The sequence below is a fragment of the Rissa tridactyla genome, chromosome 1, assembly GCF_028500815.1.
Source record: "Rissa tridactyla isolate bRisTri1 chromosome 1, bRisTri1.patW.cur.20221130, whole genome shotgun sequence".
NCBI classification, from domain to species: domain Eukaryota; kingdom Metazoa; phylum Chordata; class Aves; order Charadriiformes; family Laridae; genus Rissa; species Rissa tridactyla.
Window position 1 is genome coordinate 197,239,316 of NC_071466.1, and position 65,416 is coordinate 197,304,731.

Below are 65,416 nucleotides of genomic sequence, written 5' to 3' on the forward strand. Positions count from 1 at the left end.
GGGACAACACCGACAGCGGTAACGGCGGGGCCGCGGCCCGGCCTCCTCTGCCGCAGCGGCACCATGTTTGGGCCGGCGGGACACTGTCCCCCGCGGGGCCTGCCGCTGCCCCCCGGCCTCCCGGCGGGCCCGGCGCGGAGCTCCCTGGACGAGGGGCATCCCCCCGCCCGCCCCCCGCAGCCCCGGGAACAGCGGTGCAAAGAGGCGGGGTGGGGGGGTGCGCGGAATAACGGTGCAGCCGAGCAGCCGCAGGGCAGCTGTGCGGAGCCAGGCAGTCTCCCGCTCCTCGGAGCCGTGCGGAGAAATGCCAGGGGAGGCGGGCAACGGGGAGAGCTGCCCGGGGACAGCGGTGCAATTAAGCGCTGCCTCCGCTTTGCAGTTCATGCTGTACAATAGCGGCGAAGCAGCCATGCAACGAGACCGGTTTGGAGCCGCCTCTCTTAAAGTGCTGCAGACAAGGAAGAGGGCATTTACCTGGCAACTTCGGCTCCCGCGGTTCCCAGGGGACGGCGAGGAAAACAGATGGCTTGTAAATAACGGCGGAAGCCGCAAATAAACTTACACTGGACCTTCCTGCCGGAAAAAGAGGTCCCTGCGCCTCCGCAAGTAATAAAATCGCTCCGGGTTCGGGGCGGGAGGCGAATGATGTGTCGATGCTGGTTATGGCAGCGGGCGGCTGGCGCTTGCATGGAAGCGCCCGCCCGCACCGAGCAGCGGTAACGTGCGGAGCGATGCAAGACGGGGCTCGCAGCAGCCGCGGAGAGGAGGAGAAGGAGGAGGAGGCGGCGAGAGCGGCACCGGAACGAGCTGCGGGGACGCGGAGGTCCTTTAAGGTTTTAAAGCGCACAGCTGGAGGCTGCTGAGCCGGCGGCAGCCGCAGCAGGGCGGCTGGCAGCCGTGCGGGCACAGCACATGCGGGGCTGCAGCGCGCAACACGTTGCGGCGGCGGCCCGGGGCGGCGGTGGCCGCGTCCCTGCGGGAGCCACCGGGCGGCGGCAACGCGCATGCGCGGGCGCGGGGCCGGGCGGGCGCGGCGACGGCGGCGGGCGGTGAGCGTGGACCTGGAGGGGACCTGGGGGCAGCGGGGGCGGCGACCCCGGCAGGAGGAGACCAGCGGTGCCCCCCGCCTCCTTCCCCCAGGCCGCCCCGCAGCGCGCACGGGGGAGCTCGGGTCCGGCGGCGCCGCCCGCAGCCGCGGGGCTTGTGAGAGGGGGGTGGTGGTGAGGCAGACCCTCACCCAAGCAGGCTGTGACCTGAAGGACTTGAACCTGCGGGCACGTCAGAGTTTGGGTGCTCCCATTAGAAACCCTTCCAGCTACTTACTTCTCTAAGCTCATGTGGGGTTAGTCACGCCTGATAAAACAGCCTCAGGGGCAGGGAGCTTGCCAGAAATGCAGAGGTCAGCTTTCAGCTTGCCTCGGCTTAATGGGGTTCAGGCCTGTATCTTCACAGAGGTGACCAGACCTTGCTGTGCATCTCTGGAATCGGCTGGGGACAAACCATATGTTATCACCCTATGGGCAAAAGCTGGACCACACAGCATCAAAAGAGGACATGCGTGCTGCTGTCATAGCCAGCAGCTATGGCATTCGGAAAAAAGCTCCAGGTCACAGTTCCTCCTTCTCAAGTTGTTTATGGATTTTATATTTAGCAGTACTTAGATGAAAACCAGAGATATGCTTAAACCCATATTGCTGACATTTCCTTCAAAGTTTTGCAGTTGTCATCTGCAATGCAGCATGAGTAAGGCAGAGATTTTCATCTTTGCCTTGAAATTTCCCTTTCCCCAGTCACTGCGAACAATATGGTGGTCCTGCTTGTTATTCAATTTTAAATATTGGGTGCAGGCTTTAAAGAATACTTCTTGGAAATGGTTCTTCCATCCAGGCAGGGATGTAATGAGCAAGGCAAGAGGGATGTCCTGATGGTGATGGCACTGATGAAGGATCGTAGAATCGTAGGATCTTAGAATCATAGAATGGTTTAGGTTAGAAGGGATCTTAAAGATCATCTAGTTCCCACCCCCCTGCCATGGGCAGGGACACCTCCCACTAGACCAGGTTGCTCAAAGGCCCATCCAACCTGGCCTTGAACATTTCCAATGATGGGGCATCCACAGCTTCTCTGGGCAACCTGTTCCAGGGTCTCACCACCCTCATAATGAAACATTTCTTCTTATTATCTAATCTAAATCTGCTTTCTTCTAATTTGAAGCCATTACCCCTTATCCTATCACTACATGCCCTTGTAAAAAGTCCTCCAGCTTTCTTGTAGGCCTCCTTCAGATACCGAAAGGCTGCTATAAGGTCTTCCCAGAGCCTTCTCCTCTCTAGGCTGAACAACCCCAACTCTCTTCATAGGAGAGGTGCTCCAGTCCTCTGATCATCTTTGTGACTCTCCTCTGGACTTGCTCCAACAAGCCCATTTCTATCTCATGTTGAGCTTCTCATCAACCAACACCTCCAAGTCCTTCTCCTCAGGGCTGCTCTCAATCCATTCTCCACCCGGGATGTATTTGTGCTTGGAGGCAGGCAGACACAAAGCTGTCATTGCCACATGCTCTTGAAGAGCACTGGGGATGAGAAGGCAGGAGAGCCTAAACCTGAAGCTGTCACCATTGCTTGTTTCATTTTCCCTGCTCCTCACTGTCGCTAGGCTCTGTGGCTGTGTTGGTCCTCTGTAAGGACCAGCACACAGTATCTGCCTCATGGGCAGAAGACAGAGGAGAGGTAACATCTTCTCAACGCCTTGTCCAGGTTACATGGGTACTCGCAATGTAGCGCAGCAGAGAGTTCGCGGTCATCAGCTGTATCCCAGGCAGGGCGAGGTGGGAGTCAGAGCAGTGAGGAGCCTGGTGCGGTGAACTTGGGAATGTGGTACAGCCTGTGTCATTCCCACGTGTGAGGGGAGCGGGGGGGATGGTTGCTGGTTCAGGCCTCAAGCCTCCTGGCAAACACCACCAAATCCGCATGCAGGTCCTGCACAACAATCTTTCCTGCTCGCGGCGAGGGATGGATGCACCAAATTGGCTTGCCATAGCTGTATTTGGGCTATGCATGTGTTTTGCCAGCCCCTAACATACAGGCTTTCCATTCTAACAACAAACAACTGAGACTCCTTATACACTTGTTATTGCTGTTGCTGTAGGGATGATATTGAGCAAGATGGACTGATAGCCTGGGGCAGTACAGCTAATCTTCTGCAAAACTTGTGCTCAGACTTTCAACATTGTAATCATTTCACCATGCTTTGCTGTTGACAGTCTTGTCCTGCTCATTGAGAATGTTGCTGACAGACCATTTTCCTAATCCTCACTTTGTCATTCCTTTTTGAATCCTCTCTTTTGCTCGTCCAGTTACTTAATTCAAAACAAGCTGCTTGTTTTTTGTTTTCAGAGGCTTCCTGTGGTATTTCTCCTCCTATATTCCCCTGCCTACGGCCTTACCACTTGTCTGCTATCTAGATGCTGACTCTAGGTGCTTCCTCGCGTTTTCCCATCAGGAAATAATGCCAGCGTCTAGTAATCATTTCTGAGGAAGCGGGGTGTAAATATCTACAAACTTTAAGAGCATAGGAGCAGCCATCCTGTGTCCATCTAGTCCTGTGTTATATCTTCAAGTGTGGCTGTAACTGGACAACTAAGGAAGCATAAAAATGAGGCAACCTGTGTTGACGCCTTTTCCCTATCCCTGTCCCAGCTTCCAACTATGTTCAGGGAATTTCCTGAGCTTGTGAAGGTGTAATAACCCTCCAAAGGTCTCTTCTCAGAGCATTTTTTCTGGTCTCCCCTTGGGACTGTGCAAATTTCAGGCACCCACTGCCTCTTTCATTAAGAAATTCCACAGGCTAACAACCTGTTGTATCGAAACCACCTTGATCTGTTTGTTTCAAACATAGTTTAATTTATTGGCCCCATTTATGGGAAGGTATTTGGATCAATCCCTATCCATCTTTTCCATGACACATATGCTTTTGTAGACAACTATTATATCTTTCCCCTAAATTGTATCTAGTTCCACATTTAATACGCAAGAAGTCCTACTGGCATCGAAAAATAACCATAAATCAGACACTCTGTTTTTAAAATAAATATGACATCCATGAATAAATTAAATGTCTCTTTTGAAGGTTGCTTCATTATAATACCATTATTGGATTTCATCATATCGATTTTGTAATCTCACTTGGCAAGATTATGTCTGTATAGCAAGCCAAAGAGACAGTCAGGATGGAACAGTACTGTCAAACCAAAACATGTGGGTAAACAGAAACCTGTAGTAGGGCAGAGGCTGGGACACGGAAAATTACTGTCATAATTTATAGACAAACACCATAGCCAAATTTCTCAGCAATAACATGCTGGCATGTATACTGCTGGATAATCTAGACAATAATCAGGCTGTGATAATAATCCTGTGCTAATAAATATTTCACAAGCTGCTGGTAGGGTCAGAAATTGATTTACAGATCAAAGTGGAAAGCCATGTGAATGAATTCTAATTAATTCTATCAAAAGATCAAAAATGAGTATTATTTTTAGACAGTTTGAATAAATCATTTGATGTTATCATATAGAGTATATTGATCCTTGAAGGTAAAGTGTGGCTTTTTAAAATCTTGTTTTCTGAAGTTCTGAAAGTTCAGAAATTTAAAAGCAAATGAGTAAAAGTGAGAGACTGATTGCAAATTCTGGCGGGGAGACCTGTAGCCTCCAGAATTTGCCTTCTAAGCAGAGGGTATGCTACCTCTAGATGCAGGGTGAGATTTATCTATTCAAACGAGAAGGCATCTGAGCTAGATATTGCAGAGTACTATTCCTGAATCATGTAGGAGGAGAAATAAGTAAATGTAACGGTGCAGTTCATGTGACCAAATGCAGATGTCCTCTTCAAAATGAGATGAATCATTTCCACATTGTAGGTGTCCAGAGTTTACACATGAATCACACTCACTGTCTCTTGTGTTACAGCTTGTCCCACCTTAGCCATTTCCCCAAGGGTGACTGCGTGCTGTCCTTGTCCTTGTCAGTTCCCAGTCACTTGGGAATTGCTGCCTTTTAATCTGGTGGTTTTAACATCAGTAACGCTATCATGAATCCCTCATGCAGTCCCCCAGGATGTCTTTATGGAGAGGATGCAGCTTCCCTGATAACATCGTTGTGGAGAAGGACTGGGAAGCAGCTGTGGGGCATTTCTTGCCTTCAGCCAAGGCCGTGACTCTAATCCATGTAGCCTTTACCCCATCAGCCACCCTTGGAATCGTAACACTCACTGAGCAATGGTGTGGGGACAGTGTGGCCCTCGCGCAGAGCAGCTACTCCCATGGTTGCACGGATGCTCTCGCTAGGCAGGGTTTGCACTTAGTGCTGCCACAGCTCTGCAGGTACTGCTGTCTGCCTGCCTGAGCAGCAGCCGTGCCTTTGGTGAGAGCAGTCCTGCCTTTGCAGATGCACCCAGGGGGGCGAGACTGTGTAGGGTTGACAGTGGGAACTGGCAGATGGCAGCGAGCTGTGACCGTGGGTCTTAGCACTGGGGCGAGGTTTTTGGCAGCAAAGTGAAGTGAGATGCCAGATGATAGTGAAAAGTGGCAACTGGCAATGCAGCCTGGCTGGGGCTGCTGGCACTGAGATGAGGCTTTGGCAGTAAGAAGCGTCTCCGTGCTCCCTGTTCATAAAAAGTGACTCTTAACAGTAAGATGTCATACTGTTGCTGACATCGGTGAAGTATTTTTCGCAGCAATGCATGTCTCCTTGCTAATGGATATCTTCTAGGATTGTTTATGTCTCTTGTCCTCCCAGTCCTGTAGTTCCCTGGAGAATCCTATTCAAGTGGACCTTAAATGTTTCTGCTCACTGTGCTGTATATTATTTCTCAAGTAGAAGTGAGCGATCAAAAGCAAGTTTTGCTCCCTTTCATTCAGATGAAGTGATTGTATGAAGAGATTATACAACCAGCCTCATTAAAATGCTTGGAGAAGGAGTACTGATTCCAGGTCCCTTTCCCTTTCCTGTCTGCTGAGTGTTGGTAACGTGTTCAAGCAGAAGAGGCTGGTGCAGGTGGCAGGAGATGGTGCTGAGCCTGCAGGCCTGGCCGGTGACAGCAGGGTGCTGGGCTGCCGACTGCTCGCTCGCCCTCCTGCTGCTTCTACTTCAGCTTCTCTCTGCTGTGCACAGGAAGGCAGAGATTGCTGCAGGAAGACATCGTCTGGCCTGGGCTCTTTCCCACTGCCGTCGTCCACCACCGTGTCTGCAGTGCAGGCTGTAGGAGACTGATTCCTGCCTTCCTCTTCACATTCTTTCTTCCTTGTGTCCTCTGTGCTAAGAAAGGCCTTGAAGTAGCAAGACATTCCCTTAGTGACTTCTGCACCCTCTGCTTGCCACGTGCAGGGGTGCACTTGTATGGAGGCATTGGCATGTGCAGGGCCATGCTGTGAGTGAGACGTCCTGCTCAGACGCTGGGCTTCACAACCAGCTAACGCCTGCCATGGGAGCTGGGAGGGCAAAAAGACTGTGTGAGCACAAAATGGGTTATTCTGTTGCTCTGGTATGCAAGCCGCCTCTGCATAAAACAAGAAACTTCTTGGCTTAATTAGAGTTGGGAGGGAAGTCAAGGCTAAAGTCAGATAATTTCATCCAAAAAGTGTGTGGTATAGGTGAATTGTGACCAGCTTGAATGAAAGGGGCTGAAGGGAGTCTTGGGACTATGTAGATAACAGTATGAGTAATACCATATTGAATCAATACTGCCTAGATAAGCGTTAGAAACATCAAATTTGTGTGCGAATGTAGTGGAGTTGGGACCAATAAAGAAAAATAATTAGGGACAGGTCATTAAATAGGTCCTGTTTGTCTGAGAGGAGTCTAGGCAGAGAAAGGGAGGTGCAGGGTTGGTGAAAAGGTGGGTTTAGGAAAATAAGGAATAAACACTAGAAATTAAAATAATTCAATAGGAAAAAACCAGGAAATAATTAAACCAATATGAATTAGATATAATCCCGTGGAGAAGAAAGAAGGGTGTGATATTCTGGTCGCAGAAGTGTGGACACCTGCCGTGGTAAAGCTGATCTGTGTCCCCAAGCCCCGCAGGATGCTGGACAACACCTTTGGGACAACCCACAGGACTCTCATCAGGTCTACGGCACAAAGACGGTGCACAAGGGTGGGGTGAGAAGGGGTGGGCTCACGCCCCAGTACTAAGTGGAGAAGGGAAGGCGACAGAATTGTAACCTGACAGAGCCTGCATGCGATTTATATGATTCCTTCATAGTAATATAATTGTGAATTACTACTACTAGTACTAACAGGCAGTAGAATTGTAACTCAGAATTGTTGTGTTTGTAGTGATGCAGTTGTGAATGAATACTGCTAATATTAGACATTTGTTCGTTAGCCAGTTAAGGTATTGTCAGTCTCTTAGAGGTGTGTTGATTAATCAATAAACATCACAACTGTTAATCAGTCACACCTTAGGTCTCCAATCTAAAGGAGAAGAGTAATATACCGTCATCCTTGCTTTAAAACCTATTTTATATGCAAAAAGCTAAAACCATTTCATTTCCCAAAGACTTCCCAATTAGTTAGCGGCAAAACCCAAGAAAATAAAACAGAGAGTACTTTTGTGTCCTGTTGAAGGGGGACTTTTTGCAGCATTCACCTAGTGCTTTTAATCTAATACCACTATGGCATTGATCATTGTGGAGTCAAGAGAGCTTTCAGTGGTGCAAGCTGGAAGGCTATATGGAGTCCCAGTGTGGATGTTTTGTGGGGGCTCAGTACCGCGGCTGAAGGCAGCGAGCCACGCTGCTGAAATGCTTGAGCAGCAGAGACTGCAGCTGCATACAGATTGCTCGTGGCAGGAAACGCATACACTATTAGAAAGGTTGGGCATGATGGTGCATGCCACCTGGAGGTGAAATTACTAACCTCAGATTGAAGATACGTTCAGGCAGAGACCACCGAAATACAGAAACTAACACCAAGGGAAAAACCAAAGAAAACAGCATCTTAAAAAATTACTTGAAATTAATTTTGGCAGTTTTTGTTAATTCAGAGGAGATGAAAGACATAAATGGATTGTGTATTGAGTTGACGGTGCCTTTATACTTGTATCTTTCTGTTGACAGAAGGCAGCTTGTTTCTTGTTTTAGTCTCTTGCTTCAAAATGTCAAATTCTGGACAAAAGACAGCAAAGCACATGCTTAACTGCTTTGCTCAGTACAGACTGCAATCAGCAACATTCTTTCAAACTCCACTCTGAAGCTTGCAAAGTAAAGGCTTCATCCTGCCAGGCAGTGGTATTAAGTATCACAAGGCAGGCTGTCATAATGCCAGTTCAGTGTAGCAAGGAGCATTTAAAGTTGAAGTAAACTCATAATGCAAATGAAGAAGGAAGTACAGATGAGATGATGGAGGCTTTTTTTTTCATTAAACCCTAAACGAAGGGGTAAGAGCCCTGATTTCTGCTGCTAGTCCTGCTTGTTTGAGCATCACAAGCCAAAATACATAAATATCATTTGGAGCAAGGAACATAAGTCTTCAAGACTCATAAATTGCCGAGAGTCCTCATCTCACTGTGCTACACACAGATCCCCGATTGCCTGTCCCCCCTCTCCTGGTCCCATTAATCTTGCACTCTCTGCTGCACATTGGCTCCGCTTCAGCAGGACGGACGGAGAACACCACTGCTGTAGCCTGTTTTGTAGCATGATTAGGCATTTTATTGAGAAATAGAGATTCAAATTCTTCAGGCTGAAGAGGGCCTAAACCTCAGATTTTTCAGTTCCCAGGGAAGTGCTCTAAACCTTAGGAGATCACATTGTCCTCTCTGCTACAGGATATCAGAATTTTCTTTAATGAAAAATGCTAATATTGTAATTTTACAGTTGCTTAGAGCATTCAATTATGCTCTATTGTTTTTTTCCTATTTCTGTGTATCAGCCTTCAAATAAATGGTGTATTAAGAGGAAGGAAGGTTTTAACCATACGTCTTGACATACAGAAGTAGCACTGGAGGGATTCCTTCTCTTGCCTGTTTGTTAAGGAATTCTGTCTGGCTGGGTTCTGGATGGAGCTCTGAGATCTGCAAGATAAGCTGTGCTGCCAGAAGGCTGAGTGTGCGGCTGCTGCCCTGGTGGGGGGGTTTGGGAAGAGAGCTGTGGAAGATACTGCCGCAAAGGCAAAGGAGACAGGCCATGTTCCAGGAGGCAGAGAAACGCAGGAGGAAGGAGAACCTCACACAGGTTTGTGGAATAAAAAGGAGAGTCAAAGCGAGGGACAGAACGCTGGTTCACAGCCACTCTAAGGAACTTCCAGCGTGTTTCCTTGTGGGTCTGTGACTCTGTACGGGGTTACAAGTACACAGCTCCTCTCTCCCTGCAGTGTGGGTCAGACCTTGGTGTCTTCTTCTCGAGAGATGCAAGTGCCTTTCACTGCAAAGATTCCTCTGCAGATGCTTAACAGGGAGCTAATCCGGCCTTTCCATTTTTGCTATTGCAGAGTGAAGACGATTCCAGGGAGATGGACAAGCAAGGGAAGGGGAGAAACAGTTGTCATCCAGGTAGTCTCTAGCCAGCCTGCACCAAGTCCAAGTAAAGACATAAAAGGGAAAGGAAATGAGGAAAGGCAAGGTTAAGCGAAACTCCTGCATTTTTTATCAGTTTTTGTTCATGCAGGTTGCAGTCTTTTTGATAGGGACCATTAACTGTTATTATGAATCAGCTGTTCTAACTACAGAACTATTTTAACCCCTTTGTATATGTTGGCAAAATTAATACAGGTCATCATTTGTTTTTAACGCTTCGTATTGTCCATGTAAATGTAAGGAAATGAGAAGAAGCAGCTGTGCCAACATATTATTATTAATGTATTTGAAAACAGTGAGTAATCTACACAGTTCAATTACAGGCATCCCCATGTCCCCAAGCCAGCAATCGCAGAGATTTACATTTTAATTGATATTTTATTCAGTAAAGGAAAATAAAAGCCCTCAGCTACCTAAGTCCTTACAATTAATTAGGCAGAAAATACTCCATAAAGATTAACAGTGCCCTCATCCCAGAAGCACTCAAAAAAACCCCAACCCCAAAAGGCAAAAGAAATGCTTTAAAATCTGTAAGCTATCAGTACAACATGTCTAACAACAGCTCACAATCCACAAAACAGCCCATGCATTTGCAGTGAGTAATCACTCATTAGAATTGTCAGGCATGGCATGAATTTGAGCACATATGGCATCCTTAATTTCCGTTGCCTGCTTTAACCTTAAGTCTATAGTTCTTATGAGGGCACATTGTCTGGTTAAGGGATCCATCAGTGTTTAGGCTCAGCTCTGCAAAAGAATATTCGCCTCTAGTTTTCCAGTTACAGACTGTGACAAAGGCAAGTCACACCTGTGTATACATGCTTTTGCAGTCTTGACATCCAGGTGATTTTCAAACCAGTGACATTTTGCTTTTGTGTTCCACATGGACAGGCCAACCCTACCCTGAATCTTCTAAATGTACTGGACTGCAAAGTAAAATTGCAGAGAGCCCGTTTCAGTACTTGAGTGGATTTCTTCAGTCCTTACCATGGCCCTGAAAGACTGGAGTACCTCCCTTACACCCGTGACATCCTCCAGACATTGTGGAGCCATTACTGGTCATCCCATGTCAGCAAGGCAGTATAATCCCACCTACCATGCTGGGGCTTGTTCTGCTGCTCCTTAAGTGTTGATGGGTGAGAACGCAGCATTCATCTCGTTTGCCAGATTTATCATATGCTCTGTGTTCAGTCTCCATACTCAATGCCTTCACATAATGACGAACTGTCCCTCTGATCTAGTGTCCCAAACCACAACTGCCAGTATGCGCAGAACCAAACAGTGTGCAGGCCCTGCAAAACCATATGCCTTGGCAGGCTAACACAGCTTCTGCCCTTAAGCCTGCTAAGAAAAAGCAAGTCTCACAATGCACCACAGGGAAGTGTCCTCCTGGGAACAGCTCTGCATTCCCATGGAGAGGGTGGATTTGCCCCTGCCAGCTGCTGAAAGACCGTTAGGCACAGCATGAGCATCCATAACCATTGACTGGAGCCTGTTAGGCAAGATAGCATGTGTGGGAGCGAAGGGAGTTTACCTGTCTCAAGCTTGGCATCCACAGGTGCAGAGGTGTGGATACTTCCTAATATGTACCTGCCTTGTAAGGTCAAGTATTTTTTGTATATTGAGAGTTACGGGCGTTCAGGCAGCCTTTGTCACATCTTTTGGCAGATGCTGCTGCATATGAATTTGGGCATCTGCCTATCCTCAAGAGATGTTCCAGTGAAAACTGAACCAGATACGGGAAGGACTTAGTGTCCAGAAGACTTCAGCTGGTGACATTCTATGAAAATATCACAGAAAAGGTAATGCAGAACCAGAATACAATCTTCAGTGGCTTTTGCTGTCTAAAGTTTGCAAATGAGCACGTACAAATGGCAGGGGGGTTAGAACTAGATGATCTTTAAGGTCCCTTCTAACCCGAACCATTCTATGATTCTGTGATTCTATGAAATGGAGATTTCCTGGCATTTACTTCCAGACATAGGCATATTTTCTCATGGATGCCAAAACATATATTTCTGGAACAACAAGACTGGGCAAAAGCTCCCAATAAAATCAGTGCTTTGCCTAGTTAATAATATAGCTGTTTTTAATAATAATAATATAGCAACAAAGAGAATGAGTTCAAATAGAAAATCATCTGTTTTTACTATTCAAGAACTCATAATCATCTTTTCCCCTTTGAATGAGCTGTGACTATAGTCTATACATGAATATTTTGACTTAGTTTCAGCTCAGAGATTTAGAAGTGACTGAAGTAAAGAGCTGAGAAGGGAAAAGTTCTATCAGCATTTCTCAAAAATTTAGAATCCAAATATAAGTGAGAAATAGATTCAATTCTAAACAGCAATGGTAAATAACGAAGCCACAGCTATTACCTTATGTAGCATGGTTTGAAAACATGAGTTTGCCCCTGTCAGAGCCAGCCAGAGTCCAGCAGCAGCAGGCAGCATCTGCATCACACCCTGCAGTAGGACTGCTGCGTTCCTGTGATTCCCCGGAGAGAAGGGCATGAAATCTGGCACAGGCGCAACTCCTCACAACTTTCATATGCACACCGTGCCTGTTACCTGCCCGATCTTGTACGTCTGAGTAAGTCGGGTTTGCTATGTGCTAGCCGGCTGTCTCTGCACTACAGCACAGGGTTTGCACCCGCAAGCTCAGTGTCCCCAGTTGCAGATCTGATCTGTACAGGTCCAATAGTCTTTTCTTCAGGATGTCCAGCAGCTGGTCTGAACCATCGCTCCCAACCAAACTGCCCAATGCTTAGGAGTAAGTGACAAACAGCAAAGCCCTTCTAGTCCATCCAGTAGCCTTGTCCCAGCTCTCCACAGGGCTTGGTAGCTCAGGCGTAGCATGGGACAAAGGCAAGAAACCTGCCTGGGCTGAGGAGGAACCAGAACTAGTTCCCCAGGAATCTGCAGTGCTGGGCAACGCCATGCAGGGTCACTAGTGTGACTGTTGTTTTTGCTGTCTGCATCTGTGTTATCTAGATTTTTGGGCTATCTATCTGGAGTACCCTAGCCTCTTGTGCCCTTGAACTAAGTAAAACTACAGTTCAAAACCTGAATAATAAATACATTTTCTGTAATTTGCATCCTCTGAGTAGTTCTATTGACTTGATGTTAAAATGATGTGCAAGCAAATTTGATGCTTAAAATTATCACAAGGCAAAGTAAACTGATAAAGGTTTGAAGTAATACTAATTCTCTCTTGTTCCAGAGATAGTAATTATCAGTCCTCTAGTAAAGGACAAAATTGCCAACAGATCCTCTCAGCTATGTTGTGAGGAGCTTCTGCTTACTTCAGACAGTTTAGACAAATCTAATTTTTTTGTGTCTTTATTTTATTTCTCTTATTTCAGAAGATTATTGAAGAAACATTTTTCTCTTCACCTATCTATGAGAAGGAAAGGACACAAGTTTGAACAATGTTCACAAATGAACAAAAAAAATTTACCACAATGGTGGTCAAACACCAGAAGAGGTGGCCCTGAGCAACCTGACCCGGTTGGACGCGCTCAGAGCAGGGGGGATGGACTAGGTGATCTCCAGAGGTCCCTTCCAAGCTAAACGTATTCTATAACCTTATGTTACATAGGTACCATCTCACGTCTCTGTTACACCTGGAAAGATGCCCAAACCCAGAAAGGAAATATGCCTTTGAGAGCTACTGTGGTGTAAGTGCCGTAGAGCTGCTGCAAATCATGTCATTCCATTCTGCCTGCAAACATTTTGCTTTGTAAGTGATGTCACCCCTAAGAGCTATTAGGGTAAGATTACATGCAAAACATCTACTGAAGAGCTGGATTCTCATCTATCAACATAACAGTTTTCTCTTGTAATCCTACAACTGTAACTGATGTAGCCTTGGGAAAAACATTTTTAATTCATGTGCTGTTCTGTTAGTTCTGTCAAACCTGCATGTGCTGCTGGTTGTGTCCCTGGTTCTGTAAACCCTGACATGCTTTCTTAATTTTATTGTCCTACACAGTCAGCCATACTAAAACCAAATGGAAATATTCACATTAGTAAGGCTAAGCCACTGCACACGTGTTTGCCAATGGTCTGCATTGGTACATCACTTAGCACAAGCGGGCTCCAGTCTGGCCGAGCTCTTGCTGGGCACTGCTGTAATCTAGACGCAATAATGTGGAGGTCTCCAATATTAACCTGACTGTACCGAGCTACTTACCTCCGAATAGAGAATATCAATGGTTGAGTAATTTCACATTATGTTGAGTTTATATTATAAAATACTGATTTTGGCATAAGCCCCTACTGCTAGAGTTAGAGTATGCCTAAAGCTATAAGCTAAAGTTATCGATCAAACCCCTTTTGTTTATGGGGATAAAAACAAGTGGCAAAGTTCCTTATATAAACTTGGAACAGATGAATCCCTAAGAGCCAAACAGACCAGGCAGTGGGCAGGGAGGGTAAAGCTGTCAGTCGTGAGGCAGAAAATGGAGTTACACTGAATTAGCATTTTCTTTGGAAAGTAGCAGGAAGATAAAATTAATATATTGCAGTAAGGGGGAGATACTTTACAATCCATCATTTTCTACTAGAGCTTGTTAAGAAATAACTAGTCATGTGAAAAAACCTCCACCAAATTAGGGGAAGCAGTTAATCTGCAGACAATTTAATAAGGATTTAACTGAAATATAAACTGAATGATTTTGAACTTAAACAATGGCTTGAACCCTGAAGAAGTTATTTTCAGTCTGGAAAAAACTTACTATTTTATCTATAATTAAAATGGGTGAGCGCCATGACATGGGGAACTACAGGCCCCGTAGTCTGCCCTGAGGAGAAATTATAGAGAACACGCTGTATACAGTATCATAACTAACGCCAATCAAGATGACAAGGTCAGACAGTGCCCCGGTACAAAAGCTGTGGAACGGACGTGGCTTCTTCCTAACCCTTCTCACGTCAGATCGTGTCATGTTTTCAGCTGGCAGGAACCGAAGGCTTTCCAGTTCTGCACAGTGCCGTAATGTCCTGGTAGCTTCTGGTAACTGATATATTTTGCTGAGAAGCCAAAGAGAAGACCAGGTGTTACACCAGGAACCCAGGAATCCACATCTGAACAAAACTGTATCAAGCACATTTGGACAAAATTACAAATCTGGTTGATAAATTCTGAAATGATTACTTGATGTAACAGACTTTTTGAAAGCATTTATAAGTTATTAAATATGTACTCATTAATTTTTTGATACAGAAAATTACAGCATATAAATAACTCATGCTGATTCACAAGCTGCTAGATATAAGACAGAAGCAGCAGCATAGATATTTGATGGAAAAAGCTTACAGGCTTAGGTTGTTCTACAAAGCTTCTGCTGGAGCAGAATTAAATTACTATATAATGACACTCACATTAGAAGAAAAAGTGAAGTAAAAACTAGTCATGTCAAGCAAGACAGGTAATATGTGCAGAAAATCTGATGCTGCCCTTTGGACATTCAGCTTAGTATCTGTGGGCTGTAGTTCATCATGGTCCTAAAGCCGTGAAAGAAAAATTAGTCTTTGCAATATTAGATCATAATGTATTTTCTTAACTGAATGTAAGATAAATACACATTTTTGATTAGTAAAACAAATGAAACTGGAAAAAATATTAAAGGAATGTCATAGTGACAACAATCTTTAACAATTATTCTGATTAAACCTTCCAAACCTCGACTATTATCTGAAGAAAGAAACAAGGCGCCTGTGTAAACCTTGCTCCGCATCACCCAGTGGAAAGCAGGTGTAACTCTAGCAAAGTCTAAAATACGTGGCACAAACCTGCTGGCAGTGGGAGTTAGACCAAGCTACGCAGTTTTTCTAAATGCAATAGATTTGATCAGTCTGAGGCACTGCAGAGGGCGTGCGGTAATTTCTTATTTTGCGAGGGAGAAGGAGGTCTGTCCCTCCCCAGGCACTGCTGATGCAGATGATGCCGGTGAGGTGGAAGAATTGCTGAGGTACCTGTCTCTGTGCTAATGGAACTGCTGAGGTGTTAATGGATCATTATGCTGCATACATCTACCACAAAAGAGGCAGGCAGCTGTTCAAAAATTCGCATTATATCTGTAACCTTCTGTTAAAAGAGGAGAATGAGATTCAGTAAGTACCTGATGGAAGGCCATCATTTAAAGGTTTTCAGCCCCAATGCATGCAAATATATGCTGATTTAAGGACAATGCACTTACTGAAAATGTTATTATTATTTTTAAATAATATATTTAAATTCAGTTTAAATTAAAAAGTTCAGTCCCTCCTGAACTTTTAATGGGATTCCTTCCTTCGCAGTCAGTGGAGAGTGGATGTCCTTAAACAGAGCCTATATCTGCACCACATAAGGCAGTTCAAAAATGCTCAGTAAGAACTTGAGTTTCCAGATGCAAACAACACATAGATATTTTTTAAAAGCTGATGTTTGGGATAACCTTTAACTGAAAACTGGGATGATTTAATTTTCCATGTTCTTAACCAGTTCTGCAGTTCTCAATCTCTAAAATAAGCAAACTGACAGCCCCCCAGGTCTGAGTGCATGGACGTGGTGGGTTTGTTCACACTTTTGACATACCATTGTCTCCATTTACATTCAGACACTCAGGACAGTGAGTCAACGTCTTCCTCAAACATCGTGAGGCTTTCTGCCTACATCCCTAACCTACTGCACAAAAAGAAGTGGAAAAAATAAGTTGAAACTCTTGAAATAAACAGATCCACAGTTTCCCTTTGCTTCTCAAAGCGTGTTCAAAAAGTCTGTGAAGCCCATGAGGACTTTAAGCTCACAAGCTTATATTACATTATTCTTCAGGCATGGAGTGCTCAGCACTGTCTAGGAAAATGCCTGAATGTCAACAGCCTTGCTCACATGAGTGAATTTACTTCTTTGTGTCTAGGCCCTATCTTCAGATTACATCAGATAATCCCTCGAGGAGCTGTTTTGTCATTCAGCTGAAGGTTTGCTGACACAAATTTTATTTTATTTGGGCTTTTGTCTGAATACAGGTACCTGCTACGTCAGGATTGTGGACTACAAGGTACGGCTTGCTGCGAGTTTTCAGCCACAAGTCCAATGCAAAAACTCCCAGTACGAAAACCTGGAAATGGGAAATTCCTTTTACAGTAGAAGCCCAAAAGATTACTAAAATAGACATTTTTGGAACACAGTTGCTCCAGCATCTCAAACATAATTTTACTTTGTAGGAAATAACAATGAGCTTGATGCACTACGGACTAACAGAAGAGAGGAGAACATAGAATCATAGAATGGTTTGGGTTGGAAGGGACCTTAAAGATCACCTAGTTCCAACCCCCAAGTATATACATACTTTTAAAGCACTTTGTTGTCTTGAAGAGATTTTTTTTTAAATGTACCTACCACGTGGGTTGATTTCCACCTGGTTCTTTGAATAATTTACTCGTAAAATGTTTGAAACATCATTTATAAAAGGAACATGTTTGAGACCACATTAATGTGCAGTTCCAACCACCGTCACCAGACCGTTCGCTACCTTATCTTCAGCTATGGTGCATGTAGGGCTGCATTTTGTTCGTGATGTGTTAGTCCTTCCTCAGTATGTTATGACTAAAGGTAGCGCTCTCCTCTTGCCTGGCTACACAGAGTGATGCAAACACTCGGACACAAGAATGAAAACCAGAAAGGAAAGCTATCTTGAACTATTAACACTTCTCATGCTGAGGAAACAATCTCAATTTATTTTATTTCAGGATCTTTCTACAAGATTGGCTTTTGAGTCCAGACCAGATCTTCTTGACTTCAATCCCAGGCAGATCTGCAGTTTAATCTAGAGAGAGATTAAATAGCAATTTAAAAATGAAAGCAATTATCTGCCTGTTATGAATTTGGTTTTACTTGTACTATTAATAAATTAGGTAAAAATTAATTCTGGATTTTTTTTTTTTTGTAATCTGTTTCTTTCCATGTGTACTTCTGCAATGAGTCACTTTTAAGAAAAAAATCTGTTCTTTAAATTTTCTCCTGCTAGATTTTTCCGTGTTGGTAGCAATGACTCCACACACAAATGAGGTTTGTGTACAGGGCACTACCATAAAGGCCACATGTGCTTAGAGCACACAATCATTTTTAAGACTTAATTTCAGGATGTGCTGAAGTACAAAGCGGTAATATTACAGTTACCATTTTCAGCGCAAATGAGATGGTAACATTCACCTGGAATGCATTTGTGACTACTTATTGCCTAGTTAGTGGTATCTGGTACAACACGCTTTAAATAAAAGCCTTATAGTATTATACTGGATGAAGAAATCTGACTGAAGACTCTGGCAAACAAGTTGCTTCTAAAAATGGGTGGTGGTTTAGGTAAAATTAATGAACAGCCTGAGAAAGTTAATTGCATGCTATTTACTAGTCTATTATTAGCAATTCCTTGGGTCTGAAGTTAAAAACTGCCACATCTGACAAACATCCAAGTGTTAAACCTGGCAACTCCAGCACAACCTCGAGACTATGGAAATCTGGAGAGGTCGAATGACTTGCACCAGCCGCCGGCATGAGGGAGGACAGCACACGCTGGGCTCCACCGGCTCTGCCCATGCCGGCACCTGCCCCTTCCAGCACGGGCTGCCGCGCCAGTGGCAGAGGCAGGGCGCCTACGAAAAGTAGCATGCTATTTCAAGGATGGAAATACACATCTGGAGGGTTACAGAGCTGATAGTTACTGTCAGTCCTTTTCTATAGCAAGGCCTGAGCAGTCTTCAGAGAGCTCTCCCCAAAACAGAAACGACAGAGGTGAAAATGCCGTTTGGTCACTGTCCTGTTCCACACAAAGATGTCTTCATTTTAGGCGCTCTACTGGGAACGTCTATGCTGGATTTCTTCTTCTGCCTCACTTATCCCATCTGTGCTCTTTGCTCATTAATTTAAGGGAAGCCAAAAGGGAAATTTTCCCTACCCTTCTGTCCTCGCTATCTTATCCTCTTCATTGCCCCAGGGCACGGCTGTTAGCAACAGAATGGAAACCACCACGAGGCCCTTGACTTCCACAAAAATATTTTCAGCAAATTGCCAAAAGCTGACAATATTGTTCTGCTTCTCCCTTCCCACCCCCCCCTCCGCTGCAGCTAGGGATTTATAGGAGTGCTGCTCCGCTCTGTGCCAAGGACAGATCCTTGAGCTCCATCGGGCTGCAGAGCTGCTGTGGGCTGCTGCCTGGCCACCCTCCCTCGCCCCGGGGACACCCACCCACCCTGGGGACACCAGGGCTACCCTGCCAAACAGGACCAACTGAAATAAAGGCTGCAGCATTAGGGCTTTTCCTTTGGAGCGCATTTTTGTCTTATGGTCAACATGGTACATGTGGTTGCTTAAAAAGTCTCGCTATTAGGGACAACCCTGCATCCCATTTGCCCCTTACCCTGGCAGGACTGTGCTTCTGCTTGCTACAACACCTCTAAACACACTCAAATACTGACACCGATCACTCACCAGGCTGGCAGTGACTGGGATCATCATCCTGGGATTCATACTGGGACACATTTTGTTGCTTTTCAGACATATTACTGGATACCGATGGTACCCCCATTTTTTCTCTCCTTGGGCACGCAGGAAAGATTTCTCTATTATTCATCTGCATCATTCATCTCTACCGTCTCTGAATTTCCACTACTTCTTACCTTCCCTTAATTTTGATACTGTTTGGACGCGCTTCTTCCCAGCTGAAAGAGCTGGGAGTGAACCACGGAGTGAACCATGAACCAGAGAATTTGCATGCTTTTACCATTTACATTGTGCATACTCCAAGGCGTAAAAAGAAAAGCAGCAGTATTTCCCTTCAAGATTGGAACTGAATTCTATTACATTGAAGTGCATCAAAAGCAGATGAAAAAGGACCCAGGTTCTGCCCAGGACTTGTCTACATGGGAATGTTATTTCCCATTAGGAAGGGTATGTATTTGAACAGCTGCTGAGCTCCCATGTTTATTTTGTACCACAAACGCTTTAAACTGTTCATTCATTTTAAAGCAATCTAAGACCATTCATGCAAGTCTCTTGGACTTGTCGTGTGGGTGGTGTTATTTGAGGAGCGCTGTTGTAATGAATAACTCTCTGCATTTATCAATAAACCGAGGCCTTTGGCACCAGGTTTTTGTAAATTCAAATTTATTCACAAACCTAGTAAGATTGTACTGAGCCAGGCCTTATTTTATTCTCTATGTGATGACTGTTATGAGACTAATTTGATATCAATTTTAAGATACTTCCTCATGTTATGATGTACTGAGCTCTACCATCATGACTCAGAATTATCCTTTTATTCACGCAGCTTTTCAGTAGTTAGCGATCACTGAAGCATTTCCTTGTGTGCTACTGTATTCCACAGATGAAAACCAGTTTCTCTCTTGTATCAGCAACCCCTTGTATCAGCAAGAGGAAAAAAAAAAATTAAAATCCCAATTGCATCATTTTCCCAAACACTGTTATATCTCCTCTTAGCTACACTGCTTTTAATTAACTTAGAGGAGAAGGGCTGCCTCCTGTGCTTCCAGGAGAAGGATGCAGCAGCTGGGGCGGGTTTTCCCTCACCTAACCTCAGTTACCCACAACTGATCTCATCTCAGTCTCTAGGCTCCCTCTCCAGTTAGCGGAGAGGGACAGGCACCTTTGGACGTTCATTCCCATATGCCAGACACATTTTAGGATGAAGTAAGCCGCCTTCCAGAGTCATCTCTCTCCATTAGCTAGAGAGACAGCCTAGACAATCTAGACGAAACACAACTCTCAGGCATTTACGTTAGCAGCTGCGGACGCACCAGATGTCAGAGAGGAATCTTCTGTTCAGCTCTAGCACTTCCACGTCATCTGCACCTTCCAGTTAGGCAAGGGGAAGAGAAGTCACATATAAAGAGGATTGAAGAGAAACAAGTAAAGGTTAGAAAAGTGACTAATTCTTGTGTTGGTTTTTTGTTTGTTTATTTTTGTGTGCATATATATATATATTTAACTAAAAATTGTTTCCCTGTTTTCCCTTTGTTGACTGTATCCTTTCATTACCTATAGTCTCTTCTGCCTCCTAATTTTTTCTTCCTTGATATTAGCATTCTTTAAAAGAACTATTAGTTTTAGATTAGAACTAGTCATTTGTGCCTTTTGGACGAGTTCCAAGCCTTTCCAAATTTCACATTTCAACAGCACTTTGTCCTCTATTTACATAGAGTTGTTCATTCCACGGTCTGCAGTTTGACTTCTGTCCTTCCACAGCACATCACCTCCTGTACTCCTGTGACACGCCGCAGTGGAAGGGTTCCTTTTTGCTCTCGTAGAGCAGTTCTCAAGAAGCCGGTGCTGAAATATCTTTAAAGAGATACTGAAACATAACAACACTTAAAGCTGTAAGGAAATGTAAGCAGTTTAAAAGGATTATTTTACACTCCCACTCTTCACCATGTGCTGGAAGAAAACCCTTCCCCACAGCTTAGAGGCGTATTGCATTTTCCTTACCATTACTATTAAAATAAAAAAGGCCAATTGTTCAAATAATAAGAGTATATAAATTTTAACAAGCCTGGTAAAACTGAGACAAATGAATTGTTTCTGAATCTGTGAATGAATGCTGATGTTCTCTTTTGTTAGTTGCAGAAAAACCATATTGCTTTTTAGTCTGTTTCTTATTAAGATTTAGAATACTCATTATTCTAGTATCTGAGCTCCAAAATGTGCAGCACAATGCTCCTTGACACCTTGAAGCTATTTTATTTAAAGGAGAAAAATGTAGTAAATTTGCATAACATTGTCAAATCAGGGTTGCAGAAGACAGTCAATAGCGGATGCCGTTGCCTGCACACTGAATTCTATTTCTTGCCCTATTGATCAAATATCCTTACTGGGGTAAGGGGCCCTATGGAAAACACACGATCACACAAGGTGTTGAATACAGGTTGTAACTACAGCCTCAGTGGTTTTTCCCCTCCAGGTGTAGACTGACCATTTTTCAGGAAAATGAAGGACAGAAAGAATTAATAGGGCTCCCACCACCCATTATCCGGAAAAATACACCCAGCGTGCTGCGCAGCCTGGTCAGCATGGCGCTGGGCAGCATCCAACCACGCCTGTGTCTTGGACAACCCAGCTGCTATGTCTTGAATAATTAGGCTCATGTCAGAGGCCCACAGCTTGACCTTCAAAATGTTGCTTTGTAGTTGGTAGGGATGGAACTTTTATTAGATAAAGCACAGTCAAGCAGCTGTCATGAAAAACATGTTGAACTAGCAGAAATAACAAATGAAAATAAACGTACGTGCCCAGCAGCTCCTTCATCAACCAGTGATTTAGTGTGACCTGAATTACACTGCACCAGTGTGGACAGATGAAGAGCAGAAATTTCAGAGGAACTTAAAAACATTAAAAACAGTCAGCAGAAGACTATAATGAACAATATTGAGGGACTGCCACTCTAACAAAGCCTTCATATTTTAAAATACTATTAGAAGTGCATGCTTTTTCTTTTACTTGTGATCTAAATGCAGCCACCTGCAAGTTCAGGTGCTCCTTTCAAAGAGCAAAGACCATGCCTTGAGGAAACTCCTGCTGCCACAGCACAGAATTTGGTTGCTGGGACTGCTGTTAAGGTTGGGACCACTACAATACAGAATGTACTTCTCTGACCTTTGCTACTGTTTGAAACATACTGAGAAAACAACAAGAACCTGTTCAGCGTGTAGCTGAGTACTACATGCTTTGATTCTGGCAAGGAAGCCTCTGGGCTTTACCAATGTCTTGACTGGTCTTTTGAGGGTATTTTTTAAATTTCAACTCTTAACTGCTTAAGTTAAATGGCTCAGGAATTGTCTGCTTTACAGACTACTTCCTTCTCATGCTCTTCTTAAGCCTGAGATGTCTAATACAATATTTGGAGGGAAGCGGGAAAAGAGAGAAATTTGTAATAGCGTTCCTGTGTTCTCTGACTTGATGCATCTCAGACATACTCCTCAAGACATGGTGGAAGGCCTCTGTCTGGCTTTTTTAAGTTCTTAGTAAGGCAAGGAATTAATAAATCAGAAACAGCCATAACAAAGAGAGGTTTTATTTAATCTTCTTTGGAAAAAGAGTGTTCCTGTAAGCAGAAGTGAATAACTAGAACATGGCTTTCATGCAAAGTAAGACTTAGTTCAACTGTCTCTAAAAGAAAGTCTGACTCTAAACCGACTCTTGTGCAGTGGCTGATCCTCCCTTTTCACATATCCTAAAATAAACCGTTATTTTTTTGTAATGGTAAAACCAAAAGATGATTTTAACCAATAGCGAGAACTCAAACTGTTTTCTCCCCTTTTCCTCATTCCAGTTTATCAGGCCATATGTCTTTATGAAAGAGATGACTAGAATATTGAAGCTAACACCTCTGGAGCAACCAGCTCTGCCTACACATCAAGCTGCCAGAAGAAACTGTTCTAAATTTGCAAACGCTGTTTAATACTGTACAATTCTGATGGGTAGGTCTCTCTTCAAGTAAGGTTTTCAGTAGCAGCTGGGCAGAGAGAAAGAGATGAGAGACATTGCAAAAGAAGGAGGAAGACCAAGTTGTTATATACCATAGAATGGCTCGGGTTGAAAGGGACCTTAAAGATGATCCAATTCCAACCCCCCTGGCATGGGCAGGGACACCTCCCACTAGACCAGGCTACGCAAAGTCCCATCCAGCCTGGCCTTGAACACTTCCAGGGATGGGGCATCCGCAACTTCTGGAACAGGCAACCTGTTCCAGTGTCTCACCACCCTCAGAGTAAAAAATTTCTTGCTAATATCTAATCTAAATCTCCCCTCTTCCAGTTTAAAACCGTTACCTCTTGTCCTATCACTACATTCCCTGATCAAGTCCCTCACCATCCTTCCTGTAGGCCCCCTTTAGGTGCTGTAAGGCTGCTCTAAGGTCTCCCTGGAGCCTTCTCTTCTCCAGGCTGAACAACCCCAGCTCTCTCAGCCTGTCTTCATATTGCACAGTACAGCTTCTCAGTCATTAATAAGCAGCAGCCCATAGGGTGAAGTGAAAGGGTTAGAAAAATTAAAAAAAAAAAAAAAGCTTTAAATGCATAAGAACAGCAGCAGGAGCAGAAATCCCCCTTCTCCCCGTTCTTCAACACAAAGAGAATGCAAGCTCGCTATGTGCGCCCATCTCAAGGAGGCAGAAGACTGTCTGAGGCTATTCTTAGTAACTCAGGGAAAAGGTTTCCACATTTTAGGTGTGGACCATATGAGTTACAATAAGAATAGTTATCAGTGAAAAGAGTATACTAGTTTCTCCACCGGCAAAATGTAGTTGCTGGATGAAAGATTCCCGCCCCCCCCCCCCCAAAATGTGTACTTGCCCTTTAAACTAAGAATTCTTATAGAAAAATAAGAAGAAAAATACTTTTGCTGAGTAATAAAAGCACAATGTTCATAAATAAATCAAGTAGATTTTTTTATCTTTGTAGAAACAGATGTCAACATGCTGAACAAATGACAAACTGAAAGAGGGGAGGTTTAGATTAGATATTAGGAAGAAATTCTTTACTGTGAGGGTGGTGAGACACTGCAACAGGTTGCCCAGGGATGCTGTGGATGCTCCATCCCTGGAAGTGTTCAAGGCCAGGCTGGATGGGGCTTTGAGCAACCTGGTCTAGTGGGAGGTGTCCCTGCCCATGGCAGGGGAGTGGGAACTGGAAGATCTTTATGGTCCCTTCCAACTCTAACCATTCTATGCAAACTATTACAGTTAAAAGATTATTAAGTTGTTGCTATTAAGTATCACAATATTATCAATCCTATGCTACTTTCCTATGCAGAGATCATGGAAATACTTACCAGAAGTTCTGGATTATATCTTGCAATAAAGTAAACATCCTCCACCTCCATTACAATCTCTTCACTGCTCTCTGAAGAGAGCATGAGCACATTGACAAAAAAGCAAGGCTGGCAGTAAGTCTAAGCATTGCTAGGTCTAAACAGTGGTTTGTGAGATGCGGTAGGTCATAACACAATCCTGAAGTGAGAGGGCTTTCAATAGGCAACTAGGACAGATTCTTAGTTAAACAACTTCGTGAGTTTTACGTAGAATATTGGTATGGCATCATAGATGCTGGTATTTTCAGCATCATACTGTGACAACACAAACCATCTATTCTGGCCCGTCATGAGTCAAAGCAGTTTAAGCAGCATAATACCATGCCAAAGAGGCCAGGCTGAACAGAACACTGCTCAAATACAGCTGTGCCAGCCTGGATACATGCACACAGCGCAGTAATTCTGGGTTCTCTACGCTATGTGTCACAGTACACCGTATCCTTATGTAGCATCTGGCTTTGATATTTTACCACGTTTGCCATCTCATAAATTGCAGTACTTACACATTATGCATCACAGACGAAAGTAGTACAGTGCATACCAGGAAAGAAATTGGTATGAGTGGACTGTAAACAAAAGCTTGCTATCTTTTTTTCCCCACCATTTGTTACTCTGTAGGCTATAGTCCTGTCCAAAGTAGTTCTGTCTGTTACAGAAAGCCATCTTGTTGTACTGGCAGTTTCTAACACAGTGGCAAGTTGCCCAACTATTCCCGAAGCATTGTCTGACAAGACTTAATCACCAAGGAGAGGACAAGAAAAAGTGGAAAAAACCCACTGTTTAAGGGGTCAGCACAGTGCCCAATAAAGCTAATAGCAGGAATATTGCTAACCTATCAGTTATTTTTAATTTTGTCAAAATAAAACAAGGTACTTTATTCTACAGTGTACTTGTAGAAATGCAAAACATGGCTTTAATTCCTCTGATCCATGCAGAGGCATAAAGTCATATACATTTTAAACACAAAAGCAAGTAAGTTGCCACTACTATTTTATACTGTTAAACTTCAACTTTTTCACTTCTTAAAAAAAAATAAATAAAAAATTCTTGTTTGGAGAAACTTCCAACTGATTCAGAACACGTGCCTTTCCCTGAGGACAAGGCTGCTGGATTTGCTCAGGACCAAATTTCTGTTAAGTGTTCTTAGTTTCAAAACAGATGAGGACTGAATGCATCTTGAACACTGAAAAAACTATTCACACCTGTCAATTAAAGGGAAAAAGACAAAAATTTTGCTTATCTTTCCATGAACAACAATTTTGATTAAAAAAACCCAACCAACCAAACAAGAGTTTCATCTAGTAGATAATACCCATTTGACAACACATTATGTGTTACTAGAAGGGACATGTTTAAATCAATCTTCAAGCAAATGTCTTTAATTACAGTAAAGTCACCATAACATTTCCCCTGTACCTTCCATCCCCCACTTCCATGATCATCAAATACAGGGATACATAAAATACCAAAGTCAACAACAGTTCTTATTTAATATTTAATGCTCAGACTCTTCTTATGGCATGGGAGAAAAAAAATGGTTACCTTACATGTTATTATGTTTACAATACTTAAAAATGCAAAGATCAAATCCTACTCTGATATCACAGGTTGTTGTATTTTTCAATCTTTCAAAAGATACTAGCTTTAAAAAATACTGTAAACTGATCCATATCTAGCAAGGTTAAAGTGAAGACCAGACACTCACTTTTGCAGGCATTCCAGCTCTGGAGGCAGGTCACAACCTATATAAACTCTATTCGTTAAACTGTATTCTAACAGTGCACAAAAACAGGGATCCTACAAGAGAAGATTAGCGTTTAACTTAAATCATGCTGCTCTGTGAAGTGAATTTTCAAACAAATTAACATGGCACATGAACGCAGGCGATTTAATAGGACCTTTTCCAGAAACAGAACTCTACAAATGGTACAGGCATGGTGTAACATAGGAGGAAGATACCTATGGCTGCTGTAAGTTACATCTGTTGCCCATAGTTGTGGGGAGACAGAGAATAAACTTTCTATTCAGACTATTTCTGAAATAGTGCTTTTCTTCTCATCCAAAAAGTCAGACATAACATCTTATCAGATATTAGGAAAAGCTCATCTTATTCCTATGGAAGGACCATGCATGGGTTCAAAAGGAGACCGCCTCCCCGGCAGGCTGTTATTTTAATTGGGAACAATTACCACCCTCCATTTAAAGAGTGAACCTGATTGCGTAAGGTTATTCAAAACATGCTTACTGGACTCGTAGGCTGCTGGAGAACTTCAGCATTGAGGTTCTGACCTCTTCTAGAGAGGAAAAGTAGGTAGAAGCCCGTATGCACAAATCAGCATTACAATTTCCTTTGTGCTTGGAAGTCTACTGTGTGGGTGCCTGAACTGTCCATACTTACAGGAACCTATGGAGTTCAGATATTCCCAAATGCAGACTGAAGACAGCGTACCAATTCTTAACATAATCTGATGTTCCCTCACATCAAATTAACCCCCCCAATCATTAATTTACTGTGGCAAATACCACGTGTAATTCAAAGATATAAACACAAAACTTACTTTCACAAGAACATGAGGATTTCCCACGACAATCAGCAAAGCTTTTGCTCTAGTAATTGCTACATTAAATCTCTTTGGGTTAGAGAGAAAGCCCAAACAGTATTTGTCATCACCAAATAAGCCTTCATGAGATCGCACCTAAAATTAATTAACGACAATTTTAGAAATAGAATAACAAGAAAGCAACTTACCTAGCCATAGTGTAACTTTAACATAATATTTGCTTACTGCAGCAATCCACAGATCAGTGTCAGCAATGCCCAAGTTAGCTTCATAATCCGAATTTCAGCTAGCTATTTCCCACCATTGGCTTTCCCACAGAATGTCTATTCTCCAACAGGCTGCTAATGCAGCTTCAGCAATTTCAAGGGAATGGTGTACTAGTTTTATTTTAGCATCAGGACTACCCACTGTGATTTGAAACACAAGATACCAAAACTGCTTCCTAAAAAACAGTGATTTTATCTTTTCAGTAGAAGAAATGCTAGAACTGCTGGCATTCTAATTCCTACAGTTGAATGACAATTCACAGTGTGTCTTTATGCAAGCCTTCTCCAGTAGTCTTAGCGTGCTTTGACTTAGCTTAGAAAAAAATGGCCAAAGCAACTAGTGTGCTGTAACTGTTGTTCATTAAATTTTCACCTCTATTTATTTCACCTGTATTTGAACCCATCTTTGATAAAAGAAAAATTTTCATGACCTAAAGAATGAGTTCTTATAACTAGGAGCATAGTACATACCTAGAACTACTTTAAGAGAGACACAATGCTGGATTGAAAAACCATGGTATGACACAGAACAAAGAAAATAAGCATAGTACCACTGCCCTCAAAAAAAAAAAAAAAAAGGCAGCAAGAAAATCCCACAAACTCTTCCCCAAGCCACAAAAGAACCCCCCAAAACAATTGTTCTTCCACCCTCGTATTCACTCTGCTTTCCAGTGCTTTGGTTGTTTACATAGCTGTTTTATCATCCTCTCTCCTGGAAATCCTATGTACTCCTGTTACAAGTAGACCAGTATTGGTCATATTTTCAGCTACACATTCCTGGGCTATACTTCCTCCTTTGATCAGTTTGCCTTACATGCTGTTACTCAGACTTATACAGGCTCTGCTTGTACTGTACATACTTGAACAGCCCCAAGGTATCCCAGGTCACAAACATCTCAGGAACTCCACGTTCCAAACGTTTAAATCTTTTACTTTACTTAGAGACTTACTGCACCAAAAGCACATTACCATCTGGAAAAAAGCAAGCATATGCAGACTTTTTTTGTATTCTGAACTGAATTCCACACTGTAGAAATACAGCTATGTGGGGCCCATAATGCCCACCAAAAGAAAGTCTAAACCTTCAAACACAACCACGTACATTGAACTGGTTATCACTTGCTGATGTTCAAAGTATTAAATTAGCCTTTCTCTAAAGTTTTCCAGCTGTCTTTTCCACTGATCCTGCACAGATTTTTACTTCTGTCCAGGAGTTCAGTGTGTGCTGTCTCAGAACATGATGATTGGTATGCCATATTCTGGTAGCAAGAACCTGTCTTCTGAGGCAAAAAGCCTCAGTAGCTATCAGCTGACTTATCAGCTGCTGCTTACATTTCTTGACTCCACATTGATTTCTCCTTAGAAGCACAAAGAAAAAGCTCCTGTCAAAAGCCCCAGCCAACAACCTTACCTGCCTGAGAAGACAAAGGACAGAAAAGCAGGACATAAAGAAGCTGCTGTAGTTTTTCCCCTTTATGGGGCTTTCATATGAATTCAAACACCAGGGATATATGCATGCACTGGAGTATCTAGTATCTAGCATTTAGAGAAAGGGAACTGGCATATGCCTGCATCTAACCTCAGTTTTCTGAAGCCTGATGTCTCAGCTACTACAAATAGGATTTCCACACTCTAGTCAACTGCCTGAAAACTATGGCTACATCTTTGTCTGACATCTGCAGATAACATGCGCTGAGATCTTTCAGAAAAAAGAGACATCATCTGAAACATATTGGTTATCAAGTTTGCAAAAGAAGGTGAGACAAGGTCTACCAGCTTCCAAATAACAACAGCAACTCCCTCCCAGTACTTTGTGACATAATCCTCCCTCTTTTCCTCTTTGCCAAATGCAAGGGATGGACTCAACACAAATCCACAAACATCATCTTCCCAAACATACGCATCTTCCCACGTTTCCTGAATGCTCCCTTTTGTCAGCACTTTCCTGAAAGACCCGTTTATTGCAGAGTGAAACTAAATACCTCTGCACTTTCATGGTTACCTAAATATCTTTGGTGATGCAGTTTATACCCCTATACCTTCATATTTACATAGATGTAGTCAACAAAACCCAACTCTGAATCAAGGAGGTGATTCAGATGTTAAATGTGTTAAAATGATGGCCTGTGACTCGTATACTGCTGAAGTAGAAATGTAGCATGGATTATGTTATTTTCCCCTGGACCCTTTCTTCAAGGCATTTGATAGTTTCAGATTCAAAAAGCTAGCACCTAGAAAAGACCTTTACCAACATTCCTATAATACAACCACCACAGCACTTACAGTGCACCATCAACATGATCATGAGAAACTATCATGTGCTCTCCTACTAATGCAAAATAAATAAATTGTGATAAAGGGCATTCGGCTTCTACGCACAGTCAACATTGGTGTCTGGGAAGTCGTCAGCTGTATACCATTAAGTGATAATTCTCAAATTGAGGGTAAAAAATAAATTAAGAACCTACATCAGCTTTTATAAGTCTTTTATAAGCTATTACTCTTTAATACTGTGATTTACATGGTTGTCTATCTAATATTTATAATGCACCCAGTTTCACTTAAGTGTGCATAGGAAGAACAGAAGGGTACGTTATCCGCATGAAACTAAAATAAATGCAGCATGAGTATCTACAAAGGCTTAAGGTTTACTTCAAAAATCATAGATGCTGTACTGTTTCCAATTTTTATTTTTTATTTTTAAAAGCCCTATATCAAAAAGGAAACATAGAGAATTAGACACATACAAAAACTCTCCACAGGACCACAAATAATATACATACCGTTGATAAGATGATAACCATGTACTCCTGGCCTTGAAACTCTTCCACTGTGCCAACTTTGATGTCTGCCAAATCAATACTTCTCAGAAGAAATCTAATTTTTTCTACCTGCGGAAAAAAAAAAAGTGTTTAAATGAATTTATTTTTTCATTTGAGAGTGGATTATTTCAAAGCTGAAAACATACTATGTATACAAGTATGAGATTTAACACAGAGATGTCACAGGAAATGCCTACACCAAGCTTAGCCATCATCCCCTAGTAAGGATTTAAAATAAAACAGTAGCTTTTCCTGAGAAGTATCACACTTGTTACACAACTGAGAAGGTGAAATACTCACTACCATCACTTAAACAGAAATCAACAGATTTTTAATAATGCCTTTTAATGAGAAGAACGACTTAGATCCATAAGCTCTCTTCTGGTGTGCATTATATCCGAACCCATGCTTACCACAGACGTGGTAGGGCAAGCAGCTTCCCCTAGTCCCTCAAGATGACTGTGCAGAGATTCCACCTTTGCAGGTGAAATACAGAGTGAAAGACAGAGGCGAGATGTGACCATAAGTACCCTCCCAAAAAGAGAAAGAGAACAGGAGTCTCGCACACAGGGATGCTGGTATGTGCGGGATCAGTATATTGCCAACTGCTAAAAGCTGCTTGGAGACTACACCTTAGTGCTCCAAGAAATTTACCAAGAAACCATGCCTGGCTAAGCTGACAATTACAGTCAATGACTACTTTCTAATTAGCGTTCCTGCAGTACAAGGTGGCTTTGTTGAAGCGGACATTACTATTACATGCCTTGCATCACAGGCAGATGAAGGACATAACCACATTAAACGATGTGAAGTGTTTTAGGGAGTGTATGAGGTTCAGTCACGCCAATACTACATATAAATATTTGAAAAACAAATAGTAACTGTAGAAACTGGCAGGTGCATCCACCTGACCAGTAGGGTCAGTACAGGGAGAGCTCTAATTTATAAGTGAGATTTCTTCAAAAGGAGTTGGTCTTTTCCACACACCTCACAGCGTTTCCCCCAACACATGCATGCAAGGCCATGAATACTGAGATGTGAACAGTAAGAAAAACAATATGCACGCTGTCCAGAGCGTCCTCTGGAAATGAAAGGAGATTTCATCTTCTTTTTAAAAAGAAAACAGACATCACATACTTAAGACTTGAATATAAATAGTTTAAAAAATAAAGCACAGCATTTGAAGTTGACATTCAACATTCTCTACAGGTTTAAATAGCAACACAAACTTCAAGTCTGACTACAGGACAGCTAAGAAGTCTCAATTCCTCTAGTTTCCTCAAAGCCATAACAAGGTGACATGCCACCTACTTCACTACATTTCCCTTTTGTTCCACTCCTCAGTGCAGAGAGTGAGTGACAGAATCAGACTGCTGTTCCAGCTGCCGGATAATGAATTCTTGACTTGCATTCTTTACTCCCAACAACGGAAAAATCTGCTTCTGTCTCCAAAATTGCAAGCAGATCTCTCCTTTATCATTTCCCAATTTTTAAAAATAAAATAAAAAAAAAGTAGAATGCCATTGCTGCCGTGTTCCTCTAGGTTTAGATTTCAATGGAAATAAGCCTGTCATATAAGGAAGTGCTGAGAGAATTGTATTTGCTCAGCCTTGAGAAAAGGGGAGACCTTATGATCATGTTTCAGTATTTAAAGGGTGGCTACACAGAATATGGAGACTCCCTTTTTACAAGGAGTCACATGGAAAAGACAAGGGGTAATGGGTACAAGGTACTCCTGAGGAGATTCCGATTCAGACACAAGAGGAAAATTTTTCACAATGACAACAATCAGCCATTGGAATAATCTCCCCATGGAAGTGGTGGATTTCTAAACACTGGACACTTTTAAGATTTGGCTGGACAGGATGCTGGGCTGTCCTGTTTAGAGCGTGCTTTTGCCAACACAGGTTAGAACAGATGATCCTTGAGGTCCCTTCCAACCTGGTATTCCACGGTTCTCTGATCATCAATAATTGATAATACACTGTGTGATATGACACAAAACAGTGAAATTTTGAGATATGCCTACCTACTTTAAGAGCCACAATGTAAAATACAAGATGAAATACAGCAACTTTGAAGTTTGTAGACATCAGTTATACCTGTTTACGATATGGTGTAATCACTCCAATATCAGTCCCTGATACTAAAGCATTTTCATTTTTAGCAAGGTGGCAACAGTACTGCATTACTTGAACTGCTTCGGTTGGATTAAACCATGAATGACACTGACCTTCACGTGTTTCACTGCCCTGCATTAGGGGAAAGGAAAAGAGATGATGACAGCCAGGTAAAGAACTATGTATTTATTAACAGACTATTGTTACGCATCCTAAATGAAAAAAACCAAAACAAACAAACAAAAACCAAACCAAAATAAAACAGTTTATCTTCTTCACTATACAGCCTTTCCAATGAACAAGTATCACATAACAGTTTATGTTGTTTTTTTAAGATGGAGAATTTATATGATAACAGTCCTTTAAGTGTACAACAAAGCAGTTAAATCTCAACTCAGAATAACGTGTGTTAGCAAGTTGGTATCTTGCTTTTGTGCAAGGCAGAAGAGTTAAAAACCAAGCCTCTCCAAGCAGCGGATACTATCACTTTTTACTAACTTCTTGGAAGATTAAAGAAAAACTTTTTTTCCCCCCAAAGTACTGTTTTCCCCTGCCTACTTAAACCTTAATAATCCTCTAGTTTCAGAGGCTTGTATTCATTCCAACGTAGCAAACTCTCACAGCGAGGAATCTAAAGGCAGCTGGCTATAACTCCACCTTGGTCAGTCTGCTACAAATGTAAATTTGTATCAAAATGTCGCCATAATACACTTCAATGGGCAGCTGCTCAAGTTCTTAGCAAACATTTGACTTCAGTAGTTGTTTCTAAAACCAGATGGTCGGGAAGTCACATTACTTGCAAAAGAGTTTATTCTTTTTTCATATCCTTTCTAGAATTCATTCTACAGAAAATTCATCTACAACATCAGCAAACTTCTATGAGGCCTCCTTATTCATAGTTTCACTACACGAACACTTTACATACCCTTATTCCATGAAAGATTAATGGAAATCCCTTCCTGGGCAATTTTCTCCAATGCAACAAAGAAGTTACTGCTGAAGTGTTTGCACAAACTTCTAGCTCCTTATGATAAAACAATTTAGACGGCAAGGCAAGCAATGCAGAATGTGACCTGTAGTTCTTTACGAGTTTTGTGATCTGCAAAGACAAAACCCAAAATCCGTAACTGAAATGGATAATTGTTCATCAGACTTCACAGTAGACAGCTTCCAAGCAGATACTACCTTACTATTCCCTAGCATTTAGCTTTTCTAAAGATGCTGAAGAACTGTATTAAGGCAAAAACTGCAAATGCGATCTTCTGTAAGTAAACACTAAATAAAAGCAGTTTTTTGAAAGGCCATCCCTTTCCCCTCCAAAGGAAAAAAAACCCAAAAAGGAAGAAAGGAAAAGAGAACTGTATGTACATGATAGATGAATTGGTCACTCCCCAGTTTCTTTAAACATTTGATCTATAGGCACATTCTCTTTTTTTAAGAGAGTCAGATTGTTTTCATGGAGTTTCCATGGACATAATCTGTTTTTTTGAGGAAGCTTTGACAGGTAGAAATGGAGCATCAGAACAGCTGATAGAAGCTCGCCTCAGAAACTAGAAATGTATTTGTCTTTGAATGAAAGAATGGACTTAAGGAAGCGTTCCAGTCAGTAATAACCATCTCGAAGAAAATACATCCTGTAGAAAGACTAACATATGATACTCAAGTCCAATGGTATCCTTAAAGCCCTCACACTTCCTGCTCTCTCACTATGCCAATGCTCCTTAAGCACTGCATAAAGGAACACAACAATGAAAGTCTGCGATAACAGATTTTAGAAGGAAGTGTGACAGGTTTTTCAGGAGGCTGAATCCAACCTGAAGCCTAGCGCCAAACACCCTCACTTTCCCCCTTAAGTCTGACAACAGATTTCCTCCTTCCTCTGCTTATGTGGTCATCTAGTCATCTTTGGCTCTCAGTTTAATTCTTCAAAGTATATTACCACGAGAACAGGAAGGCATCTTAGTAGATTTAACTTTAGCTCTATATTTCAGATTCAGACAATAATTTAAAGCAGCTGAAACATCTGTGCTTGTTTATGTACTATGCTACCTCTGCCACTTAACATAGACTTCAGGTACTTCACCACACCAGAGTTTTGGGGAGGCATCCTTCAGAGGAAGGGGTGATAAAGAAACAGGAACAGTTTCTTTTTTGCCTTCCTGATGTTTGCAAAATTAATCTTTATGTTTGAAGAGGAGGCTTTGTTTGTTTTTTTCTGTTAAATGTGGAAGTTGTACTTGTTCATTTGTCAAAAATTAAGTTATGAAGTTACAGTAAACATGGACAATGGAGATGGAATGGAATTTTAAGCCATTATTTAGAATACTGCTTTGTGCACCATATTTGACTTAGTTTGCTTAAGAATAGAGACCCCCTCCAAAGAAGGATTTTAAACATGCTGGAAGGCTCAGTATCCCTGCTATTCAGAGTATATATTCAAAATAATCAAGCTTTCCTAGAGAACTAATGCTCAAGCTAGACTTATCACTAAACATCAGGGAGCAAAAAGGTATTAGGGAAATAGCAGGAACCACAGTTTCTCTCTTTTTTTTTTTATTTAGATGAAAAATATTAATTACAATTGTAATTTTACTCACCAACAAAGGATTATATGCTCCACAGGCACTAAAAGCATCCTCATCTCTCAGATACACGTCTCTTGATATCAGTCTTTCCAGCAAGGACATACTTAATCCAAAAGTCAGTGCAATTTTAGATTTTATTACTGGTCCTAACTGCTTTGGATCTCCAACAAGAACTATCTGTATATGCAATTAAAAAAAAATATAAATCCATCTTGTATTAAAACAGTTACTAAAAAAACATAGTCTTAATAGCAACACACACAATTCAGAATTCAGAACTTAAAGGTCAATTTATATCAAGTATTCTGCTTTCCTCCAAACGTCTTATCTGTTTGCGAAGAAGGGTTAGAAAGACAGAAATACAGGGGACAGAAATACAGGGGACAGAAATACAGGGGACAGAAATACAGGGGACAGAAATACAGGGGACAGAAATACAGGGGACAGAAATACATTGTTGTCTTAAACTAAGAACGTGTATTTTTGTTTTGACATCTTCCACACACATAATCCTGTCCTACCAATGTAGACGTGTTTTAGATTTAAAACAATTCATTTAAGTTTGGGAAATGGACGTTGTGCATGAATAAGATTTATTACAAGTACTCCATACTCATTACCAGGAAATGGCGGCTTGCATTCTACATCATTCATGAAAATAAAAACCAGCAAACCGATATTTTTTTCCATTCAGTAAATGATGCTAAGAGAACTACCTGTCCATTAGCTTCTGAAATCAACCCAATAGGAATCAGGCTTTCTGGTTCACTTGCTTGCCCTGCCTCATCCAGAATCACATGAGTGAAGTGTCCAAGCCTAGAATTAAAAAACATGAACCCAAACCAGGGCTGTTTTCAGATTAGTTCATTCTGCCACCCTGTGGTTGACCTCAGCAATTCTGTTAACTTCCTTGTCAAGTGTGCCAGGCAACACCAAGCACACAGAGCAAAGATGGATATTTTCAACACGGAATATAGAAAAACCAACCCAGTAACTTTAATTTGTCATCTTTGATTTTGCTTAGATACTCTGATAAACACAACCACCGGTAATCATGATTAAAGCATTGTTTATACCAAGGTTAAGACACTTAGAAAAGCCTTCCTTGTTCTCAATTTGGCTATTTAATTAGAACAATGTACTTGGTGTAGCAAAGACAATCCCCAGGCTTTGTTTCTATCAAACAACTCAAGCCAGTTAGGCTTCAGAGTGTCATTTAACAAAGTTAAAATCAAAACCAGAGGAATCTTTAGTTAACAGCACTTGACATGGTGGTTGCGTACAGTTAGTTAAAGGTGACTTGATAAAAAACCAAATACAATGTAAAATGATTGTCAACAGCAATATCATTTCCAAGGCTCCCACTCGTAGTGGAGGAGAAGTTATTGTGTCAAAATTTTTTAACAGTATTCAAGATAATTCTAAAATTTACCATGGAGAAAGTCCCTGCTTTTACTAAAACATTACTAAACCCAAGTGGTTTGCTAGGAAGACAACTTCAAAATAGAAACACATGCAATAAACTGTATTAAAACAGCTCAAGTTACAGTGTATGGAGGGTATCTAAAAGCTCTTGGTTTTGTAGGATCCAGTTATCTCAGTGATATTCCTGTCTATAGTACTCTACCGTATTTCTGTTTGATAAAACATTCCCGCGCTGCTGCATGTGGTAATTATTATCCTGAACCATGATGCTTTCCGAATATCATCGCCATCTTTGCAGTAAGGCCTCACCATGTCATCAATTTGCTGCAGAAAAGCAATAAAAAAAGAAGGTATTTTATGAAACAAAATGCTGCTCTAAACCTAAATATTTTAATTTGAATAAAAAAAGCCCACTGAAAACTATTTTAGAAACTGAGCAAAACACTTAGATTTAGACCCATTCATACACTGAAATGTATTCATCATTAATTTGCCTAAAAAAGTAGTATATATGCAAGACATCTGTGTCTTCTTTATTGTAAGCATCAAAATTGAACATAGGGATGTTTCATACACATACATAACATATACATACATAAATATGTATATAAACATATACATAAAATGCACACACAAAGTGTGTACTGTATAAAAATGACAATCTTACTTTCTTACTTTTCTGTGTAAGTAGTCTTAATTTGGAGACAAAGGCTTGACTTCAGTAACAGATTTCAGGATTGCTTTGTAAATCAAAGTATCTTACCACGTTAAAAATCCCACCGATATGTATTTGCTTCTTGTGGAGTTGTACACTGCAGGATAGAGGTTAAGATTCTATACTCATACAATCAAATTAAGGGCTATGATTAACATTTTCCAGTAATTCTGCTGGAAAACTGGAAGTAATATGTTCATGCTCTGGATACTAAACAAGCCTAACCAGCCTAATAACCACTGACAGTTACATTACTAAATCAGTATTTTAAGATTAAAATATTAAAATGGGAATATTAACTGGTAGATATCTATAATATTTACCTCTGGAGACCTGAAGGTAGCATTAACTCGGACCATAGCTCCTGGTTTTAATAGATTGCTTTGATGCAGCCGCAAGCAAATCAGATCTGTTGCAGCATTTGATGGTGCACAAACCAAAATTCGACTGTCTGGTAGAGTATAATGTATCTACATTAAAGAAGATGGACGTTAAAAAAAAAAAAAAGGTTATTTAGAGGAGTAGCAATAGCACAAATACGCCCATTTTATTTCACTGAACACAGAATCCAGAAGAGTTTTGCATACATGTTAGATTTCATCCATCCTTTTGCAGTTCAAGAACACTAGTCTTCACAGTTATGACTAAGTACACTCAAACCAAATGTACTGACAGCAGAATTAATTCATGGTTATCCTGTTAACGTATACCTGTGCTTCATGAATATATTATGCAATACTGGAATCACAAATTAGATGCTGTTGACTAAGGCTTTAAAAACAAAGACAAGAAGACTTGAAAATAAGCCATTCAGGAGCTCTATAAATCCATATTAGGATCTTTCCTCTTTCACAGAGCTATAGAAAAGGATCTTAAACAGAGTATTTTGAAAACTCCTTTGGAAAAAAATATGATGGTACTTACAGAATTACTCTAAGTGTTCCAACACTGAAAAAGATTAGAGAAGACTGATCTGTCATCCACCATTACCTGTAAAATAGCTTCAATTACTGTTACTGTTTTTCCAGTTCCTGGTGGTCCAAAGAGAACATAAGGTGTTGGACGACATTCACCACTCAGTATCCTCTTCACTGCCAATTTCTGTTGCTCATTCAGCATAGGATTGAAAAAATCACCAGCTCTCTGTTTGACTGTCACAGTTTCACCAACTATAATCATGATAAGATATATTAAAACTCTGCATAAATATTTTAACATACATAGATTGAAGCAATGCCAATTCACGTTATCCTTCAAAAAACTTTCATTTTCCTTATGTGTAACAAGTAATGAATTTCTCAAAAATTCTGATTTCATAGAATAGCACATAGAAAATAAGCCATTAATATTTCAGAAGTGTATTGGATCTTTAATAAAATTGAAGGCCAGAAAAGGACTCTGATTATGTAACCCAACAATCTGTAAAAACTCTATTCAGTAATTTTAGCATCAAGCTTACTTTTTTTTGTCCTAGAATAGCAAAATTTCAGTAACTTTCAGTAATGGGTACTTCAAGGATAGTACCGGTACTAGATGACCAGCACTAAGTCACAACTACTGAAATTTTTTTCTTAATCCTGTCTGAATTAGTCTAGCTTTAGCTTTCCATAGCAGAATCTTATTAACCCTTGGACAGAAGTACATTCTAGGTAATCCATTCCATATTTCTTTACGCATCCTGTCTTTGGCAATTAAATATACTGATACTTAAAGTCACACTTTCCAGAAAAGCACAGGAATCATCTGAGCTTTCTAAAGTTTTGGCATCTTTGGCAAAGTAGCTATCCCAAGAATGAGACACAGCATTCCAGTAACAAATTGGAAGCTTTGAACATGAACAAAAGTTTTCCAGCAAATGTCTGGGAAATGATAGCTTATTGAATAGAAAATATATCACTAGATGTTTGCTGCCCCCTCCCTGGAAGTGTTCAAGGCCAGGCTGGATAAGGCTTTAAGAAACCTGATCTAGTGGGAGGTGTCCCTACCTATAGCAGCGGGTTGGAACTACATGATCTTTAAGGTCCCTTCCAACCCAAACCATTCTATAAGTCTATGAACTAAAGATGTTTACGTAATCCACAGAAAGACTCCAATAAAACTTCTTGCTAGTACTGTTCCAGAATTTGTCTTTTTAGACAGAACATGAGGACATCTAAAAGGTATCTTACTCAGCCCTGATTTACTGAAGTGATTGCAATCCTGAACTGTCTATACTTGAATATAAAGTATTAAAGTATACCCCGTTGGCTTGTTTGCGCAGCTACCCTCATCACATCTGTTGTGTTCATCTCCCTCGATGCCACGTGTTTTGCCTGTTTGTTCTGCAGTTTTTTGACCTGAAAACAGCAAGTGAAGATAAATGCATATAAAAAATAATCATGATAAGCCAGGGAATGTCTCTGACAGCAGGAAAAAGCTAATACTGTTCCAATTTAAGACAGACAAAGAAGATGTGGGGAATTATAGCTTGTCTGCTTCACTCCAATCCCTGAGAATATCATGGAGCACATAATTCTTTTTCCAATCCTGTGAAGGCTATGGAATCTAAGGATGACCAGGAATAGTCAACATGGCTAAGCCAAAGGGCACACCTTTCATGACCAACCTGACTTTCCCCTATGATGAGGAGACTTATGTGGACAGACTATTAAGTTGACAAAAAAAGCAGTCTTGCAATACTCCTTGACCTCAGCAAGGCTTTTGAATTGGTTTACTTAATGCATCATTCTTATTTGTAGGCTGAGGACACATTAGCTAGATCAACCAACAGATGAGTTGAAAATTGACTGAACTACTGGGCTCAAAAAGTATTAGTCAATAGTTTGATACTCAGCTGGAAGACAGTCAGAAGCTAAGAACCCCAGGGCTGTTGTTGAGACCGATATTATTCAGTATCTTCATCAATGACTAGCATGTGATCAAACAACACCCTCGACAAATTTGCAGACAGGACAAAATCAGGAGTCATACCTCAAATGCCTGATGGTGCAACTTCAGTTCAGAGGGACCATGAGAAACCATGCTCTAGTGACAGAGATTGTAGGGGTTTTTTTTTTTTGTGTGTGTATGGTTGGACTCAATGATCTCAAAGGTCCTTTCCAACCACAAAGATTCTATGATTCTATGAAACTTGGCAAAAGCGCCAACAGAAAGCTCAAGAAATTCAGTAAGGAGAAGTGGAAAGCTCCACACCTGTGACTGAATAACTGTGAACCAAGACAGGCTGAGAACACACTGGCCAAGTAGTAATCCTCAGGCCCTTTTCATAATCCTGGGTTACTGTTGGTGCTAGAACTGCATATGAGCCAATATCATGTTCTTGTGAATGACCATGACCTGGAAAGGCTATGAGAGCGTGGATATTTAGTTTGGCCATAAGGAGGTGAAAAGGCAGTCTAATAGCCCATGTTGGCTTAAATCAGAGTTACAAGAGAGAGAGACAAACTCTTCTTTGTAGTCACATATGACAGAACAAGGGACCACATCCACAAGTTGCAGACAGAAGACCATACTGAGAATTAGGAAAAAAAAAAAAATCTTAAGTGGAAAGGTGGTGAAGCACAGGTTATGCAGAAGCTGTGGACAAAAATAAAGAAACACCTCCCCCCACCAAGCTGACTTGATTTAGTGATGGTGACAGTCCTGCTTCAAATAGGAAGGAGGACTAGGTAATCTTCTGAAGTCCTTTCTAAGAAAGATTTCTACATTTTCTTCATATAATTTAACTAGCAGTTAAAAAGCCTGGGTAAATCTACTCAGAATAGGATCATTACCTTCTGTCACAAAATTATTTCCTGCCACCATGACAGGACTTAAGTATCTACTCAACAGTAGCTACAAAAACTACTCTAAGGTTAATCTGACAATTCCAATTATAATCATACAGTTTTTTATTAGCACTTTCCATTTGAGATGTGGTGTTAGCTTAATAGTATTAGTTGTCATAAAATTGCCTGTCCCCAGGCAAACAAAAACTGCTGTCATCAGAAAGCAGCAGAATACAACTTCGCTGCTTTGATAATCCATTATGCAATTCCTTTCTAACAATAGCTGTACTGTAGGTATCATTTACCAATCTGAATGGTATTCAGCATTTTAAGAACGTTTACAGAACAGATACCTTACATTCCTGTTCCTGTTGGGCACATTGTTCAAGGCCATCATCAACAACACAGTAGTCAGTAGTATTCTGGGTCTTGATAGCTTGTGGTGATTGTAAGACAAGCCTTTCCGGAAATAACACTTCAAATTTAGAGGAGAAAGAGAAAGTAGAGAAATTTAAAAGCCACAGAAGCGCTTTGCACGTTTCACTGATTAACATTACTGCCGATACATTAGCTTGTTCTGAGTTGCCAAAACTGGTTTATCAGAACTAACGTAGAAATGGTAAAGACCTGTATGAGTTTATATGGATCGTTCCACTCAACCATAAAACAGGAAATCAGTCCTTTTTAATAAATTCTGAGGTAACACAAAACACTGACATTTCACTTGCTGTTATTATAACAGTATTGTTTCTACAGCTCTTAGTGTCTCAAACAGGTCACAAAAATTTGTTTCCACTCCTCTCCCCCACGACGGCTAGATGAAATCATTCTGATGATACCTACTCTAGATTCAGAGAATTGTCGTTAAAAAAAAAAAAGTTACAGAAAACTCCTCTAAGAACAAACTACAATGCATTCTTCTCAGCATGCCCTGATGTGAAAGCTGTACAAAACACAAGACTCCCCTCAAACTCCTCTAGACAGCTTAAGTCAACTGAAGTGTACCTTTTTCACCCAGGTAGGTAGCTTGCTCTAGTGCTAACTGGCATCGCCTGCTAGTAATCCTGTTATCAGAATACAAATTTGTAGATTAAAGTAAAAGCTTACATTTCTGTAACATATAACAGCAAACACCTACCAGGTACCCAGTATTTTTTACTGCATATAAATATAGGAGTTTTACATGAAAACACTTCTTTTTTTTTTTAAAGAAGCATCTATTAAGAAATGTGCTGCAGAAGTGTCAATCAACAGCTTTGCTATGAATAGCACTGATACATATATTCTCTATCTCTTCAGTGAGAAAGAGATGGCCTCATGTTCTAGACTTAGATAGTCTTTCAAGGAAGTTCTCTGCAAAGCTGATTTTACAGAGAAGATCAAGCAACTCTGTGCAGGTAATAAAATCCCATGAATAAAACAAAAGTATAAAAGGATGGGTGGTTAACATTGGCCTTTTTTTTTTTTTTTGCATAGTCTTGCAGCCATATTGGTATATTTTTTTTTTTTCTTAAAAAAAACCAAAGACACTCCCAAAACCAAAACACCCCACCTCATCACCCCCATCATTTAACTGCCTGGCATTGTTACAATCATTTAGAGAGGTTTAAGACAAGAATTCTTTGTACATTGTGACTCCAGTTGCAGTCTTTTACCAATTAATGTAGTGGCAGAGGTGTGTTGAGGGAAAAAGGTGAAAGAATTGGCAAGATTTTAATTAAGTCCTTCTCCTATCTGTATCCACCAAAACAACCAATCGACATGCATGTATATTTTAAAAGTCACTTTACTAGAGGAATCATTAAATGCAGCTTTTGGGAAACTTATAAAAATACCTGCAATGAACAAATTCCACATCCATGGGTTCCAAGTTGTAAGCCTGTTCAAAGTCTGTGTTACATTTAAGAGTAACGTTTTCATTACATATCTGTTGCAAAGGTAAAAAAAGTCAGTTTACTGATGAAGGTTTAGTACTTCAAACACAAAGAAACATCTCTGAAATCATCGAACCCCCCATCACCTCCAAAAAGAACACCTGGATTTACCTGCAATCAACATACTGCATATCTAGATAACGAGTGTTTTCAGAGCAGGTAAAGATTATAATCTAGAAAGAACAGGGAAGCCCAAGTCTTCAAAAATACAAAAAAGATACAAAAATCACCAATCAGAACATAGATAAAACAAAACTAGCTTCCCAAAAGTCAGGTTAAACTAGTCTGTAACTCCATGAATTGCCAGCTTCCCCTTTGAAACCTGTGGGCAGGAGATATACCTTGCTTACCTCAGTAATACAGGCAACGTACTCTATTATATGGTCAGAGTAGACCTGACTTCTCAGTATCACCTTATCACCTAATTGTAAACAAAGTTAAAAATGAACATACTGTTACAAGGAATAGTAAAATTCTTGCAGCAGCACTTAATTTCTTCCTTTTCTGCATGGTTAAACTATGAACTTGCAGAATACTAGACATTAATTGGCTTCAGCAAAGTTGCTGTATCAGTGAGTAGCCTGATATGGCATTCTGAAATGCCGTATGCAAGTTGTATGTTACATTTTAAAAGGCACCTAATATTGATGCCATCAGACAACACCTCCTGAAATCAGTTTCTTGTACAGTATATTGTTTGAGATTCTAAATTCAATTTTAACTACTGTCCCAGCTTTTACTACACCTATTGTCTTTTAAATTATTATTACATTGTGCTGTTTATTTTTGCTGAAAGCCCCACTGATTTTTGTACATGAAAAATCCTAATGTATCGGAACACGCGTAAGAACAGACACGTGCAATGCTGCTTCAGACAGCAGCTGAGACACCAACAGCGCAGTTCACCTGTCTAGTAGCTTAATAACTGCGTTCAAATATGTGAAAGACTGCTTTAAACAAATGAATAAGCAATGAAGTTTGTATTGCACACAGTGGAGTTTGTATTGGACACAGCGGAGTACTGTGTCCAGTTCTGGGCTCCTCGGTTCAAGAAGGACAGGGAACTGCTGGAGAGGATACAGCAAAGGGCTACCAAGATGATTAGAGGACTGGAACATCTCTCTTATGAAGAAAGGTTGAGGGACTTGGGTCTTTTCAGTCTGGAAAAAAAAAATGACCAAGGGGGGGATCTTATCAATGCTTATAAATACCTAAAGGATGGGTATCAGGAGAATGGGGTCAGTCTGTTTTCTGTGGTGCCCAGTGACAGGACAAGAGGTAATGGGCACAAACTTGAACATAGGAAGTTCCACCTAAACATGAGGAGGAACTTCTTTACTTTGAGGGTGGCAGAGCACTGGAACAGGCTGCCCAGAGGAGTGGTGGAGTCTCCGTCTCTGGACACATTCAAAACCCGCCTGGGCGAGTTCCTGTGTAACCTGCTCTAGGTGAGCCTGCTTTGACAGGGGGGTTGGACTAGATGATCTCCAGAGGTCCCTTCCAACCCCTACCATTCTGTGATTGCACTGAAAATATTGATCCACCTGCTATTTGGCTTTCTCTCCCATTAACTACTACCTGCAACCAAGTGAGGTCTGCCATCTTCCACTCCTGGCACTTCCAACACTAAGAAGTTCCCATTCCTTTTCAAAGTAACCCCACTCATGTTGAAGTTTTTTATGTCCATTTCTGCATGGATTTCTTCAAGCCACAAGAGAGTAGAAAAGTTTGCTTTATAATTATCCAGATTAAGATGCTGAAAAACAAAACCGTATACATCATTGTTGTAACTTACACACTAAGATATGGAACACACTATTCCTAACATTATGCAAAACACCTCTTAAGACAGACTGCACAGCAACTGGGTTGCCAATAAAGGCATCTAAATACACATACCTTACACTAGCTAGTATTTTAAACTCCCCCAGTAGTCAAAGCAGAATTAGTATCCTCCTTGGAGCTCAGATACCAGTCAGCTAAAGAGTTAATCAGAGAGTTAGTCTCTCCCTACTACAACGGAGTATTGTACAGTAAATCTGAATTCAGGGGCAGTCTACAAACTGAATTCCATGCTTATCAATCCCAGAAAGCATAAAATCCAAGTACACTGGGCAGAGATGAATGAAGAGATAGTCATATCAGTCTTGGCCCTGGCTGATAATTATACAACTTATGGCAAGCTGAAACAACCTTAACTTTCTCCCTCAGAGCTTAACATATCTCACTGAAGCGGTGTTCTCCAACAGTACAAAGCTCTATCTAAACAATGACTGATAGCACAGAATGCTTTCTATCTGGTGTCTTCTCATTCAAATACAGGGTGAATGAGCCTTGGAGTCTACATTCTGGAGTAGACTTAAAACAGCCACCAGTACCAGACAGAACCTAAGGTGTGGTTCAAAAAAGTTACCATTAATGGCAGGTTTTCAGTATAAGATAATTTTAAATACTACAGAGTTTTATCTTCTTTTTGAGAGAGGATCACTAACCTGCTATCTTAATGCTGCGACCTCAGGTTTTGTGTGAGCTGTTTAGAAAGCAGACAACACAGCCTTTTACATTTTGAAAAATTAAGTATCAGTCCCAGTTTATAAGTCCTTAAAAGGTTAGGGGGAAAAAAAGTGAGTTGCAGCAACGTTCTACCAGAAATCAGGAGTTTTGGAGAAGGTATCACTGTAATATTTGTTAGACTTCAGGGTTTTGTTTGTTTGTTTTTTGGTTTTTTTTTTGTACGTATTCTGAAATAGCTATACTTGCTGGAAGAATTTGAACAACACAATCAATTAAATTTAAGGATTTTTTTAAAAAAGTTTTGAACCAGAAAAGAATAATTTGTTATTGCAATAACTTAAAAATTTCTGCTTTCATTTGGTATGAAACAACTGATGGACTACTGTTCTGACACCCCAAAAAACCCTTTCCAGTGATGCCTAAAAAGTGAGAGTGAAGAGGAATCTTTGTTCAGCTTCTGTAATATCTCCCCCCACCCCCAGTATACTTCTACTCCCTTTTCAGTTTTTCACATTTACCCTTTTTGTGTTCTTGTAAGCTTGGATTCTGTGACATACTGAATCCTACAGGAGTCACAGCATACCGATTAAAGTCTTAAGTCTACTTGGTAACAGTATTACATCAACTTCTATTATACTACTAAGGGCTGCACATTTTTGCTAAGTGAAGGCCAACTTGAACAAACACAGGAGATATATTTTCTTATATGAACCTACATACGCATACCTCTGCTAGGAGAGGCTGAAAGGTCAGTATGTCTAACTTCTGCTCCACGCATTTCCTTAACTCATCTGGTATGGTATAATGCGGGAGAAAGCTTGGCAACTGCCTTCTGTGATTTCTAAAATAAAAGTATATAGCATATCATTTAGCTTTCTCAAATGATATACGTGAAAAAAGCTAATTAACATGTCACATCATTAAAGCTATAAAACCAAAACCATACATACACAAACCGAAACCAAGACACAGATTCCTTCAAAGTGACAGCTGGGAAGTTTGCTATACTGGGAAGAAAGGCAAGTGTTCCAGTTACAGGTTACTTGAATCGTGTGTCTGCTTTTTCAGTTTAGGCATATTTTTATAACTAAACAAATACTGTAAGTATAATGGAAGCTTATTCGCAAAAGGAAAAGCTCTGAATGAAAGATGGGAAACATTTATCAGATACAGATGTCAAAGTTGCTTGAGGAGTTAAGAAGGTAACTCAGAAAACTATTTATGATTTCCCATCTTTTTTCCTTAAAAACACAATTGTTATTCATAGATTACTACACAACAGTGTTTATTTTGTTTATCACCACATTATATAGTATAAAGAGCTCCTGTTTGACCAATCTACAAAGAAATCAGGCAGTTCATTACTCAAACAAGCTCTTCTATCAGTAACGTCCACAATTATCTTGTTTACAACAAACATAAACACGTACAGATTCTCCCAGTTTCACATTTCTCTGTCAGCATTGCAGAACAGATATAGCAATACCAAATAGACCAAATTAGGTAAGCGTTATTTTTGCTCTAATTCACAGTACCTTCTGTATTTAGGGGCAACGACTGTTGTCTTCCTTGGCTGAGGTTCTGGAATAATTTTAGGCTTTCTTGGAGAAAATGGCTCCACAGGTGCTATTATGAATTCTTCTTCATTTGTTACAGTGGCTTCAATATAGCGTCCGACAGTAAAATCAGAAAAACCAAGCAACAGGAGTTCTTTACTGTACCCAGGATTTCTTCAAATAAGCAGAAGTTATGTTCTTAAAACCGTCATGTTCGTACTTTATTTTCCCCAGCCCTAAGTTTATTTAAATTAAAATTGTAGATTCTCATTTCAGTAACATATGAGAATAGCTAACTTAGGGTAATTCCTCACACTTCCTCCCCACCCTGAGTTCAATCCAGTTATCATAAATAATAATAATAATAATAAAAGTAAAAATCACAAAACCTCAATTTCATCAAAAGCTTGGGTAATGAGCAAAATCCCTCCCCTCAACATCTTAGGTACAGAATTAATACTACTGTCACAAAGAATATCTTGGAATTACTGTTACTGAAAAATATCAGCCAAACATTTCCATCAGAGGAACCTGACGCATATCCCTTCACTGTCTGCAGCAACAGCTTCGCCCCACCTTGCTTAGGGCTCCTCAGAACTGAACCCTAACTGGAAACACATCAAGTGGACAAAGTAGGAAAGATCCTTTATTTCTGAAAAATCTTCACCTTGCTGTATTTTTTTTTTTTTTTTTTTTTAGAGAAGTTATCTACTCTAACTATATTTCTTCATTTACTACTACCATTTTTTTTTTGACAAAAACCAGAATCAAGCATTACAATGCTAATTACTTTCAAGGTGTAACATAGGTTTCCACATCATTTGCTAGTATGTACTGGCTTACTTTATCCTAGACCAAAAAGAGAACTGTACACAGAATAAGGGAACTATTAGTCAATTTTTATGACTTGTTTCCATTTTATTGGTCAGAACAAATAGAAATAAATACTTACACAGCTGTGCAAGTAATCACTATGAACGTTTTTCCACCTGGTGGTATGACAATTCCTCCAGTAATATTGATGTGCTTTATTGATTGATCCACATCTTCTCTTTGCTCATTTTCTCCATTATGTAGATTTTCATCTTTCGCCAAGGAAAAGTTTTCTTTTGTCCCTGGTAAGTTTCTATCCTGGGAATTAATTCCTTCTGTAGTAAACAGATTATGATAAATTCTGTTACCACAATTACTATTGCTAGCATAGGCAAATCTTCGCAAACAAACCTATAGGTCCATCTGAGGAGTTAACGCTCAGCATTCAAATGTTAACATTTCACTGTACCTGGAATGACTCTATTCTTCATAATGGATGTATTACTCAATGACTCATATGTTGTTTCTCCACTGTCGTTATATGAATTAATTGCAGCTTTTGAGAAGTTTTCTTGATTTATTGAAAAAAATGACAGATATGCTTCTGGACGGTTCTCACATCTTTGAGGAATCTGAAAACTGAATTGCTTGTTTTTCACCCATCCAGCTAATCTGCAGATGATTAAGGATTGTGGTACACTCCCTTTATTCCTAGAAGTAGTTACGTAATAATTACATAATTAAATGCATAGTTAATGTTCTTGGGAAGCTTAATTCTACCTGACATCAAATACAACTGTCTATAGCAGGTTAGTTCACCATTATTTCATAACCGCTGTCAAAGAAATTGCACTGCTGCTTCTAACTCATGACGACCAGAACCTCTGCTAAATGTTAATATTTCTAGCTTATATCAACTGCCAAATGAAGCATAGAGAAATACTGTGTATAAAAAAAAGCTATGGTAACTTAAAATTTATCATTGGGTAACTAACTCTTAGGAAAGAGCACATAGCAACAAATAAAGGATATTCAGATGTGACTTCATTTGAGTATAGACTTCATCTCTATACCCAGATGTGAAAAAAAATTAACAAAAAATGAAAGAGAAAACCACCAAAACAAAAAACCCTCAAGGATATACCAACATAGTCCTTCAGCATCCAAGTTAAAAAAAAAAAAAAGGGAAAAAAGATCTGGTTTGCTTTTAATACATGAGTATGCAACAGTCTTCTTGTTCTAGGATTTTAAAGATGACAGTGTATCTGCAGTTTAATTTCAACACACTTACAAATAAAAGTATTTACTTTAATTCTCATTTCAGAAAGGATTTTATTAGGATTGAAGAGACATAGTGCTTTGAGACTCCCCAGTCCTATCTGCAAGATAGGTGCTCAATAGAAGGGCTACCCTAAAGACATTAAATTCAATATGAAATTCTCTTTAATTCCATAGTATTTGGGGGTTATTTGAAAACCATGAACCACAAAGCTCAACTATGAGAGGCTTCTGTATGAAAGACAGGTTTACAGACTATGGAGTGATGGAAAGAAAGAAAGCTTAGAGAAATCAGAAAGGCTTACTCCATCCAAATGATCATTCTTTTAGATTCCCCCTGCTTCAGAGTTCCAAAGTTAGTCATTCTTGATATTTCCAATCCTCCTTTGTCTCTCATTAAGTCTTCATAAGGCTCATCCAGATTGACTCCATTAGAGTGAGATTTTCTGTAAAAATAATTTTAGCTAGCAATTTTGAAACATAAATAGACTCAGCAAATACCTTTGATTCAGCACAAGTTTAAGAATCACTATACCAAAGCACAGTCACAGTATTTAGGAAGAAGCAGTTGAGAGGATTCACTTTTTCTCAGCTACTTATACTTCCAAGATGATTAGATTACATTTACTAATTTAAGCAGCACATTGAAAACAACAAGTCTTTTGTCAGCAGCACAAAACTTTGGATACAAGACTAAAATGATTAAGAAGCTAGCTAATCTTTGCTGAAGAGCTGAATCAAATGGTGACTGAAGCTGTTATGGATGTCTTTGGGAGCTGAACCAAAATGCAACAAAGAGTAGCTCCTTAGTAAGAGTCTTGATTAGCACTGGAGCTTAAGAGATAAAATGTCTAGACTGGAAGTGTTTCAATATGTACCCCAAGAACTTATGTCTTCTGCTTACTGCTACAATCTGAAAGCAACAAACTGAAAAAGAAATTAAAAAAGCTGAAAAACAAAGAGCACCCTTAAAAACTACTATCACACGTACAACTGATAAAAAACGCCTATGAAACCAAAGTCCTGTGCTCTTCCCTGTCTGAGACTGTGACCCAAGCTCTAACCTCTCAGTGTCAGCTACCTGTAGAAACCATTTAAAAAATTGTTTCTATTCTACAATTAAGAAACTATTCAGTCAGATACTTTCTGGCATGAAAATAACTTGGAAATATTTTAATAATCTCACCAATATTTACACATCCTAAGTATTCCTAAATTACCTAATATAATGAAGTAGAAGAGGACTGCAGCTGTTCTTTATTAGGAACATCAATTTACTAGCAAAGCCCACTAGATGTCTCCCACTGCAGCTTAAGATGCCTCAATTTTTTGATATGGTAGGAAATACACTAAAACTGAAAAATTAACCCTAAGGTCTACTTTTGTAACTTGGCTACAGTAATAATTTTCTGTATAAAATCCATCATTAAAAATAGGTCCATCTGAAAAATAAGTGAACAAATTGTACTGTTGTGCAAAGCGTTATAAACACTTCAAGCTTCAACTAGGTACAATTTAAATCTATTATATCCATTATCTCCTGTGAAAAGAGCTTATTCCATTCTTCATAGTTCCTTTGAAGACATATGTGCCACCCTTAGCTATGTTTCCTAGAGATTGAACAAGGCAATTTCTCCCAAAGACTGTTTGAGGGGTATCAGAATTTTCTTTTTGTTCTCCTTTGGACTTTCCAATTGGTCAACAGCTTAATTTTGGCCTGTAGAATCAGAGTTGGTAGCTCTACCAAGGCCTTGTTAGCACTGAGAATGACAGATTTTACAGGCAATAGCCCTATTTATATACATTTGGGCAGTATTTGTCTTTCTCACAGGACAAACTCACAAGTCAAACTCCAGATCATTGCTGCAGAACAACTATGACTAGCTGTTGCCCATTCTACATTTATGTAGTTGATTATTTCACAAAATTTTGCTTCTTCTCCATACTGAACATCAACTACTTTTTCCAACCTTTTCTTCAATCTGTCTAGAGCCTCCTCACATCACATATGCCATCTAAAGCGCTAGTTTGTGCTAGTGAATGGTTTTCAAACAGTAAAATCCTCATTAGAAGACCACAGACTAGAGGAAACACAAGGTAAGAGCATGAGCTTGGCATTTTTATAACAAAAGCATGTTAAATTCCTTCCTTCCCTAGCAATATCCCTGAGCTCAGCTGCTACTAGTTTTGCTTCTCCAGTAAGAACAGATGTCCCCACCTTCTGTAAAGGAAGAAAAAGTAAGGGCCAAATCATAACACGCTCTGATCTTTACAATGATCTATCATGCCTTCTAGTCAACTAGTGAAGAATTCACAGTATTTCTTGCTTAATAGAAGCATCAAAATTTAAGCTGCATAATTACTATTTATCTCCAGTGGTTATTAAGTGGAAAGAGAATGAAAGAATGAATATTACCCATTCTGGCTGACTGGCACCAAGCAGAGAGCTCTCCAAATATAACACGACTGATTGCTCTCCACCACAATCGTGTTCACTAGATCATGTCTACAAGGTGAATAGCCATCAGGAAGTCTCAATGAATCCAAAGTGAAAAATATACTGTCATCTACTGTACCGCTTCTTCCACAGATGCTGGAAATGCGAACCTGTAACAGTTTGTTATTCAGTGTCACTTGATATTACCTGTTTAAGCTAATAGGCACACTACTATTGCATTGTTTTTTCCTGCAACAGTCAATCTAGCATTAACAAGAGCTGCATTCTGAAGTTTCAGTTATTCATGGGAGGTAAACATACAGCTCTAACCTAGAAACACGGTGCTTGTCTTCCGATTTAAAAATGTAAAGAAACACAAGTATTTCAGATAAGCATTAGGTTTCACTTAAATGCATACCGCAATATGTACATTTTAGTTAATTATGATACCTGTCTTGTGACTTACCAACTTATCTAATTTATACTTCAATACTAGCAGTCACAAGAGAAGAATTTTTTTCCTGTGCTTGACATGCAAATATTATTCAAGATATACAGTTAAGGCAAATACAATAAACCACAAACCTAATATACGTATTCTGAGAGGGAACAAATATTTTCATTAAAATAAAAGAAAAAGGGGGGGGGGCGGTGACAACAGTTGTTCTTAAGCCAAAACACTTGGATAAATTAAGCATAATAAATTCCACAGTCATTACTTCTGTAAAAAAGTTTGAAAATCCACACATTATCATTACAACCCATGTAACTAAAACAACAGTAAGCATCCAAATCAAAAACTGATAGCCAGTAAATAAGTTACTCTTCCTGTTCTAAACAAAATGTGTATGCTATTTCAAAAAGCTTTGTTATTTTGAAAATAATCCTACAAATGGATGAGTTGATGTTTTATCATTTAATTAAAGTTGTATTATAGACGACCTACCTATACTAGCAACTTAAAAATCACCTTCAAAACCCCACTTCACACAAGATTCCTCTTGCCAAAAACAACGTGCAGAACATTTACCTTGTCTACTCGCTTATATCTCAAAGGTTTTACAGCAACCGCTTCACTGTTCCATGTTGTCGAGTTAATAAAATATTTCGCTTCCACCCAGTCACCTTCACAAGGTGTGAAACCTGTGTAAAACAGAACATTTCTTAAGTTTAATTGCTACTGATAAGATTCGCATTACTCCCATACAGAACTAGTTTAACTTGAATACAATACCCAGACAGAACAATGCATTATTCACATCCACCGAGTTCAAGCTTATCGTCGCAGTTCTTTCCCCAGTAAGTTATAACTAACTACCTAAGAGATGCTAGTGGGAAAATACACCTATGCTTACACGACCGCATGCAAGTTATGCTCAGGGCGCGTGAACAGGTAGCTTTCTTCACCTGAATCACTATGTTTGTTTCACTACATACGCTTTATTAGAGCTTATTTGAGATGCAGATTAAAGTTTATGAGAAGATATTTCTATTGTATGTATAAAGAAAATTAAGGAAGATCAAACAAGAAAGCCCCTACACACCTTCACAGACATCTTCCATTGCAAAAAAAGTATTCTCATTAATATAGCCACCATCCTTAGAGAGAGAGGTAATATTGCCAATTAATACTTTCATATTTAGTTCAGAAGCACCACAAGTAGCACTGGAGTCTTCCCATGTATTCTGGATGGCGTTTACCTATTAATACAAAAAACCCAACATTCAAACTGCTGATACTTAGAATTATACATTAAACATATATTCCTACAATAAATATCAGAATTTCCACATGAAATGTGGAAGTTAATTTCAACTGCTTATGGAAGTCAAGCTCCTTATTAGACAATTCTGTACTCACTGTGGCTGTTCATTTTTGTACACAAAAAACATAACTAGTGAACAGTAAGTAATTTCTCTTCTAAGAGGTCTACTGTATGCTGAAACACTGACAACTCCTCTAATTACATATTCATTTGTCAAATCTTTCTCATGCTCCCCTTGCTTCAGGTCTACTTAAGAAGTGTCTTAATTTTGATAAGAGGACCCCTCCCAGCAATCTGATTGTACACAAGTGGAACTAGAACATCACTATTTCCAAAAGCCAAAAAAATGTTTTCAAGATGCTTTTTATAAACACTATATGTATTTCAGACTGCCCCTCTGTCTCAGCACCTCAAATGTAAGTTAACTTGCTTGAAGAGCCCACTGCAGAACACAAGCTACAAACTATCAATGTATACAAACTATTTTTCCCCCCCCCAGCTAATGCTGGGGCAAGGATACAGCATCTCAGCTCTTAATTACTAGAATTCCTAGAACTGTGCATCCTCTTCCTTGCTCCCAAAGGGCCATGGGTCATAGGTTCAGGAGTCTTCACTCTGCAGTTCAAATACTTGTTCTTCAGAGCTTCCTTGCTCTCTACAAGGAATGTCAAGGCCAGTAACAACGTCAATGCACTGGACAGAAACACTTGTTACCATTAAGCAAGAACTACTGACTTCAGATGGTACGGAGAGAAGCTACATTGTGCAATAAAGCAGGAGAAAAAGAGAGACGAAAATTCTTTACTGAGGCTTATGAGGATAAGGATCTAGCAATGCATGAAGAATGCGTGCAAGGTATCTCTGCAGTGATCAAGTACAATGAATGAAATGCCCGTGGACAACTTTTTCTATCAACTGTAGTGTCAGATCATGAAATGAACAGCTTATTTCAGAAAGACAAGTGTTTAAAAAGTCACAAACAGAGTAAAGAAAGTGAGTGGAAAACTAGAATAAATCAGATAAGGGAGTAACTAGTAACCGTAACTGGACAGAAAACAAAACAAAAAAAACCCCAGTTAGCTCTAGTGTTTTCACTTCCACATGAAGATTAGAAACTCTGAATAAAAAGTACTTTCTTGATGTATAATGTGAAAAAAGTAATATACTGACAAAAGACTATACAGTGCCATTTTTCTCTTACAGATCAGCATTCATGCACAGATGGAAAACAGTCCTCCTACAGCCACACTTTTCATAAATATTAAGAAGACTTTTACACTTGTTAAATGCTATTAGTACCTTTGTGTGGCACTTCTTCGAGGCACAATTTTCACAAAGAACGCAAGTGTTACAAAGCAAAAAGAAACAGTTTGAACCTTAACTGATTTGTCTCGATCACATGGATCCCATGCCAAATGCCAAGGCATCATCACAAAATAAAAACTGGTGAGGGAAACTACCAGAACTAGCCTGTGAGTTGGCTTCTCTTACAATTGAGACTTCCTTAGCAAAGGAACTGGTAACAAATTCCACATGAAAGTACTTGTTGAGAATTTACACAGTGTTTATGCAGGGAGACTCATCTTTGGCTAGGACAAGGACACCTTCTATGTACCTGGTGGCATATATAGCCATTATGGAGCTAACAGCAGGACTGGTGATCTTATCCCAGCGCACTCCATTGCGGTGACTGTTCACTTTTAACACTATACTGTTTACACAAGTGAAATGTAACCCCAACAACAGATGTACTAATCTAGACTAGACTAATGGCAAGTCTAAATCCATTTATTTCAGAAAGCTTACAAAATAAACTATGACACTGAAAGCCAGTTAAGGGAAGTGGTTATCCCTCTTTATTCAGCACTTTTAAGATGACATCTATGACACTGAGTGTAGTTTTGGCCTCCCCAGTACAAGAAAGACATCAATTAACTGTACAAGTTCAGTGTAGGGTCACTTTGGTGGCTGGGTGCTGGAGAAGTTAGGCTGGGATGAGAAGCTGACAGGGATGGGCTTGTCCAGCCTGGCTTCAGCAGCCCCCAACTACCTAAGGGGAGGTGATCAGGAACACAGAGCCTTCATTGTGGGCATAAACTGAAACAAGAACACTTCAGGCTGGATATAACGAAAAACTTTTTCACCACGAGGACAGTCAGCATTGGAAGAAGTTGCCCAGAGAGGCTGTGCAGTCTCTCTCCATCCTTGCAGGTTTTCATGACCTGACTGGATAAAGCCCTGAGTGACCTCGAACTGACCACAAGCTGACCCTGCTTTGAGCAGGAGGTTGGACTAGAGAGCTCCTGAAGTCTGGTCCAATCTGAATTATGCTATGATCCCAATTTCTCTATGATTCTGTTGAACACAATGAATATTACCATTTAAGATAGTAATAAATAGCTTACATCTACCTGTACTCTAGAGTTTGCACACATTGCAGTTAAACTGTATTTTTTAGTCAAAATTGTTATATTGCATTAGAAGAACTATTATTACATGGTATTCCTTTCAATGACATGAAAACTCACTGTAAAAAAAAAAAATAGAAAAAATGAAGAAACCCCTATATTTTGCTCCAGTGTGACAACTATCTTCACATTCACCAAGAAAACCTGAGAATATCAAACTTTCTTATAAGCAATTTGTATGGCTTAGAATAGGCCATAGGATAGCATCTGAATAAGCAATTACACTGTTCAACAGAGGAGTAGTAAATTTACCTTTTATCTAATTTTTTTCCTCTGCCTAGGGGACTGAAAAGAGACTTACTTCCTTCCCTCTGCCCAAAAGAAGACTATGATTGAAATGCTGTTGGCTGTTCTCAGCAAACTCTCAGGGCATCTCAAGTTTGTGCCACTACACAGAAAGTGATTTCAGATTTATCACAGAGTGAGTTTAGTTTTTATCCAAGTACGTATAACAGACCCTTTGGAGACGGAAGACTAGTGCTGTTCCTCTGAAATCAGATATTTTACATCAGTAACACAGACAAAATCTTGGGACCCAAAGTGGGAACCCCAGACTCTGCACGCAGGAAGCCCATTATAATCACAGCTATTCTTGCTCAGCAGTAACTTTGATGCACTCTCCCCCTGGCACCCCCATCTTTGGAAAGAGCAGTTATACAATTTTCCTTTTTATTTGCAAGAGCTCACAGATTACTGCATACATTGAAGAAATAAGCTTTGCTTATTGAACCAAGATTGCCCTTGGACTTTGACTTTCTATAGAGTCACTCAGCTTTTGGCACAAGCTTGACTTTAAGCTACTCACCCAGTTAAAAACTACATTGCCAGAAAAGATCTTCTGAGATGCCTGTAGGACTTCTGACTCGTCACAAACAGGAACATGACAAATCATTATGTTCATCTCTAATAGTTTTGAAAAGGCCATTATCTAGCACATACAGAAACAAACCCCATAATTGCTAAACAATCCTAGTTGTTCTGGAGATCCTTATGCAGTTTCTCAGTTACCAGGTTTATGTATTTTAGAATGATGACAATATTTCAATAGTACTGTCAAAGCTGTCAGTCAGAAGAACAACAAGGAAGGAGAAAGAAGATTTAAAATAATTTATTTTTTGGCTGTGTGTGTGAGTACTATTTTATCAACCAGCACTGAAATTGCTTGCTGGACTTCCAATATTTAGTTTTCATGTAAGGAAAAGAAAAAAAAAAAAAAGGAAAAAAAAAAGAGAGAGAGAGAGAGAGAGGAGATAGAAGGTTATCTTACAAAACACTAGGTTTTTAATAGCACTACAGCTGGTAATATTTTAGAAATAAGACTTATCTTTCACTTTTCCTCTACGTTTAATTTCAGATCATAGAATAAAACCCTCCCCCCACTAATATTCTTTCTTCAGTTTTATTTTATAAATAAAACTGCTTTGGTTTCAAAATTAAATGGATTTGTTAAGAAAAACTCCCCTCAAAATTTTGCACGTAACTGGAATTCATTTTATGACTTAGTGTTGGTCTCTTACATAGTTCTAATCTTTAATATGAAACATCTTATTTACTTTAGCCTTCAGAAATTGTTCTCGTTGCTATTTTGAGTTAAAGGACAGAAGAGAGAAAAATGGAAGTGTGCAACATTTTAAATATTCTTGAAATAAAGAATTAAGAAACAGATGCCTAACAAACCCAGATTAAAAAAAAACACCCCGTTGATTATTAACCATGAACATTTCAGAAACAGTTTTCATGATATCCTCAGTTACTACCAAACCAGCAACAGAGCTTGAAAAAAGTCCGTACAAGTAATTCTACTGCAATTCCTCAGTTGATTACAGATTTCACGAATATATAAAAACACACCTAAACCCCCAAACATTCCACAGAGTAAAACACAAATCAAGTTAGCCTTCTAGTATTTTTATTTTCTGTCTACTCCACATTTTTAATCAACTTCATTTTATCAGACACAGTACAGTTACTGCCAATTCAACCATTGGAGGAAAAAAGTTTCTCAGAGGTCTGCATTTATTTTAAGCTCAAGTACAGCCTCTAGGGAGAAGTTTATCATATGCAAGTCATTATTTCAGCCAGAAAACCTGTCTTACCTATTAGTAAATCTCATGGACTACTACCATGTTCAGATTAAAAGCATATTTATTATTGACGAATAATGATTACAAAACAGGCTTTCAGCAGGCATCCAGCATGTTTGAATTGGTTTCTTATTTATAGGTTAATTAGATAAAGATCTTTCCCTAAGATTAACAGCTAAAGTGGCTGATGAAGTTAGAGTTTTGAATGCTAGAGAGATTTTTAAATTCAAGGCAAAAAAGGTAAGAAGTATAATAAAGTAACTTTCTAGACTAACACCTGTACTAACACGTGTTTTACAGGAGGCAACTCTTTCTCATGGCAAAGACAAACCTTCACTTCCCCTTCATCCACACAGTTATACTAAAAGGAAGAGCATTCCAGTGAATGGAACTGTATTGTACTAAACCACTCACGTGGCCACTCACAAAGCATGGTATCAGGTCTTTCTTTACGGAGACTCTACTGGCCTTAAGTGCAGCTCTTCAAAACCTAAGTATCATCAACAGGCAGTGTTAAAATTTTTATATACTTCCAGTTACAGATGTGTATGTGACCTTTATGTACATACAACACATGCCCTCCACAATACGCATCCTTTTCTCAATTTTAATTAGATGTTTTACGCAGCAATGACACTCTAGCAATTACATATCCTGTATATCACAGATACATTGTAAAAGCCTCACGTACGTGACCCCCTGAATTTCCAAGCGTTCGGTAGTTTGAGTTAGCCTGACCTTCAGACAGCTCAAAAATTAAAACAGATGGGTCAGTTCCTCAAATGTTGAGGGAGATAGGGAGCAAGAAAGAGAGTACACCATACAATCTTGCTTTCCATAGGCATGCCAATGCCTCTGCTGATATTCAGAGCCTTACTTAAAAGCCATGAAACTCTTTTCCAAAAAAGTGCACAGAAAAATCCAGTATCGCTTCAACTGCTCAAGTTTATCATCAAGAGAAGATCCATGTTTGACAGAAGAGAAATATAAATAAGGACTAATCCCATGGTGACAGATGGAAGTATTTTGAAAGGTATGTTTCTACTTACCATTAGTATGAACAGTTTCAGGATTGGTCAACAGACTAATTCTGAAAAGCGTACAGTACATTACCACAAACACACTAGCAGTTTCAGTTATGAACTGTAATTTACTCTATTAATATATGCCACTTGGTACCAACAGAATTACCAAACATGTCAAAATAGTATAAACTTGCTTCCATATGACAGCTGGTTATGTCTGGACACTGCTGGCAACTGACCAAAATGTCTCTGAAGTACCAAAATAAGGATGGTGCACGAAAGGCAGGCATGAGGAATCAGGAACGCTATATGCTAATCAATGTAGGATTTTGGCCTTCTTTCCCCAATTTATGTATCATTTGCTAATTTAACACTGTAATAACAAATTCTTCAATCTGGTAATTTACATTTTTATTAAACCTGCATATCAGAACTTTACTAATAAGATTACTAGATACATTAGAATACTTTGGCTAATTATTACCTTCTTATCTGAAACACGATCCCTGAAGCCACTATGTTGTCTGATTACATTCTTTATAGATGGGAATGATGCTTAATTATAAAACACCCATTTACTAGAAAGCTCAAGTTAACTTTTTAACCTAGTTACCCTGTGATTTGCTCTATACAAGCAGCTTAAGCTTTCGCTCAGACTTTTGGTCAGGGTGTGTTTATTAGATGAAGTACACTAATCTAGAGCTGTACTTAAAGTATAATGCAGTTAAGCCAAGTAGATACAAGCCAAGAAGGTGGATTCTGTACCACACGGTTATCAACTGCTTCAGCACTGCTGTAATTCTTTGAAGCACCAGTGATATTTACGTAATACCTAAATGGAGAAGGGCCACTTGGCTCAGCTTCTCAGACAGATTATCAGAGACACCTAAGAGCGGAGCCTATACAATTAAAAAAATTACAGCAGTTTAAAGTTGCAACAATGTAAACCTACTTCAAGCTTAGTTATACAAATGAAGTGTTAAGCAAGAAAGGTACTGAAATCTCCATTTTTATAACTCTCCATTACATTAAGTTGCTGATGCTTTACAACAGTAAATTTTGAAATTTAGGTTTTTATTCAATTCTGTGCAAAAAGAGTAAACTCGCAGCCCCTGTTTTTATTTTCTTCATATAACAATATTTCCATTCATATAACAGTAACATAAAATTGACTTTGAAGCTCAAAAGAAGTTAATACACAGAGATTATAACTAGGTATGATTAAACAAATTCTGATGCAATTATCTCAACCAATGGTTTCATATTCACTACATCTAGACTTATATTCAGAGAATCAGTATCAAAGGAACAACATTTTAAAGGAGCTGGAATAAAATAATAATAATAAAACCCAAACAACTTATCCCCACTAGGTGAAGGGTTGGCGATTTCTCCTATTTTGTAGAATTTGGGAGGTGAAAATAACAGTAACTTCCAAAAGAAAGTCTCAAAGAATTTACAGAGAAAGTGAGACCACTATTTATCTTCATCTCTTACCCTGATGGCCTTCAGGCCACCCGATGTTTTATCCTCTTCAACAGTGGCAGTAACTTCCTGTCCAACAGACAGCAGCATATTTTTTGTCACAGCATCCTTTGTGAAGATTATCATGTCATCTATCATCCCATAATCATGGCAAAATCTTGTCACTATTCCTTGTACAGTTTTTAATTCTTTATCATCTGCATTCAGAGGAAAAGGGTTGACATAAAGACAAATTACTTGTTTAGAAAAATATGCAACAAGTAATGAAGCTACAAAAAGTGTGCTGTTCCTTCTATCAAAAAGTCATTCTCTTGTTGTTACATCCCACTCCCAGTAAAGAGGGAGGGTAAGTGACTTCAGATTCGTAAATTCTCAACAGTGCAGACTAAGGTGAGATAAATCTCAAGGTCCATATAGAAACATTTATTAGCTTACCAAAATGGTTAGTATAGGTCTTAACAAGTCCACGATAACTGGTTAGGTATATAACAAACTATGGCAAGTGGTGAGGTATGCATTGTGTTACTTAACAACAGGTATAGGACAACTTATGGCAAGCAGTACTTAAGGTCGTACTTAAGGTCGTTTACTTAACAACTTTAACCGTTACTTAACAATTCTAAGAGAAAAGAGAAACTGAGGGACAGAGAAAGGAAAAGACAGAGAAAAAGACAGAGATAAAGAGATCACCAGTCCTGGTTCCAGCGTCTTTTTCAGGGAATCTTCCCAGGCACTGTCTTCTTCTATTGTTTCTTCTTTGTTTCCCCTAGGGGCACTTATTTTCCCCTTTTATGTTTGCTGAATCAGCATGGTCCACCCCCCTTGCTGAGGGCAGCCTTGTCTCAGGTTTCTCCCTTCTCCCAGGTGACGTGTAGCATGATTTGGGTGGAGAGACAAGTGCCATAGTCATAGATGTTTAGCATGATCTCTATAATCTTCATTAGCATATGCTAATGGGTGTGCGCTTTCATATGCATTTTGTGGATAATGAAGCAAAGGTCACTCATCGGACACAATGGCCTTGACAACTGAGAACTATCCTGTCTTCACAAGACAGTTCTCCCACGCTTCCAGGCGCCAGAAGTGTTAGCCTTATCAGTTCTTTGAAGGCCAGGCCTGCATTATTGATTTCCTTGCGAGTGTTTGAGGCATTCCATTGAAGGCTTGGAGGGCCTTCTGCCCCTTGTCAGGGAATTTACAGTCCATCCCTTCTCTGCATGGGATTGTTAGGACCCAAGTGCAGGACCTGGCACTTGGCCTCGTTGAATCTCATACCATTGGCCTCGGCCCATCGATCCAGCCTGTTCAGGTCCCTCTGAAGAGCCTTCCTAGCCTCAAGCAGATCAACACTCCCACCCAACTCGGTGTCAACTGCAAACTTACTGAGGGTGCACTTGATGCCCTCGTCCAGGTCGCTGATAAAGTTATTAAACAGAACCGGCCCCAGGACTGAGCCCTGGGGAACGCCACTTGTGACCAGCCACCAGCTGGATTTAACTCCATTCACCACCACTCTTTGGGCCTGTCCTTCCAGACCGTTTTTTACCCAGTGAAGCATATGCCCATCCAAGCCATGGGAAGTTTCTCCAGCAGAATGCTGTGGGAAACAGTGTGAAAGGCTTTACTAAAGTCCACATAGACAACATCTGCAGCCTTTCCCTCATCCACTAAGCAGGTCACCTTGTCATAAAGGGAGATCAGGTTTGTCAAGCAGAACCTGACTTTCATAAACCCATGAGTGGGCCTGATCACCTGGTCAGGCAATGATGCACTGAAGATGATCTACTCCATAACTCTCCCCTGCATCGAGGTCAGACTGACAGGCCTGTAGTCCCTTGGGGATCCTCCTTCCAGCCCTTCTTAGAATCACAGAATACCAGTTGGAAGGGACCTCAAAGATCATCTGATCCAACCACATTTGCTAACCTCCAGTCAACTGGGACCTCCCCAGTTAGCCAGGACTGCTGAGAAATGATGGAAAGTGGCTTAGTAAGCGCTTCCGCCAGCTCCCTCAGAACCCTCTGGTGGATCCCATCCAGCCCTGTAGACTTGTGTGTGTCTAAGTGGCGTAGCAGGTCACTAACCATTTCCCCTTGGATTATGGGGGCTTCGCTCTGCTCCCTGTCTTACAGCTCAGGGGGCTGGGGACCCAGAGAACAACTGGTCTCAATATTAAAGACTGAGACAAAGAAGGCATTAAGTACCTCAGCCTTTTCCTCATCTTTCATCACATTTTCCCCTGAATCCAATAAAGGATGGAGATTCTTCTTAGCCCTCCTTTTGTTGTTAATATATTTATAGAAACATTTTTATTGTCTTATAAAGAAGTAGCCAGATTAAGTTCTAGCTGTGCTTTTGCCCCTTAATTTTCTCTTTGCATAACCTCACAACATCCTTGCAGTCCTCCTGAGTTGCCTGTCCCTTCTTCCAGAGGTCATAAACTTTTTTTTCTTTCCCTGAGTTCCAGCCAAAGCTCTCTGTTCAGCCAGGCCAGGATTACCTCATCTCAGGTGCAGAACCTGCACTTGAAGAAAAATATATATATTCAAATACCTTGAAAAATTTGAAATAAAGAAACACCTGCAGGCTAAACAACTTCTCCCAAAAACACTGGGCCAACAACTGTTTTCATGATTTTCCATAGCAAAAGAAAGTTCTCAGTATTGTTTGCATGTGGAACCCAAGACTTTTAAGATTTCTATACTGAAAAAGCAGTAAAACTAAACAAGCTATAGAAATCGATTCTTCACATTTGTTTATATTACATTTAACACAGTTTTGAACTGAGATGCGGTGCTGTTTCTCTAGAGACCTATGAGTTTCAAGTCTTTTGTATTAGAAGTAGTATCTACTTACATATCACACCAACTTTCATTCAACAGCAGTGCACTACACCTTCAGGCTTAAAGCTGGACTGAAGTATGATAGTTTAGATTTCTAACATATTATTAGCTAGTCACAAGCAAAACTATTAATACAGTAAGTAATCTTTTTTGTTTTCTGCATTCATAAACACAAAAAAGCACTTCTTGCTACATTGAACACTATTACTAAAAGCATCTTAAATGTACACCATTTTGGAGCCTCAAAACATCAAAGCTATACTATCATCTCCATTCTACAGCCCAAGGAAGATGAATAAGGTTTATTTATTAAGACAGTAGTATAAGAGAACAGCCAAAACATCCCTCACCCACCACCAAAACACTCCTCTCAGACCTCACTCCATGCTCTAAGCAGCAACAATAACCTGTCCTAGCAAAAAGGTACTGCTAGGAACACTCCCACGTGCTCAGTAGTCAAAAAAAAGCTGCCTTCTTTTCCTGATTTCCTTTCTTAAGGAAGCAGGTCTTCACTCAGCCCCACTCACATCGGGGACAAGACCCCCAATGCCCTCAGGGCTCTGAAGCCGCACATAGGTCCTGCCTCTGGCACCACACACCCATAACGGGGACAGGAGCTCCTACCTGAGGCCTCCCACCTCTCATCTTCTCCTTCCTTGTCACCTGCGCGTCTCCAAAAGTAGGAAAGCACCTTGGCGAAGAGACCGAGCATGGCCGAGCACCCACCGGCCCACAGCACACACCTCCCTACCAACCACCGCCACAGCACCCCCTCCGCCGGCCGCGCCTCAAGCCCGCCACGACGCCGCCGGCCAATCAGGCTGCTCGCTCCTGGTCACGTGGAAAAGGCCGCCCCGCGTGCCTGAGGGGCGGCCGCCTGAGCTGAGGTGGCGGTTGTGCCCTCTCCCCACCCCCAACCCGCCCCAGGTGTGAGGAGGCCGCGTTCCTGCCCGACCCACCGTGAGGGGGCGGCCTTCTGAAGCGCCTCTGCCCCCGACTGTCAGGGGACGATGTCTGTGGAGCCGGGGAGGGGCGGGGTGTCGTTACCGATGCTTCCCTGGCTCTTCTGCAGAGGCGGCACAGGGCCCTCTCCTGGTAGGGCCGAGTGGCGGAGATGAGAGGACCTCCTTCAGTAGGGTTTCAGGGCGGGAGGGGTTGGGGAGACTTAAAGATGGTGTTCTGTGTGGCTACCACAAAAAGCTTGAAGCAAAGGGGTGCGGGCAGCCTGTTGGTGGCTGGTGATGCTGTCTGGAATGGCAGTCCTGCTGTACGATGGGTTTTCTGGGTTTCTGTAAGCGAGGAGGCCTAGGCAGGCAAAGCCCACAGGCAGGCTGCCATCTCACTGGGGCTGAGGGCTCTCAGTGCTCTCGTGTGGCACTGGGAAGAAGTCAGGCATGGAGTCTCTCCAATGTGGTAAAGTGGAGTACACAGGAGAGTATGCATGTGCAAATGGCATACTGTTGAGTTGCTATAATGTCAGTAGCAGCCAGTTTCAAAATGACAGAATAAGCACTAGAACACTGTAAACTTGTTTTACAGAAAAAATAGTATTTTTGTCTTCATATCAATGTAGGAGCTGCTGTGGCTGTAGAGGAAATGAGATTTTACTGACTGTTGCTTATCATTAACACTTGATATTTTTACCATTTCTCTTTGTGCAATGCACTGTAGGTGTCTTTAAATTTTGTTTATCAAATAGTGTTTCGCAAAGCATAGTTTTTGAGTTGATGAGCTCAGCATCTCAGTAATTTCAATGGGAACTGCAGCATAAGACTGCTACAGGAGACAGTTTCAGGAAGAAGGCCAGAGCTGTGTATACTTTTATGCGAAACTACTTTATGGCTGTTGCAGAAAGGCAGTGTAGTCTGTGATGAGATTCTGAGACTAGACTAGCGGTTGTCTTTGGCAACCTTTTATTTTCTACTGGTATGGTTATCTCAGCATTATTTAGGCAAAGAATGGCTAGGAGTGCATTGCAGATTGTTTCATGCTTTTATAAAGTTCTATACAGTTCATAGACCAGAAGAAATTCTGGTTGTCAGTAATTACACACAGGTTCCAGTGTCTTGCTCTGAAGTAACTGAGGTGATGCTATTGTGAGGAGAAATAGCAGTGATCGTTTTAGAAAAGTTCTAGGGGAGGGACAGCCTCTGCTTTTAGATACACTGATTTAAAACATTTTAACTACCATTTTTTTCACTAAGATTTTTGTGGAGTGCAAGCAGAGGAGTGTTGGTTCGCAAAACCATGACAGGTGAAGAAATTGTTTTTCTGGAGGAGGGGAGTAGTTACACATGCATAAATTCCCGCATGAAGATCCTGTAGTTAGTAACACCTTTCCCAGGCTGTGCTTCTCAGGAATCTTATTGCAAGAAAATGGCCAAGGCAGAAAATACCAGTATTCAGTCTGGATGTCCTTTAAAATGCTAACATGATGTGTTTGTGACATCCATAAAACTAGAAGTATTTTATGTTTTAATAGCATACAATGGATAGTGTATCAATGGATAGG

The 65,416-nt window shown here is 40.4% G+C and overlaps 2 protein-coding genes across 2 annotated transcripts in view; both read right to left on the reverse strand.

The window, feature by feature from the left end:
• The window catches only part of PANX2 (pannexin 2), a 23,354-nt gene extending 22,756 nt beyond the window's left edge, over positions 1 to 598 (reverse strand). Inside the window, exon 1 of the mRNA XM_054216613.1 lies at positions 475 to 598. The gene's annotated coding sequence lies outside the window, so the exon portion shown is untranslated. The remainder of the gene's footprint in view (positions 1 to 474) is intronic.
• A 25,543-nt stretch (positions 599 to 26,141) lies between these two features.
• Positions 26,142 to 60,214, reverse strand: MOV10L1 (Mov10 like RISC complex RNA helicase 1). Its single transcript, XM_054202093.1, has 24 exons — positions 60,074 to 60,214; positions 52,778 to 52,934; positions 52,264 to 52,376; positions 51,213 to 51,403; positions 49,102 to 49,242; positions 47,988 to 48,229; positions 47,658 to 47,853; positions 46,685 to 46,879; positions 45,876 to 45,990; positions 44,214 to 44,391; positions 42,986 to 43,056; positions 42,537 to 42,628; positions 41,707 to 41,765; positions 41,060 to 41,176; positions 37,925 to 38,103; positions 37,258 to 37,404; positions 36,422 to 36,543; positions 35,511 to 35,610; positions 34,807 to 34,971; positions 33,135 to 33,308; positions 32,192 to 32,341; positions 30,051 to 30,158; positions 26,999 to 27,136; positions 26,142 to 26,237 (listed from the first exon to the last, which is right to left on the reverse strand). The coding sequence occupies exons 1-24, from the start codon at positions 60,197 to 60,199 to the stop codon at positions 26,142 to 26,144; spliced, it is 3,372 nt and encodes a 1,123-aa protein (XP_054058068.1). The 5' UTR covers positions 60,200 to 60,214.
• Between the last annotated feature and the right edge of the window lie 5,202 nt (positions 60,215 to 65,416).

Bases quoted from the DNA above. Each gene is read 5' to 3' on its own strand.
- MOV10L1 (XM_054202093.1), bottom strand. From the start codon at position 60,199: ATGATAGATGACATGATAATCTTCACAAAGGATGCTGTGACAAAAAAT. The intron at 34,972-35,510 runs GTAGTTCTCTTA...TTGCATATACAG, and splicing joins TTTCAGAAGCTAATGGACAG to ATAGTTCTTGTTGGAGATCC. The intron at 27,137-30,050 runs GTATGTATATTA...AATTAATTTTAG, and splicing joins TGGTTATCATCTTATCAACG to GTGCGATCTCATGAAGGCTT.